At 42.9% G+C, this 64,137-nt stretch overlaps 2 protein-coding genes across 4 annotated transcripts in view; one reads left to right on the top strand and one right to left on the bottom strand.

The window, feature by feature from the left end:
• TMEM254 (transmembrane protein 254) overlaps positions 1-767 on the bottom strand; it is a 13,926-nt gene extending 13,159 nt beyond the window's left edge. Inside the window, 1 exon segment of one of the 3 annotated variants that reach the window (NM_001133977.1) lies at positions 624-732. In NM_001133977.1, coding sequence (NP_001127449.1) covers positions 624-710 — 87 coding nt within the window. In that variant the 5' untranslated portion in view covers positions 711-732. 3 annotated transcript variants of the gene reach the window in all.
• A 37,024-nt stretch (positions 768-37,791) lies between these two features.
• LOC100438517 (nuclear nucleic acid-binding protein C1D-like) lies at positions 37,792-38,352 on the top strand. Its single transcript, XM_054523516.2, has one exon. The coding sequence runs from the start codon at positions 37,912-37,914 to the stop codon at positions 38,338-38,340; it is 429 nt and encodes a 142-aa protein (XP_054379491.2). The 5' UTR covers positions 37,792-37,911; the 3' UTR covers positions 38,341-38,352.
• The last annotated feature ends 25,785 nt before the right edge of the window (positions 38,353-64,137 follow it).

Consider the following 64,137-nt stretch of genomic DNA (forward strand, 5'->3'; position numbering starts at 1 on the left):
GGCTTAGACTCGGATAACCCGTTAGTAACCATGCAGAGGTGAGGACCCAAAGACAGGAACACTAGTAAGCAGAAACTATCGTAAGAGCCCACCGAATTCCCGCTTACATGAGTAACCTAGACAACCGTCAGATGCGCGTGCGCACAGGCCTCGTTCCCACAGCTCCCCTCGCCCTACAAGGGCCCGGCGGGCCAAAACAGAGGCCCGCCCCGCCCCACGCCTCACCGCGAAGTAGCCCAGCCCCAGGACTGTGACCAGAGAGGGCAAGGGTCTTGCTGGACGGAAATAGGCGGTAGCCGCATTGCTAGCCTCCGACTTCACCATCCTCTTGAAAAAGCCAGACACAGAGTTGGCTGGGAGCTCCCCAGCCGTCCCCGCCCCCATATAAGAAAAGCCTGGCTAGCCGGTTTCTCAGGGCCCTGGGCGCCGGCCCAAGACCCTGGCGGACCAGTATGCCTGCTCTCATTCCGGAGTCTGGTCCCCTCCCCTCCGCTCCCAGCGCGCGGGAGTCGGGATTGTGCTTGCACGACTTCCCCCGGCCCCCGGCCTGTGGGCCCAGGTCCTGGGGTGAACCGAGCGCTCGCTCTTTCGTCAGACAGTAGCGCTCCAGCGGCTGCCCTTACTGTGTAGTAGCCAAAGCTGAGGGTGATGACTGTGAACCAGAACAGACTGCCTCGCTGAAAGTAGGCCGCGCCGGCTGCCGTCGCCATGGCTGCAACACCTCCCCGGGAGCGCGCTTCAGGACACCGTCGAGCGCGAGCGCGGAGGCAGGGCGGGGGCGGGCCCGCGCTCCCTCGCCATCCCCGCAGGGAGAAGATGGTGCGGGTTGGGAAGTCCCTGAGAGCGAGTCTCCCTGTCTGGCCCCAGTACAGGGGCCTTGGCCTCACACCTGGGCTCAGGTCTGGAGGGCTGGTCATCATCTTGTAGGGGAGACACTCTTCTGTCACTTTTCTGGGTTTAAAATAAAGATGTTCGGGCTGGCGCGGTGGCGTGTCCCTGTAATCTCAGCACGTTGGGAGGCTGAGGCAGAAGGATCTCTTGAACCCAGGAGTTTGAGACCAGCCCGGGTAACATAGCTAGACTCTGTCGCGAATGAATGAATGAATGAATGAATGAGGTGTTGGAATAAATTCCAGCAATTTGGGAGGCCGAGGCGGGCGGATCACTTGAGGTCAGGAGTTTGAGACCAGCGTGGTCAACATGGTGAAACCCCGTCTGTACTAAAAATACAAAAAATTAGCTGGGCGCGGTGGCGCCTGCCTGTAGTCCCAGCCACTCCAGAGGCTGAGACAAGACTCTTGAACCTGAGAGGTGGAGGTTGCAGAGGGCCCAGATCACGCCACTGCACTCCAGCCTGGGCAACACAGCAAGACCCTGTCTCAAAAAAAAAAAAAGATGGTGTTTTACTAAAAGTCTAATTTTTGAAGTTCTCTGTGCTGTGCACCTTGAGAAATAATGCTGTCCTCATTAGTTAAGATGTTTGGAACTATACAGCACCATGGTTATGAGCAGGGACTGTGAAACAGGCTGCCTGGATTTAAGTCCGGGCTCTGTCTCAGCTATTTGTGTAAGCTTAGATTAATTACTTAGCCCGGCTGTGTCTTAGTTTCTGTGTCTGTAACATGAGGATATGCCAGTTTCGGGAACCTCAGGGTTTTTAGGGTGGGTTAAATGAGTTGATATCTGTAAAGAAAGCACAGCGGTGTCAGGCCCATAGTGCTTTGTAAGTGTGGGTGATTATCAATACTGCTGAGCCTTTAGCATGTGTGCCAGGCCCTGCGCGAACTGTTGTATCATCAATGAGCTGTGGGAGGTATATGCAGCTGAAGTGTCTGATTAAACACTATTTTAATCATAGAAATAGAAAATCATAGAAATAGAAAGACTATTTCACCTGGGCCCTACAAATGGGTTACTGGCCAAGTGCAGTGGCTCAAGCCTATAATCTTGGCACTTTTGGAGGCCGAGGTGGGTGGATCACTCAGGAGTTCGAGACCACCCTGGGGAACATGGTGAAACCCGTCTCTACTAAAATACAAAAAAGTAGCTGGGGGTGGTGGCGCGTGTCTGTAGTCCCAACTACTTGGGAGGCTGAGGCACGAGAATTGCTTGAGCCCGGGAGGCAGAGGTTGCAGTGAGCCGAGATCCAATCACTGCACTTCAACTTGGGCTATAGAGTGAGACTCCGTCAAAAAAAAAAAAAAAAAAGTCACTATACTATAGCTGGTATTTATTGAACACCTACTATGTTCAAGGCATTGTTCTAAGTACTATACAATAATTAACTCATTTAATTCTTAAAACAATCCTAGGCAGTAAACTATTGTCCTTATTTCAAAGAGGAAGAAACAGCACAGGGTCCTGTCATGCCCAAGTGGGTGAGGAATACCGGAAACCAATTGGCAGCTGAGTGTTCCAGTTCCAGAAAGGGCACTCTGGAACCAGCCAAGGTTCTCTTTCCTCATTTTTTACATGAGTATCTTGGGATATAAAGTCTTAAAGAATGAATTTCAGAATATGTGAGGAAATCCATTTCCCAGGTAGACCACAGTGCCCTTGAATATCAAGATTAACGATAACAATTGTAACAATTGGTGTTTTCTTAGTCCTTATCATCCTTGATCACACCACCCTCTTTATTCTTCTCCTCCTTCTGAATAACTCCTTGTTTTCTCAGCTTTCCTTTTATTTCTTCTCTCCTAGAATAAGTTTTGCTTATTATCTTCTTTGTGTTTTCAGTACCTATCAGATTCAATTTTCACCTTCAGATGACTAAAATAATCTCTTCAGCCCTCACCTCTTCCCAGTTGGTCACCTTTACCAAAGATTACTCACACCTCAAAGACATGAAGTCCATTATCATTATCCACAGAGTCCATCCTCACCAAGGCGACCCTGTCTATGGTTTTTTTTGTTTGTTTTTTTTTTTTTTTGAGATGGAGTTTCGCTCTTGTTGCCCAGGCTGGAGTGCAGTGGTGCGATCTCGGCTCACTGCAACCTCTGCCTCCCCAGTTCAAGCGATTCCCCTGTCTCAGCCTCCTGAGTAGCTTGGATTACAGGTGTGCACCACCACGCCTGGCTAATTGTAGAGACGGGGTTTCACCATGTTGGCCAGGCTGGTCTTGAACTCCTGACCTCAGGTGATCTGCCTGCCTCGGCCTCCCAAAGTGTTGGGATTACAGGCATGAGCCACCTCGCCCGGCCTACTCTGTCTGTGTGAACAGCACTTTCCTTCTACCTTGTACCCAGATTCCTTGCTTTGACTTCCCCCATATCATATAAAGATTGCAGACTAATCAGCTGTCAAGAGTTCTACTGATTGGGTAATACAATATCTAATCCTTCTAGATTAAATCATGGCTTCATCTCCACTGTCTCAATGAGTCAGTCACTCCTTCCTACTTCCTGCCACTTCAGCCCACATGCAGTCCCTTTATGGAATCTGTCTGACAAATGATAGGGTCATCTTTTTCAAGTACAGTTCTGATCAAGCCTTTACCATACCAAAACTTTTTTTTTTTTTTTTGAGACGGAGTCTCACGCTATTGCTTAGATTGTAGTGCAATGGCGCAATCTCAGCTCACTGCAACCTTGGCCTTCTGGGTTCAAGTGATTCTCCTGCCACACTCTCTCTAGTAGCTGGGACTACAGTCGCATGCCACCACGCCCAGCTAATTTTTTGTATTTTTAGTAGAGATGGGGTTTCGCCATGTTGACCAGGCTGGTCTCAAACTCCTGACCTCAGGTGATCCACCCGCCTTGGCTTCCCCAAGTGCTGGGATTACAGGTGTGAGCCACCATACCCAGCCTACCCTACCAAAAGTTTTCAAGAACTTCCCCAATTTTAGGCTGCTGTTTTTCAGTATTTCTAGTTAGGTATTAAATCTGCAATGAGGGAGATAGTGGAGAAATAATTCATGCTACAATAAATGTTGGAGAGGCAAAATGGCTTCAGTCAACAGACTATAGGGAGCTAGGTTTTAGTTTCATGTCTTCTGCAACCCTGCTTGGAGCCCAGCCTGTTGCTTAGTGTCCTATGTCTTCCAACTCCACACTATTTTTTTTTTTTTAATAGAGACGGGATTTCACTATGTTGCCCAGGCAGATCTCAAACTCCCAGCCTTAAGTAATCCTTCCACCTCAGCCTCCCAAAGTGCTGGGATTATAGTTAGAGGCTGTACCTGGCCACCAACAGCCCAACACTAAACATCTTACTGTTAGCCCCTCACGCACAGATAAGGAATCCAGAAGACAGTACCAGAAGATCTTTGTTCAGATGTGAGTAGTTTATGTAAATTCATGAAGAACTTATAGTCAACTGGATGTTCAGAAGGCATTCCTTTGTTCATTACAGTCGCTCTTCACACATGGCAGGGGTGACTGAATTCTCTAACGTCCAGGCACCCTACACTGCTGTCCCATCTGAATTGGCAGAGAAATATCTCATCCCTGGACATTTTATCCCTCTCTCTAGGTGGATTAGTGACCTAAATATGAAAAATAATGAAGAAAGTCTGGGAGAATAGTTTTACAACTTTTGAGGGAGGGGAAGAAAACCTTTTAGCAAGTTATTAAAATTAAAAGCCATAGAAAGAAAGATTGAAAATTTAACGGCATCCAGATGAAAAGCTTCATTCATATGAATGACACTGTAAATAAAGTTGGAATACCTGGAAGAAGGAATTCTCCAATATATGTAATTGACAAATGATTAAAGGATATGAATTGGGCATCCTCAAAAGAGAAAACTTGAGACCAAGAAAAATGAAAGGATGGTTCAATCTTAATGGCCCTATGGGATACGCAAAATAAAGCAAAAACAACATTGTTTTTCCTCATAAGATTGGCCTACTAGATATCAAGACACACTGTAAAGAGCTATAATAATGTAAAACATTTGGCACTTGACATGCAGAAATCAACAAATGGATCAATGAAAAAATAATGCAGACTCCAGACATGCATCTGGTATATACATATCCAAGTGTTTATTTTATAATAAAGGTAACATTTCAAATTAAGGAAGGAATAATGGATTATTCAGTAAATTATTTTGGGGCAATTAGGTATCTATTTCAGAAAAAATATTTTAAATAATACTGTCCACTCGCAAACACAAATACACAAATAATGCAGTATCGAGAGATACAGAGGTATTAATAAGTAGTCCTCCTTGGGGAGTTATGATGAGGTGGCTATAGGATGGACAAGTGCTGAGATACAGCAAAAAACTCCCACACCTTCCCAGGATTATAGGATGGGGGAAGGGCGACCTAAACAAATTTACAGAAATTTGAATAGAATATTATGTGTCCCGGGAATTAGGAGAAGTTTTTTGTTGCTAGAAAAAAACAATGTGAAGAAGTTGAGTGAAGGAAGTTGAGGCTGCAAAGACAGGTGGAGTCCTGATCATGAATGGCATTTGGTATCAAACTGAGGGGTTTTTATTTGATCCCTTAGCCAAGGTAAGTCAGTGAAATTCTGTTTGTTTTATTTAATTAATGTATTTATTATTTGTAGAGACATGGTCTCCCTATGTTGCCCAGCTGGTCTTGAACTCCTGGGCTCAAGTGATCCTCCTGCCTCAGCCTCCCAAACTGCTGGGACTACAGGTCAGGCTTGGGCCACCATGCTGAGCTAATTATTATTATTATTATTATTTTTAATGGAGATAGGGTCTCGCTATGTAGCCCAGGCTGGTTTTGAACTCCTGAGCTCAAGCTATCCTCCCACCTTGGCCTCCCAAAATGCTGGGATTACAGGCATGAACAACCATACCTGGTCTGTTTGTTTTAATTAGTGGAGTGAACATATCTTGTGTACATTGGATGGAGGTAAAATTGGAAGCAAGGAAGGAGGAGAAGAAAAATTACTGAAACAGTTTAATGAGAATGGAGAAGGAAAATGCTACGTTTTTTAGGTAGGGAAACCAAGGAATCATTCACTCAAATAGTCAAGAAATATTTCTGAAGACTGGCTGGGTGTGGTGGCTCACGCCTGTAATCCCAGGACTTTGGGAGGCTGAGGCGGGCGGATCATGAGGTCAAGAGATAGAGACCATCCTGGCCAACATGGTGAAACCCTGTCTCTACTAAAAATACAAAAATTAGCTGGGTGTGGTGGCGCATGCCTGTAGTCCCAGCTACTTAGGAGGCTGAGGTGGGAGAATCACTTGAACCCAGGAGGCACAGGTTGCAGTGAGCCAAGATTGCGCCACTGCACTCCAGCCTGGAGACAGAGCAAGACTCCATCTCAAAAATAAAATGAAATGAAATAAATAAAATAAAATTTCTGAAGACCAGTGTAGTGTCAGTTACGGTGCTAGGCTCTGGAAATACGAATGTAAATCAAAAATAATATTCTAAGGCCCCCCCCAACTATCCGAATGGACTTTCTCCTCAGCCAGGGCTCTTTTAAAATGTAACCTGAGAGACTGGTTCAGGCCATGACTGAAAGTGGGAGTCAGACATGCCTCATTATACCTTTCTGGCATTGACATCAACATAGACTGTAAGTCTGATAAGAAATATTTTACAACCTGTTCTCTCTGAAGCCTACTACCTGAAAGCTTCCTCTGCAAATAAGAACTTGAGTCTCCACGATCCTTAACCCAGATATTCCTTTCTCTTGATCCCAGGTCTTTAGATAAACTCAACCAATTGTCAACCAGGGCTGAGTGTGGTGGCTTATGTCTGTAATCCCAGCAGTTTGAGTGGCCGAGGTGGGCAGATCACTTGAAACCAGGAGTTTGAGGCTGGCCTGGCCAACATGGTGAAACCCCATCTCTACCAAAAATGCAAAAATTAGCTAGGCGTGCTGGTGCATGCCTGTAGTCCCAGCTACTTGGAAGGCTGAGGTGTGAGGATCACTTGAATCTGGGAGGGAGAGGTTGCAGTGAGCTGAGGTCATGCCACTGCACTCCAGCCTGGGCGACAGAGTGAGTTCCTGTCTCTAAATAAATAAATAAATAAAAATAAAAAATACAATAACAACTGTCAACCAGGAAATTAAAAATCTACCTAGATTTTTTAAAAAAGAATAATCTTCGGCTGGGCATGCTGGCTCACGCCTGTAATGCCAGCACTTTGGGAGGCCGAGGCGGGCGGATCACGAGGTCAGGAGATCGAGACCATCCTGGCTAATGCGGTGAAACTCCGTCTCTACTAAAAATACCAAAGTTAGCCGGGCATGGTGGTGGGCGCCTGTAGTCCCAGCTACTTGGGAGGCTGAGGCAGGAGAATGGCGTGAACCCAGGAGGTGGAGCTTGCAGTGAGCCGAGATCACACCCCTGCACTCCAGCCTGGGGGACAGAGCAAGACTCCGTCTCAAAAAAAAACAAAAAACAAACAAACAAAAAGAAAACAAATAATCTTCTCTTGTACAATTTTTGATAAATAAGATATGGAATGAGAAACTGAACTGTTGCTTTCGTAGGTAAATGAGAGTCTGAGTTTCCTCAGCTCCAAAGAGAAAGGGCATTTTGCTCCTCCCAGCTGAAAGGCACCCCTGGGTGACCAGGGGCCTTGTGGGAGTGTCTGTGAGTTTCACCCACCCATCATGACATGAAGCGCAGCAGCCCTACAGGGAACCCCCAACAAAATTAGTTTTAAAAAGGCTCATCCAGGAAGCACATATGGGAGCTCCAGGTTTTGAGCCCTCTGAGAGGTGCTAGATCTTCTGAGAGATAAATTGAGACACATAAGAGGGCAACGATGACTCAGTGGTGACACTGTGGAGTCCTGCCTGCAACCAGCACGCTTCCACCCACTCCACAAAAGCCCTAGGCCACAGCTCAGTTCCTCCTTTAAAAAATATTGAGAAACGAATAATCTAAGTATGAGGAGAAAACAAGGAGAATGACCCCCTTTGGGCACTCCATCAGTATTATGATGGCTCTACTTATTAGAGTTTATGTGAAATTGAAGTATTATGGTGTTTGTGCACATTTACATTAAGGAAAAAGAGCCCTAAGGTTGACCTGCAAACTATAGAGTTCCTAAGTTCTCCTTTTCTTTGTTTTCTTTTCTGTCTGACTTACATCTGCTGTTACTTTTCTACTGAGATTAAAAACCACTGATTTTTTTTTTTTTAGATGGAGTCTCACTCCATCATGCAGGCTAGAGTGCAGTGGCACGGTCTCAGCTTACTGCAACCTCCGCCTCCTGGGTTTAAGTGATTCTCTTGCCTCAGCCTCTCGAGTAGCTGGGATTACAGGCATCCGCCACCAAGCCTGTCTATTTTTTCTATTTTTAGTAGAGACGGGGTTTTGCCACGTTGGCCAGGCTTGTCTCAAACTCCTGATCTCAGGTGGTCCACCCACCTTGGCCTCCCAAAATGCTGGGATTACAGGCATGAGTCACAGTGCCTGGCCTAAAACCACTTTTTGATCTAAACTTTTTTTTTTTTTCAACCCAGTGCATTTGTATTTATCTCATGACTAAAGTTCAGAAGTAAAAGCTATGGGATTGTTTGTGTGTATGTGTGTATATGTGTGTGTGTATATATTTTAAAGGCTTTTACAATAGATGTATATAATTTTAATTGGTAGTTAAATTCATTTTAACTTCACTCTAGCACACCTGACTTTTCCTCTTGAGATGTAAATTTTGCTAATTGATTTTTCGCTTAAGAGTTGTTTCCTTCAATATGCAAATTTAGTATTATTTAGCTAAAACTGCCTAGGGTAATAAAATGGGTTATCAAGAATTTAAAAGTCTAAGGAAAAAAAAAATAGGTCTTATGAATCTGTAAGATGTACTTCTATTGGTATGCCTAATATGTCTATGTATTTATGTGTTGTGTATATAATATTTTACTACTAAAAAGATATAAAAGAGCTTGCATTTATTAAGTGGTTTAAAGAAAAATGAAAGTGCTTAAATCAAATACTTTATCAAAAAAAAAAAAAAGACTAGTCAAATATTTTTCAAGTTCATGTGAGATGGGATAATTCCTTTGACCCCTTTCATGGGTGGGAACTGGAGTGGCTGGTTTCATTCAGCCTGCTGCTGTCCACTCCTTGCAAGAGGGATCATGCATGCAAGTGAGTGCAGGAACTGGAGCGAACAAACGCTGGAACTGGCTAGTTGCTCCTCTCTGGCAGGAGCAGGCTCTGTGTGGGCCCTGCAGCAGCATCCAAGTGTATTACAATCAATGCTCTTTCAGCTCTGCTGTCTGGAGATGGCCAAGTGCCAACTAGCTCAGTGGAGGGTCAGGGTGGCAGCAGCTGTCCTTTTGGCACTTGGGTTCTTGTCTGACATCCAGGAAGAATCAGGTCACACAAATGGATTGAAGGGTAGTGTACAAGGAGGATTTTACTGGGTAATGGAAGTGGCTCTCAGCGGGATGGGGAGTTGGAAAGGGGATGGTGTGGGAAGAAGGTTATCTTTCCCTGAAGCCTGGCTGTCTCTGGCTGGGACCCTCTCTGAAGCCGCAGTGTCTGAAGTTTGTTGTGTCTATCCATAGTCTCGAATGTTCAGTTGCTTCTCTGCTTGCCACTCAGCTGCTTGTATTCCCACCACTCAGCTGCTTGTGTTGCTCTGCCAGTTGAAGATTTTTTTTCTTTTCTTTTTTTTTTTCTTTCCTGTTTTGTTTTTTATTTTTTCTTTAGCAACTGAAGTCTTTTTATGGGCACAGGATAGGGGTGTGGCAGGCCAAAAAGGCAATATTTGGGTGGAAAAACAGGGTCAGCTGTTTTCCCTTAGGGCCATGGTCTAGGCTGAATGGTGGGGTTTAGCCCTGAGCCCAGCCCTTGTGTATCACATGTGACTTAAGTAAAATCTTTAATAAATAAGCTTGCTTTAAAATTGTTGGTAAAATAATACTAGAAATGTCTTAAGAATTGTTAGTATTTTTGTTTGCATTTATTGATCAAGTGGTTTCATGCTTTATTCCTGCAGAATGCTATAAGATTTACCATAAGGGTTGTAAAACTATAAAACCCAGCCCAAAACTGAATGATCTTTGCTTGTATAATTTTTGATAAATAAGACACAAAACATTGTTGGTTTAATGAAAACAGCTAAATCCTGAGTTATTGGTAAAAACACCCTTATATTAAACCTTAAGCTTCTTACTTAAACACCTGAAATTCACAGCTATAAAAATAATTAACAGAGAATCAACTTGAAGTGATGGCTATCACTGTTTTCATAAATAACCTAGGTAAACTATTAGATAAATTAATCAAGTAAATGTGTAGACTAAATGCTTATAAACAAACTTGTCATAAAATTTAGAATCTAAAGTCATATTAAATAATAGATATTAATTGAATATCTGGGTAATTTACAATTTAAAAATTATAGGAAACCTTTTTTTAAATATTCTTATTAAAAGGTAAATATGGTAGATGTGGTGGCTCACACCTGTAATCTCAGCACTTTGAGAGGCTGAGGCAGGTGGATCATGAGTTCAGGAGTTCAAGGCCAGCCCAGCCAAGATGGTGAAACCCTGTCTTTACTAAAAGTACAAAAATTATCCAGGCATAGTGGTGGGTGCCTATAATCCCAGCTACTCAAAAGGCTGAGGCAGATAATTGCTTGAACCCAGGAGGTGCAGGTTGCAGTGAGCCGAGATCACGACACTGCACTACAGCCTGGGTGACACAGCGAGATTCTGTCTCAAAAAAAAAATTAAAAAAATTTAAAAAAAGGTAAATACCTTTGTCTAATTCAAAGCTTATTTAAGGTTATGCATAAAACAATGTAAACAGAACTAGGAAATATGAGATGTAAGGAAAGCTACAGATATAAAGAGTTATTTTTGGTAAAGAAAGTAAAAAGGAAAAAAATTTTTATATGAGAATCTTGTATGGTAAATTTTTCCTAAAATAAGATTACTGGTTTTTCAAGAAAGAGGGATCTTTAGGACAAAACAAACAGTCTAAGCATGTTGTAAATGGTCTATGTAGGTCATAATAAGGTTAGTAAAAAGGAATTTAATTTTTTTTAAAGGGGTTATGTAATTCAGTTGGCTGTGATTAAGAAGAAATTATAATAGTCTTTCTAGAGATGGGTCTTCGATATTAATATCAATGAAAAGAGTTGAACTCTGTAAAATATTTGAAGAGTCTTATTCTGAGCAAAATATGAGTGACCATGGACTGTGACATAGCCCTCAGGAGGTCCTGAGAACATGTGCCCAAGGTGGCTGGAGCGCAGCTTGGTTTTATACATTTTAGAAAGGCATGAGACATCAATCCAATACATTTAAGAAATACATTGGTTTGGTCCAGAAAGATGGAACAACTCAAAGTGGGGGCTTCCAGGTTATAGGTGAATTTAAACATTCTCTGGTTGACAGTTGGTTGAGTTTGTCTAAAGACCTGGTATAGATAGAAAGGGAATGTTCAGGTTAAGATAAAGATACTGGAGACCAAAGTTCTTTTGAAGTCTTATAGTAGCTGCCCTTAGAGACAATAGGTGACAAATGTTTCCTATTCAGATCTTAATCTCTTTAGGATTGGGAGGGTCTGGAAGAAGAAGATCTAGCTATGTTAATAGAGATTCTTTACAGATGCAAATTTTCCACCACAAAGAACAGCTTTGCAGGACCGTTTCAAAATATGGCAAAGAAACATGTTTTAGGGTAAAATATTTTGATTTTCTTCTTTGTCTCTTAATGTTATGCCAGAGTCAAGTTGGAAAATAAATCATGATATATAGGGTTAAATAAAACCTATCTGAGGGCATGACTCCACAGACCCCTTAGATAGGAATTTGGGCATAAAATAATAAAAATAAATTTTTTAGTTTATTATTATTTATCAAAAATTATTGTCTTATTTATCAAAAATTATACAAGCAAAGATCATTCTTTCTTGGGCTGGGTTTTATATAAATAAATAAATGTTTAAATAAATAAAGTTTAAATAAATAAAAAAGTCAGAGCTTAGTACTCATTAACAAAACTACACTAATACAAAACTAAATAATTGGTTAAAACAAGATTTTATTTAAAATATTGACTTACTGTTAATGCAATAAGTTTTTAATTCTTAAATTCTATAATCTATCTCTTTGAGACTCTTCAGATTGATATCTCAGAAGTTCAGCTCTTTCTCTTTTGAAAAGGTCTTGGATGATTAATCTCTCCTTTGCCTTTTATTTGGCTCCTGTAACTTTTTATTAATTATCTAAAGTAAGGGAGATAATCTTTTTTTTTTTGAAAATAGGCAAATAAATATCTTTGGACCTGCCTTTTTTTATTCTGCATGTGGGAACTAGTAAGATTGCCCGAGCCCACAAAGCAGAGTAGAAGCTAGAGTGCTTGCTAGTCATGACAAATTCTCTACTTCATAGCCCTTTGTGGAGCATTTATTGGGATTGATGGCAAAAGACGGTAAGTACTTCCCAATGACAATGACTGAACTAGAGAATTTCCACCTGGGAGGCATTTATTGCCTTACTAGGGAATGTTAATTGAAGCCACCCCTATGCTAATGGGTTTCGTTTGTTTGTTTGTTTGTTTTTGAGAAAGAGTCTCCCTCTGTCGCCCAGGCTGGAGTGCAGTGGCACCATCCTGGCTCATTGCAACCTCCACCTCCCAGGTTCAGGTGATTCTTGTGCCTTAGCCTCCTGAGTAGCTTGAATTATAGGCATGTGCCACCATGCCTAGCTAATATTTGTATTTTTTTTTTTTTTGAGACTGAGTTTCGCTCTTGTCACCCAAGCTAGAGTGCAATGGCATGATCTCCAGTCACTGCAACCTCTGCCTCCTGGGTTTGGGATTACAAGTGCCTGCCATCACGCCTGGCTAATTTTTGATTTTTAGTAGAGATGGGGTTTCACCATGTTGGCCAGGCTGATCTCAAACTCCTGACCTCAGGTAATCCACCCACTTCTGCCTCCCAAAGTGCTGGGATTACAGATGTTAGCCACCACGCCCGACTAATTTTTGTATTTTTAGTAGATACGGGGTTTTGAATTCCTGGCCTCATGTGATCCACACCCTATGCTAATAGAAATAATGGTCCCCAAAATAGTTCCATGCTAAAATAAAAATGGTTTATATAGAATCTTGCTACCTTGGGATATAAGGAGGAGATACTGATAAGCGGGGAGCCCCTTTCTTAGGACTAATTCTGACTCTGTGAGGAGCTGCTAGATTCTACAGTGCCTGATAGACAGTTCTCATGAGCTGCTTGATTTGTGAATGGCATTTCCAAGGTAAACAAACATCCTGTTTGAAAGCTGCTTCTCTGCCTAAAGAAGGGTCAAGAAAATCCTTTTCTTTTTGACTTATTTGGGTGAATATGTTTTTTGTTTGTTTGTTTTTGAGACAGAGTCCTGCTCTGTCACCCAGGCTCTAGTGCAGTGACGCCATCTCGGCTCATTGCAGCCTCCATCCCAGGGGGTCAAGCAATCCTCACACCTCAGCCTCCCGGTAGCTAGGACTATAGGTGCATGCCACCATGCCCAGCTAACTGTTTGTTTTTTTTGAGATGGAGTTTCACTTTTGTTGCCCAGGCTGGAGTGCAATGGCATGATCTCGGCCCCCTGTAACCTCTGCCTCCAGGGTTCAAGCGATTCTCCTGCCTCAGCCTCCTGAGTAGCTGAGATTATAGGCATGCACCACCTCACCCAGCTAATTTTGTATTTTTAATAGAGACAGGGTTTCACCATGTTGGTCAGGCTGGTCTCGACTTCCTGACCTCAGATGATCCACCTGCCTGGGACTCCCACAAGTTCTGGGTTTTCAGGCATGAGCCACTGCACCGGCATAATTTTTATATTTTTTGTAGAGATGGGGTTTTGCCTTGTTGCCCAGGCTGGACTCAAGCAATCCTCCTGCCTTGGCCTCCCAAACTGCTGGGATTACAGGCGTGAGCCACTGCGCCCAGCCGGGAGAAGTATGTTTTTGTAAGCAAATTTACCTTTCCATCTAGGTTCTTCAAACTTTGGATTGTAGTTTTATTACAATACAGTTATTTGGATAAGTTCAGTAAGTCTTTTGAAACAGAACAATTGAAGACACTCGTTATATTACCAAGACTTTAACTAAAGTAGCTTTTTTTTTTTTTTGAGATGGAGTCTTGCTCTGTCGCCTGGGCTGGAGTGCAGTGGCACAATCTCAGCTCAGCAGCCACAACCTCTGCCTCCCGGGTTCAAGTGATTCTCCTGCCTCAGCCTCCTGAGTAGCTGAGATTACAGGAGCGTGCCACCACGCCCGAATAATTTTTGTATTTTTAGTAGAGATGGGGTTTTACCATATTGGCCAGGCTGGTCTTGAACTACTGACCTTGTGATCCACCCTCCTTGGCCTCCCAAAGTGCTGGGATTACAGGCATGAACCACCACGCCCAACCAAAGTAGCATATTTTTAAGTAAAGTTCCAGCAAAGTCAACTTAAAAGGAGCCTATATGGCCAATCAATTCTTGCTGCATGTTATGCAAATAATCAGGCTAGTATAATAAGCCTAAAACTTACTTTGCACACAAATTTTGTTGTAGTATAATTTCTCCTTAATAGAAAAAAAGAGGCTAGAGAAATTATTTCAAAGGAAAAGTGTAACAGTTAATACTAGATTTCAGACCTAGCTTTTGCTTTTTTGAGTTCAGTTTGAATTATTATTTCTTGACTACAATAATCCTCTAGAGATACCAGATGATAATTTTTCTTCATATTTTTAGCTGGTGCCCTAATGGAATAAGTTTCTTCTTCTGTTCTGACACACAAATACTCTTTTGATTGTGAAACTATAAACGTTATTTCTTTCTCCTTGTTTTATTGCCAAGGAAACCAAAATCATGGTATTCTGAAGACCAGAGATGTGAATCTCCCTCATTTGGCATCCCACTGGGCCCCAGTGTGTTTTTCACTGCAAATGCCCTGCTGCTAAAACTATATAAGGACCCTTCCTCTAGGCCCAGGGTTGTGCAAGAGTTGGGCACATGAGATTGTAAGAGCCGGTTTTGAGGGCTAAAGTTAGGTCAAGGTCAAACCCTCCAAATCAAGGAGAGGTACAAAGATGCCTAAACAGCTGGTAAAACAAGGAACTTTGCCTTCTAAACGATTATGTGTCACTGTTGCATCCACCCCAAACATAAATAACTTTTTTTTTTTTGAGATGGAGTCTAGCACTGTCGTCTGGGCTAGAATGCAATGGCGTGATCTCGGCTCAGCCTCCTGAGTAGCTGGGATTACAGGCATGCACCACCTCACCCAGCTAATTTTGTATTTTTAATAGAGGTGGGGTTTCACCATGTTGGTCAGGCTGGTCTCAAACTCCTGACCTCAGATGATCCACCCGCCTTGGCCTCCCAAAGTGCTGGGATTACAGGCATGAGCCACCACACCCGACCAATAAATTTTTGCTTCCTGTAAAATTAAAGGAAAATATTTACTAACAGGATAAATATACCTTACAACAAAGCCTCCTGGGTATAATTATCCCAGTTATGAGTTGAGAGCATAAATCCCTCTGTCTCTCATATATATACATATACATATTTAAAATATTTTCTCAGAACATTGCCAATGTTTTATATAGCTTATTGCTGTAAGTCTATAAAACCAAGCTTACAGTAGCTCAACACATAGAAGTTGAAATAAGTCAGTGTTGCAACTTTGCCTTTAGGTTTTTGTTTGTTGGCGTTTTACTTAAAATAATAATTTAAGAGGTAATGAATGCCTGTCCACATCCATTCCTATCTGGCCTAGAACAATTAATTGGCTACAAATCTTCTGACTTTTTTTTTTTTTTTTTTGAAACGGTGTTTCCCTCTCGTTGCCCAGGCTGGAGTGCAATGGCACAATCTCGGCTCACTGCAACCTCCGCCTCCCGGGTTCAAGTGATTCTCCTGCCTCAGCCTCCTGAATAGTTGGGATTATAGGCATGCACCACCACGCACGGCTAGTTTTGTATTTTTAGTAGAGACGGGGTTTCTCCATGTTGGTCAGGCTGGTCTCGAACTCTCGACCTCAGGTGATCCACCTGCCTCATCCTCTGAAAGTGCTGGGATTACAGGTGTGAGCCACCACGCCTGGCCAGTCTTTTGACTCTTAAGGCCCTCAGCCATAGGAAGTCCCACCAAGGGACAGGATGGATGGGGGGCAGGCAGCCATGCCACCCTGGCAATGCTATGGGACAAAATAAAGATTTGATGGCCTTTGATGTTGCCTCTGGTAAATATTGGCCAGAAGGGGGAGAATGTAAACCAAAAATAAAATTCTGAAGCCCTCCAACCATCTGAATGTACTTTCTCCTCAGCCATGGCTCTTTTAAAATTTAACCTGAGAGACTGTTTCAGACCATGATGGGAAGTGGCAGTGAGACATGCCTCATTATATGTCTCTGACATTAACATCAGCACAGACTTTAAGTCTGATAAAAAACATTTTACAACCTATTAACATCAGCACAGACTTTAAGTCTGATAAAAAACATTTTACAACCTATTAACATCAGCACAGACTTTAAGTCTGATAAAAAACATTTTACGACCTATTCTCTCTGAAACCTACTACCTAAGACTTCCTCTGTAAATAAGAATGTGGGTCTCCACAATCCTTTGTCTTAACCTAGACATTCCTTTCTGTTGATCCCAGGTTTTTAGATAAACTCAACCAATTGTCAACTAGGAAAATTTTAAATCTACCTATAAGCTGGAAGCACCCCCCCCCCGCCACACACACACCCACAGCTTTGAGTTGTCTCACCTTCCTGGACCAAACCAATGTATTTCTTTTTCTGGTTTTTTTTTTTTTTTTTTTTTTTGGAGCAGAATCTTGCTCTGTCGCCCAGGCTGGAGTGCAGTGGCACGATCTCGGCTCATTGCAACCTCTGCCTCCCAGGTTCCATTGATTCTTGTGCCTCAGCCTACCTGGTAGCTGGGATCACAGGCACATGCCACCATTCCTGGTGAATTTTTATATTTTTAGTAGAGACAGGGTTTTGCCATGTTGGCCAGGCTGGTCTTAAACTCCTGGCCTCAAGCAACCTGCCCACCTCAGCCTCCCAAAGTGCTGAGATTGCAAGCGTGAGGCACATCGCCTGGCCATATTTCTTAAATATACTTGATGGAATTATCATGTCTCCCTAAAATGTATAAAACTAAGCTGCACCCCGACCATCTTGGGCACAGGTTCTCAGGACATCCTGAGGGCTGTGTCACAGGCCATGTTCACTCATATTTGGCTCAGAATAAATCTGTTCAAATATTTTACAGAGTTTGACTCTTTTCATAGAGTCAACTGCAAACAAGACAAATTATCTCAGGTTGAGCATACTGTAGTTCATATGACAGACAACGGAATAATCAATAAGCATTTACTAGAGGCAGCATAATAATGTTTTAATGCAGGTTTCTATTTAGCACTTATCAGATTCTGTATTCAAAGATTGCAAACAGAAATCTTCTCAGGGCATTGAATTAATGAACGAGGGGGCAGGGATAATCCACGAGGGTGTTGTGGTAGAAGGGAGGAAACCAGGGTGTGTTTGCCCTTCCTAAAAATCTTCAAATAATGATAATGATGATAATTAGATTTTGTGCAGAAATTTGACCTATATGACATTAAAATATATATATATATATATAATATGTATATATATCACTTTTCAAACATATATATCTATGTTTGGAAAGTGCTTATTTTTTTTTAAGAGGGAGTCTCCCTCTGTCACTCAGGCTGGAGTACATTGGCATGATTTTAGCTCGCTGCAACCTCCATCCCCTGGCTCAAAGGATTGTCATGCCTCAGCCTCTGAATAGCTGGGATTATAGGCGTGTGCCACTACACCCGGCTAATTTTTATATTTTTAGTAGAGATGGGGGTTTCACCATGTTGGCCAGGCTGGTCTTGAACTCTGGGCCTCAAGTAATCTGCCTGCCTCAACCTTCCAAAGTGCTGGGATTACAGGCATGAGCCACCAGGCCCGGCCAGTGGTTAGCTTAAAAATGGCACAAAGTAAAAACATAATAAATATTCTATATTGTTACAATTTAGTGAAATAAGTTTTGTGATGTGAAAGAAGCAGACAAGTAGCTGAAATTCAGTTTGAGAAAATATAAATTTATTGAATAGTCAGTTGACATAAAATCATCAACAAAATGTGTTGAAAGCCAATTTGCTGAATCACTGATTTGCTAAATTCACTGGTTGTGTCATGCTTTAATAGTAATGATAAATAGCTTTATCAAACATGTTTACTTTTGGTCATGAAGAAGGCAAATGCTACATTTTGAAGTAGGGAAACCAAAGGACTAAACTTGCTTTTGGACATTAAGTTAAAGGAACTTTTAACATTCATTGTATCCAATGAATTCACTGTATCTAAAAAGTGGAGAAAAATGTCCCCAAAAGCTGGGAATTTCCTGCCCCCAACCCTGAAAAAAAAAAAAAGAACACTTAAGGAAAACAAGATCATTTTACAGAACACTAGAATCTTACACACCTGTTGCTAATGATGTCTTTTTCGTTTTAACCAGATAACCATTAAAATCAAATTGCCATGTTGATAACTTTGTTTTGGTCAAAGTGTTTTTTTTTTTTCCAGAGTCACTTGGAACTCTTCTGTGGCATCTGAAGCAGATGGATGAAGCCAAGAGGGCTGAGAGTATCTTAGCACCTAGAAATGGACAAGGCTGGTTATTAGAACAAAGATTTCGCAGGTGGTGAGTCTCAAAGGCGAAGCTGAATGGTAGTATAATTTTTTTTTAACTTTAATTATTAAAAAATATTTTTTGGAGGGGATAGAGTCTTGCTCTGTCACCCAGGCTGGAGTGCAGTGGCACTATCTCAACTCACTGCAACCTCCGACTCCCAGGTTCAAGCGATTCTCATGCCTCAGCCTCCTGAGTAGCTGGGATTACAGGCATGTGCCACCATACCTGGCTAATTTTTGTATTTTTAGTAGAGACGGGGTTTTGCCATGTTGGTCAGACTGGTCTCGAACTCCTGACCTGAAGTGATCCATCTGTCTTGGCCTCCCAAAATTCTGGGATTACAGATGTGAGCCACCACTCCCGGCCTGAATGGGAGTTTAATAGTAGTTAGGTCATGAAACTCCCTGCCAGGCATTCTAATACTTTCTGACTTTTCTTTGCAGGTGATAATTAGGAGTTATGTATATATTTTTGTTTTGTTTTGTTTTGATACAGAGTCTCGCTCTGTCCGCAGGCTGGAGTGCAGTGGCAGGATCTCAGCTCACTGCAAGCTCCGCCTCCCGGGTTCACGTCATTCTCCTGCCTTAGCCTCCCAAATAGCTGGGACTACAGGCACCCGCCACCATGCCCAGCTAATTTTTTGTATTTTTAGCAGAGATGGGGTTTCACCGTGTTAGCCAGGATGGTCTCGATCTCCTGACCTCGTGATCCGCCTGCCTTGGCCTCCCAAAGTGCTGGGATTACAGGCGTGAGCCACCTCACCCAGCCGGGAGTTATGTATTTTTAAAAGTTCACCAGAACGTTGATTTTCAGAGACTGCATTTGTGCTATTCACAGCTGCATTGCAGGTCTCAATACATAGCACTCAGTATAAGCTGGGCCCTTACTGTTTCAAGATATTTTGAAAAAGCATTAAGGACTCAGTGGACATCCACCAAAGCCGAGCTTGATAAAGAATCTGGCCCAGGGCCGGGTGTGGTGGCTCACTCCTGTAATCCCACCATTTTGGGAGGCCGATGCGGTTGGATCACGTGGTCAGGAGTTCGAGACCATCCTGGCTAACAGTGAAACCCTGTCTCTACTAAAAATGCAAAAACAATTAGCCGGGCGTGGTGGTGGGCACCTGTAGTCCCAGCTACTCAGGAAGCTGAGGCAGGAGAATTGCTTGAACCCGGGAGGTGGAGGTTGCAGTGAGCCGAGATCATGCTACTGCACTCCAGCCTGGGCAACAGAACAAGACTCTGTCTCAAAAAAAAAAAAAAAAAAAAGGAAAGAATCTCACACCTGTAAGTAACCCTGCACTTTGGGAGGCTGAGGTGGGCGGATCACCTGAGGTCAAGAGTTGGAGACCAGCCTGGCCAACATGGTGAAGCCCTGTCTACTAAAAATACAATTAGCTGGGTGTGGTGGCTTGCGCCTGTAATCCCAGCGCTTGGGAGGCCAATGTGGGTGGATCACTTGAGCTCAGGAGTTCGAGACCAGCCTCAGCAAAGTTGCGTAAACCTAGTCTCTACAAAAAATACAAAAATTAGCTGGGTTTGGTGGCACGTGCCTGTAATCCCAGCTACTCGCGAGACTGAGGCAGGAGAATTGCTTGAACCTGGGAGACGGAGCTTACAGTGTGCCGAGATCCTGCCACTGTACTCCAGCCTGGGTGACAGAGCAAGACTCGGTCTCAAAAAATAAACAATAAATCAACAACCACAAAGTGGGCCCGAATTACTGGGAAGACAAAAAAGCCAAAGAACTCAGCATAGGCCCAATCTAATTTTGGTTTGCTCTACTCTGTCAGTCGTTGATATTCTCCAAGACTTCCAGCTCCCTAAATATTTCTTCAACTACCCCAAAGCATCTGGCACTGCTTGAAAGGACCTGCTGGAGTCCCAGGATGAAAGGAGGTTATGTTAACCATCCTTGCGCGGAAATGAAGAAAACCACGAGTTGTTCCTCCTGCTTTTTCCTGTTTTTTTTTTTTTGTTACAGAGGCGCGGTCCACCCTGGAATGAAGTGAGAAACCGAAATCATTTGGGGCTGTTTCCTTCGGGCAAGTCAGCCATTACCTTGCCCAATTCAAACTTTATTTTCACCTGCTTTAATTCCTGCTAGTTATTTTCCTCTTCTTAGAGTGTGACCTCAGGTAAATTAGCTAATCTCTCTGTGCTTCAGTAGTCACCTGTATAATAATATATATCTCCGTAAGGCACTGTAAGATTTAGGTAAGATAATGTGAAAACTCTGTTCTTTGGGCCGGCCATATAATGAGTCCTCATAAATTGTAGCAATTAGTTTAAGTAGAACGAAGAATATATGTATCACTCTGAATTAAGATGGATTAATATAAAACAGTTGTCGAGGATGAGCTGCATTTTCCAAACCTGGAGGACAAAAAACCCTCCAAGTGTTATTACCTTATTCCACGCATTTGGGAAAGTGCAATGTCCTAGAGTTGTGAAAAAAGCAGAAAAGCCCACAGTTTCCTTGTCTGTAATATGGAGGTTTTGGTATCTCATAGGGTGGTTTTTAGAATAAGATGGATTAGCAAATGGTTTAATGTTTATAAAACATTAGTTTTATATCTTAGAATGTCCTTATTCAGTGTTAATCTCTGGCCACTCCTGCCTCCAATCTCAGTATTCTGTAAGCAATTATATATCAGGTGATGTGGATCTTCTGTGAGCCTGACAAGGCTTCCGTCCTCACAGAGCGTGCAGTCTATAAATGTGAAAGTGATGGCCACAGGCAGGAGGTTCAAGGTCAGACTGCCTGGGTCAGAGGCTCACTCTGTGGTCTAAACCTTTCTGCCCCCGCCCCGTCTTCAAGTCTAAGTAGGATTAAAATAAGATGCACATTATAAGGGTGTTGTAGGGATTAAATAAGCAAATTGTTTTCACTGGGTGCTCATTGAGTGAATGGGATTTGAAAAGTTAGGTAAAGCCATCAAGAGGTGTGTCTAGGGCAAGGCTGTGCCTAGGGTGGGGCTGTGTCTGGGGCGGAGCTGTGTCTAGGGTGTGTGAGGGAGGGCATCTCAGGGTTATGTTTGATGATTGCTGCTTCAGAGTTAATCACTTTATCATTCAGAACCTGGACTAGAGATTCATCTTAACTTCCAATGGTGAGTTTCTGTGTTGGAGACCAAAGCATGTTTCTTTTGCAGGAGGCTCCTTACCTAATGCATTAGTGTTTTGTATTAATAGGTGTTTGGGCTTTCACTTTTTTTTTTTTTCTTTTGAGACAGGGTGTTACTTAGTTGCCCCAGCTGGAGTTGGGGAATCTTGGCTCACTGCAACCTCTGCCTCCTGGACTCAAAGCTATATTCTCCAGCCTCAGCCTCCCAAGTAGCTGGGACCACAGGCATGCACCACCACACCTATCTAATTTTGGGTTTTTTGTAGAGACAGGGTTTTGCTATGTTGCCCAGGCTGGTCTCAAACTCCTGAACTCAAAGCAATCTGCTCACCTCAGCCTCACAAAGTGCTGGGATTACAGGCATGAGCCACCATGCTAGGCCTGACTTTCACCTTTTAAAAGTTCAAGCTTATAGGCTGGGAACAGCTGATTTCATCAGAGTAATTGTGTGTGGTTGCTGTATGGTAGAATTTGGTATAGGACTTAACTAGAGGCTCAGGTATTTAAATCTTAACCCATCATAGCATTAAGAGAGACTTTATATTTTAGAGATACATATGGATGTATTTTTGGGTGAATGACATGTCTGAGATTCACTTCAAAATAATGAGGGTGGGGTGTCAAGGAGATAAAATTGGCCAGGTATTGCTATGTATTAAATTTCAGTGATAGGATCATCAGGCTAATTATATGCTTCCGTCTACTTTCCTGTATGGTTAAATGTAAACAGGATGAATACTGAAAACAAAAACGTCCTCAAAGCAAAAGAGCTATACTGGAAGAATTGTAGAAATGGCCCTAGGCATTTTTTTCCCTTTTGTTCACAGATTTGATATTTCATGAAATTCAGAAATAATTTGGAGCTTTTCAAACCTGGGATATGGAAGAAACTGACGCTCCTGTTCTCTGGGAAGGTGGGCTTGCAAAATATGGGGATTCTGGATTTCTTTTTCTAGATGAGCCCTGGTTGAGAGAAGTCTCTGGTTAGTTCCAGCGGTGCCTTGTACCTTAATACGTTGTGTTTAATGAGTAATAACCTAAGTCAAAGGTGCCCCAATAATATACGGTGGGCCCAGAAGTACACTGGGCCCATCACTATGTTTCAGAGGCAAGAATCTGCATCAAAGAGCCCTGGAAGCAATCATGGCTCAGCTGTGACGCCTTTAGAACATGAAGTCCTCCAAGAAGATGCCATAGGAATGGCCTCCATCCCAGGGCCTGGAAAGCAGCCAGAGACAAGGAGAGTGGCCCAGGAGGGCAGTGGCAGTCAGTGCTACACTGTGGCCTGTCAGTCTCAGAGCCAGGATTTAAACACTGGTAGGCAGGCTCCAGAGGCCCTGCTCCTCGCTGTGGGTCAATGGCCATACAAAGCAAGTTGGTTTGGTTGCTGTTTTTACTATAGGAACTGAGTGTTTATTGTAAAAAACTTATGTTTTTTACAAGTGTTACATGTGCACATTTGCTTTTTAGAAATGTTGGGAAGTTTTTATATTGGATCATGGCATTGGGAACAATATGCTACTATGAACATAAGTGTACAAATTGCTGTTCAAGTCCATGCTTTCAATGATTGTGGGTATTTACCCAAAAGTGGAATTGCTGAATCATATAATAATATTTATTTTTTTGAGAAACCACCGTAATGTTTTTTCTTTTTTTTTCTTTTTTTCTTTTTTTTTTTAAGACAGAGTCTCACTCTGTCACCCAAGCTGGAGTGCAGTGGCGTGATCTTGGCTCACTGCAACCTCTGCCTCCCAGGTTCAAGTGATTCTCCTGCCTTGGCCTCCTGAGTAGCTGGGATTACTGGTGCACACCACCATGCCCGGCTAATTTTGTGTTTTTAGTAGAGATGGGGTTTTGCCATGTTGGCCAGGCTGGTCTCGAACTCCTGACCTTAGGTGATCCATCCACCTCGGCCTCCCAAAGTGCTGGGATTACAAGCATGAGCCACCACACCTGGCCCACCATACTGTTTTTCATGTGGCCACACCATTTTACATTTTCAGTGTTCAGGTGCTTCAATTTCTTCACATCCTTGATAACACTTACTGGGTTTTTTTTTTTTTTTTTTTGACAGTAGCCATCGTATCCTAATGGGGTGAGATGGAGGGGGTGGGGGCGGTGGTGAGATGATGTGTCACTGTGGATTTGATTTTTTTTTTCATTTCCCTAATGATTATTGATGGTGAACATTTTTAATGTGCTTAATGGCCATTCATATACCTTTTTGTGAGGAATATCTGTTCAAGTCCTTTGCCCATTTTAAAATCAGGTTTTTTTTTCTTTGTTGTTGGGTTGTATTTTTTTTTTTTTTTTTTTTTTGAGACGGAGTCTCACTCTGTTGACCAGGCTGGAGTGCAGTGATGAGATCTCGTCTCACTGCAACCTCCACCTCCTGGGTTGACGCCATTCTCCTGCCTCAACCTCCTGAGTAGCTGGGACTACAGGTGCCTGCCACCACGCCCGGCTAATTTTTTGTATTTTTTAGTAGAGACGGGGTTTCACCGTGTTAGCCAGGATGGTCTCGATCTCCTGACTTTGTGATCCGCCCACCTTGGCCTCCCAAAGTGCTGGGATTACAGGCATCAGCCACTGCACCTGGCCCCAACTTGATTATTTTGCACGTGGATACCCAGTTTCCCCAGCCCTGTTTGTTGAAAAGAATGTCCTTTCCCCAGTGAATGGTCTTGACACCCTTGTGAATCATTTGACCATGTTTGTGAGGATTTATTTCTGAGCTCTTTAGTCTATCCTACCAGTCTATATGCCTGCCTTTGTGCTAGTACCAAACTATAATTGCAATGGTAACCTCAAGAAAATATCTACAGAATATATTTACACTTGTACATCCACTAGTACCACATTGTTTCATCATAGGTTTGTAGTAAGTTTTGGAATCAGGAGGTGTGAGACCTTAATTCTGTTCTCCTTTTTAAAGATTGTTTTGTCTATTTTGGATACCTTGAGATTCCATAAACATTTTAGGATGAAATTTCCTATTCTGCAAAACATGTCTTTGGGATTTTAAAAATAGGAATTGCATTAAAGATGTAGATCACTTTGGGTAGTAGAGCCATCTTAACAATATTAGTTCTTCTAATCCAGGAACATAGGATAGCTTTGTATCTTAATTAAAAAAAAATTTTTTTTTGAGACAGGGTCTCACTCTGTCAGCCAGGCTGGAGTGCAGTGGTGTGATCATGGCTCACTGTAGCCTTGACCTGCTGGGCTTGCTCAGATGATCCTCCCACCTCAGCCTCCCAAGCAGCTAGGTTAACAGGCATGTGCCGCCAAGCCCAGCTAATTTTAAAAAATTTTTATTTTACCTCATTTTTTTTTTTTTTTTTGACAGGGCCTTGCTCTTATGCGCAGGCTAGAGTGCAGTGGCACAATCATGACTCACTGCAGCCTTGAACTTCTATTTTTTTAGAGATGGAGTCTTGCTATGTTGCCTAAGCTGATCCTTGAACTCCTGGCCTCAAGCAGTCCTCCCATCTTAGCCTCCTGAGTCAATGGGATTACAGGCCTGAGTCACTACACTTGGCTAATCTCATTAGTAACTTTATTATTATGTACAGGTATAAGATTGGGCTCCACTTTTTAAAAATTTTATGAAATAGCCAATGATTGACCTTTTTTCTCCCGCTACTCTGGATATTACTAGTATTCTCCAGTGCTTTTCTCTGTTTGTACGTTTTTCAGGATCTCCCATTGACCAGTCATAATGAAGTAAGAACAAGAAGACGGGGAAGAGGAAGTGTAAAACTGTGGCATAAATTTACCAAGGATAAGCTGAGTGTACTTCAGCAGTCATTTGCACAGAATCCTTATCCTAATTTTACAACCAGGGAAAAACTGGCTGGACAGTCTCTTGTCCTGTGTTTGTAATTGATGTAAGTAAAATATTAAAAGCTTTGCATGGGTATGTCTTTTTATAGATAATATGGAAAATGTAAAGAAGCATGAAAAAGTTTAATAACATTTTATCACACAGCACAAAGTGATTTTTTTAGGCTGGGCGCAGTGGCTCACGCCTGTAATCCCAGCACTTTGGGAGGCTGAGGCGGGCAGATCACTTGAGGCCAGGAGTTCGAGACAAGCCTGGCCAACATGGCAACACCCCGTCTCTACCAAAAATACAAAAATTAGCAAGGCAAGTTGGCACGTGCCTGTAGTCCCAGCTACTTGGGAGGCTGAGGCAGGAGAATCGCTTGAACCTCAGGGCAGAGATTGCACTGGGCCAAGATGGCACCACTGCACTCCAGCCTGGGCAACAGTGAGATTCTTAAAAAAAAAAAAAAAAAAAAATTGATTTTTTTTTTGGTTGTTGTTCATCTCAATGTGGGTGTGAATATATTATGCATGCATTTTATGGAAAATAGACTACCGTGAGGCAAATTTGGGAGCAGTGTTAAGAAGCTACTGTAGGCTGGCTGCGGTGGCTCATGCCTATAATCCCAGCACCTTGGGAGGCTGCAGTGAGCGGATCACCTGAGGTCAGGAGTTCAAGACCAGCCCGGCCAACATGGTGAAACCCTGTCTCTAACAAAAATATAAAAATTAGCCAGGCATGGTGGCACGTGCCTGTAATCACAGTTACTCAGGAGGCTGAGGTAGGAGAATTTCTTAAACTCAGGAGGTGGAGGTTGCAGTGAGCCAACATCGCACCACTGCACTCCAGCCTGGACGACAGAGCAATACTCTGTTTCAAAAAAAAGAAAAAGCTATTATTGTAATTCTCCAGGATAGAGACAGTGATGGTTTTGACAAGGGTGCTGGCTGTGGAATTAGAGAACTGGGAAGACCTTTAATTTTTAAAGGTAGAGCGGCTTACAGTTTGCTGAGTTATTGGGGATGCAGTGAGCAGCCCAGAGGTAAGGACAGCTCCAAAGTTTTGGCTTGACATGGAAGATTGGAGATGCCTTTAACTAACAGGGGAGCTTGGGAGAAGAGCAGTTTTGTGTTAGACATTTGGAATTTTACTTTGCACACATTAAGTTTGGTGTGCCAATTAAACCTGTAAGAGTTTACTTACTCCCAGGAGTAAGTAAAAAGTTAGGCATGCAAGTCTGAAGTGCAGGAGGAAGAACTTGGCTTGATAGTGTCACGGGACTTGGCACAGAACCCCACAGCATCAGTAGTTGCTTCATAACCATTTATTGCACAAACCAATATTTTTTTTGGTGATTTTCTGATATGATTGTTGTAAATTGTTAAAGCACAACATCTTATTGTATTTGGATTTATATTATTTACACATACAATCTATTCTCTAATCCCCTGACAGATTATATATACACATTTAAGGAGACTTTCATATTTCTCTTCTGTGATTATCCTTTGACTATTGAATATATTGGTTGCTTGACAGAAGGACAAAATTGTGTTAGTGAAAACAAAGAATATAAGCAGCTTTGGAGAATAAAGGAAAAGTATAGGCAAATATTGTGTAATGAAATTTTTATAAAAGTTTCGTGAAGTAGGCCAGGCATGGTGGCTCATCATGTAATCCCAGCACTTTGGGAGGCTGAGGTGAGTGGATCACCTGAGGTTAGGAGTTCGAGACCAGCCTGGCCAACATGGCAAAACCCCATCTCTACAAAAGTATAAAAATTAGCTGGGAGTGGTGGCAGACACCTGTAATCCCAGCTATTCAGGAGGCTGAGGCAGGAGAATCACTTGAACCTTGGAGACAGAGGTTGCAGTGAGCTGAGATGATGCCACCACACTCCAGCCTGGGTGACAGAGGGAGACTCCATCACAAAAAAAAAAAAAAAAAAAAGCTTCATGAAGTGAAAACGTTTCAGGGGAAATACAAACCAATGCTTTCCTGCAAATAAGTAGAAAATCCAAATAAAGTAAATAGCCAGGATAGAAACGGAAGGACTGGTCGATTTCTTTTTTTTTTTTTTTCAACTGACAGGGTCTCACTCCGTTGCCCAGGCTGGATTGCAGTGGCACAGTCATGGTTGACTGCAGCATCGACTCCCTGGGCTTAAGTGATCCCACCTCAGCCTCCTGAGTGGTTGGGACCACAGGCCATGATGCCTGGTTAATTTTTTTTTTTTTAATGTAGAGATGGGGTTTTGCCATATGGCCTAGCCTGGGCTCAAACTCCTGGGTTCAAGCAGTCCTCCTGCCTCAGCCTCCCAAAATGCTGGGATTACAGCATGAGCCATTGCTCCTGGGCTTGGTCAAACATTTAAATGAACGTTCTTATACTGTTCATTTATTTACATTTCTAACTTTGTGACAGTTGGGTTGCTCATGGTCAAAAGTGCTTTTTAATTATTTTTTATCCTTTCTACTTGTCAGAGGGATAGATTCCTAAAAGGAAGTTCATGCATAACGGCTAATCAAATTACACTGAATTGAACTGACCTGCATGTGCTCAAAGAAAGTGCCCATGATGTGATCAGGAAGCAAGCATGGTTGAGGGGAGGGCCACAGGAGGCTCTGTCATGAGAGAGTGAGCTCTTGTCTTTTGGTTGGGTCCTCATGAGATCTACCTCCTAATGGCTCTATAACATCTGACTTATAGAGGTGCAAGTTGACTTATAAGGTGCAAGTTGACTCTTGCACCTTATCTTTTTGTAAAATATGTATAATTATGTTGTGATGGTGTTGTGAGAATAAAGTGAGTATATCTGGAGGTGCCAGGTTCATTGTGCATGGTCACAATTTTATTTATTTGTTTATTATTTATTTATTTTGAGATGGAGTTTCACTCTGTTGCCCAGGCTGGAGTGCAGTGGCACAATCTCAGATCACTGCAGCTTCTGCCTCCTGTGTTCAAGGGATTCTCCTCCCTCAGCCTCCTGAGTAGCTGAGATTACAGGCATGCGCCATGATGCCCAGCTAGTTTTTGTATTTTTAGTAGAGATGAGGTTTCCCCATGCTGGCTAGGCTGGTCTTGAACTCCTGATGTCAGGTGATCCACCCACCTCAGCCTCCCAAAGTGCTGGGATTACAGGCGTGAGCCACCACACCTGGCCCACAACTTTGTTTTAAGCAGTCATTATAGGTGTGGATCAGACATCTTTCTAGCTTTAAGCGCTATTAACCTAAAGCAATTCTGAACTTGCAGACAGAGGGGTTCCTGGAGGGATCAAATATTAAAAGGCCCCCAGACATCCTTACCTGCATGGTAGGGCTTTAGGTGTGGTACCACAGCAGGGCTTATTAGGATGGAGAGTCTAAAACAGTGTTGATCATTTCTCCCTCCCCTAAACCCCTAGGGATTAGGGTTGGCATGTGTAATTATCCTCTCTTTGTGGAGGCAGGAAAAAAATGAAGACTAGAGGTGTCAAATGGAATGCTTAGAGTCACGTATAAGATGCCTTGCCAAGTTATTACAAACTCTTACTTGTTCTTTTTTTTTTTAGATGGAGTCTTGCTCTGTCACCCATGCCAGAGTGCAGTGGCACAATCTCGGCTCACTGCAACCTCCCCCTCCTGGGTTCAAGCAATTCTCCTGCCTCAGCCACCCAAGTAGCTAGGATTGCAGGCACACACCACTATGCCCAGCTAATTTTTGTATTTTTTTAGTAGAGACAGGGTTTCAGCAGTTGGCCAGGCTGGTCTTAAACTCCCAATCTTGTGATCCACCTGCCTCGGCCTCCCAAAGAGCTGGGATTACAGGCATGAGCCACTATGCCCGGCCAACTCTTGCTTGTTCTATGCATAGCCTTTGAATACAGTGAATTTAAGAGTATAATTTAGAGTATATTGAATCATAAATTTATCCTGGTAGGTCAGCATGGGTAAAATAAATACGTTAGGGAAAGGCTGGAAGTCTGTTCTTTCCAAATGCGGAGGATTGCAAACAGGTTGGTAGGAGATTTTGAAAGGTCCAGGTTTGCATGTACAAAAGGGCCACTGCAACTATGAGGCAGTTGAAATTTTGGGATTGTGCACAATTTATAACCTCCATAATGTGCAGCCCCATGAAGGATTGCCTTCATTCTTTGTGTCTTATTCAAGTCAGGAAACAAATCAGTGATCATCCTGAGACTAAACTTAACTGTAAAATTCTACATTGTGGAAATGCATTGTACAATATGTCTTAACCAACAGAATGAGTTAACAAACTGTTCTTTCTCTTTAGAACTGGTTTCAAAATAAAAGCCAGACCACCACTTAGAGAGAGACACAGAATGTTCGCTGCCAGGGAACTGCATGATTCCTCTGCCAAAGGCCACCCATTTACAAGAATCCAGGAAAACCAGGTGGAATCTCCCAATGATGACCCTGAGCAGAACTTCTTGTACCCAGGAAGTTCTACTGGGTGGAGCTGGCCACTCTTCCGCGTAGACACAGGGGACTCCCAATTAACACGATGGCTCAAATAACTGTAGCCTTATGGATTGAAAGGAAACTAAGCTGTGATTTGGAGTATCCAGGTGACACAGAAAATGGCCCTTGTCGATGTAGATCAGCATTATTTCCTCATCCTTCTGCATCTCCTCCTCAGTATTCTGAAAGGGACAAGCCTGAGATGGGGGAAAGCAAGCACGCAAGGCCCTCCCCTTTGTGCTGTGTTCATGGTGTGCGGGGAGAGAGGCAGCAGCAGGAGGAACAGAAAGGTTATTTTCTTTACTGACTCTTTCAAGGACATCAGCAGAATGGTTTGGAATGTCATCATGAGCAGCCTCAGCCTCAGAATTACCAGGAGAAGCTGGTCTTCCAGGATCAGGTTCTAATGTATATGAGTCACAGGATTTAGGGAAGCAGGCACTTTCCCTTCAGTCCCAGCAGCATGGGTGATGTTCCCAAGTAATGGACAGTCCCTATGCTCTCAGTTGTGGCACACACCTTGGCAAATAGTGATCAGATCTCCACAAATGCCTCTTGGGTAAGATATGCAGCAACATAGCTGGCTGCAGAGCAACCCAGGTCCCAAATCCAGCAGCTCTGGGATGAGAAGTCTGCAAGTGTTTACTGCTGGGACCAGGAATGTTTCTAGGAAATGGTGCTAGGCTTCAGAGAGCATCATCCACAGGTCATCCCACAACCATCCACACAGAAGCCTGAGGAAAAGGGCTCTGCAGAGCTTGCACATAAAGATGCTGAACTCAGGAAGGCTCTGTGAGCTGCTGGTCTCTTCTGGTAGGGCAGCAGTGTCCTGAGAAGGTGGAGCTAGAGTATGGAGAACAAAACTTAACAAGCACCAAGGCAGGAAGCAAGGCAACCCCCAAATGACAGCAGTTGCCAAATCCAAAGCAATCTACTTCAGAAGACAGAGGCTCTGCATAGTCCCTGTCTCAGACATTGTCTCCTCCTTAGAAGATACCTAACAACAGCACTGTGGGAGGCTGAGGCGGGTGGATCACCAGGTCAGGAGATTGAGACCATCCTGGCTAACACGGTGAAACCACGTCTCTACTAAAAAATACAGAAAAAAATTAGCTGGCCGTGGCGGCGGGCACCTGTAGTCCCAACTATTTGGGAGGCTGAGGCAGGAGAATGGCCTGAACCTGGGAGGCAGAGCTTGCAGTGAGCCGAGATCACGCCACTGCACTCCAGCCTGGGCAACAGAGTGAGACTCTGTCTCAAAAAAAGAGAAAAAAGAAGATACCTAACAAGCAGTACAAGAATATGAAGGACCCCACTGCCCAGACTTTGTATGGGGGGGTGTCTAAGGTGGCTACAGCAAAGCTGTCATCTCCATCCACCAGGACAGCATCTCCAGCCATGGTGTGTGGCCTGCTGGGACAGCAGCCATGTGTCCTTTCACAGACAGCCCACCAAAGCTCTGACTGTGAAGGACATCCCAACATCAGCCTAGCCTGCATACACTTAAGGCATAGAATCACCTGAGGCTTCTCCGTTGAAGATAGGGACACCCGATGGAGTTGCAGCCCCAGCTTTGCACTGTAAAGAGCCCCAGGGGGCTTCTGTGCTGGAGCAGGTGTGCAGACCCCTCCCCACCCCCTTCACTGAGAGCTGCTCCCTGGAACCAGTGTTTTGACTGAGTCACCTCTGGACGTGGGCCCACAAGATCTGAGGGTGCCCAGACGAGCAGTTGAATGCCTTGTGTTGACCTGAGTTTTTGGAAAAAAGCCCCAAACTTTGAAACAATTTTCATAATTTTGAGCTTCAGGATGTGGAATCACTTCTCAAGTATTCTGGAGTTCTGTCCGTCAGAGCGGGTCCTGCCAATGCTGCCCTGTGCAGTGCTTCAGGCTGCATCCCTCCCACTAGGGGGCGCCTTTCACATAGTGGTGCCCGCCTTCTAGAGGAGCAACGTTTCCTGAACTGCAGGGTTCCCTCAGGTGCTTTGTGTAAAACACATCCACTGCATAGAATTTGTGTTATTTCCATTTCGTTTTCTTGACAATATTTAGTTAATTACAAAATGATGTATGTTATGATAGTTTAAGCAATACAGAGAGTAACCAAGCAAAAGCTTGGTCTTTTATTCTTCCACTCTGAATTTACAATCCTGAAAACTCTAAACTCATATCATATAATCTATATTGTAAAGACTTTGATAATCCTTTCCCTTGCCTTTCCTTTCCCCATTCCCCCTTCCCCTTCCTTCTTCTACATTGTATGATGTTTTTCATGTTTACATTCTAACCAATTGTTTCATGTGATACTAATTTGCAGAATAAAGCATGTTTTGCACATATTTCCAAGTCATATGACATGCAGACATACTTCATTTTGTAAATATCTTCCTTCTCTTACTATAAGATTGAGAATAGGTAAAGAGCAACTCTTCAATGCAGGTGATGAGTGTGATTTGCACTATCACTTTGGACAGCCAATTGGAATATTTATTGAAGTCATAAATGCCCAGCAATTCTGTTACTGGATGTGTCTCATAGACAAACTCTTGGACATTCTTATAGAACACTGAGCCCAAAGAAGACACATCATATAATGTAAGAAGCTAGGACAGCTTAAAAAAAAAAAAAAAAAGCCTAGATCTGTGTAATTGTGTGAGTATTCTCAGACATACTGTTTGTAAAAAATCGAGTTATTGAGTAGTTTGATAATATGATAATCATGAAAATAAAGGATAAAGCAGCAAGTAATTATTATTCTTCGATATATACCTGCATTCACACATGGAAAAGATACAAAAAAATGAATGGGGTTTACATTCACTAAATTACTAAGAGTTACATTTGGATAAGGAAGAAAAATGTTTTTTTCTTTAACGTTATGAAACATACCTTGTAAAATCAAAGGCACAGCACTTTGATTCAATGAATAAGAGAGACATCACAGATTTGTCCCTCACCAGTGAGGGGTGAGATATTCCAACCCTGCAAGCAGATGTACATGTTGGAACTATCTTCAAGAAAACAGAACCAGGGCTGGGCGCGGTGGCTCATGCCTGTAATCCTAGCACTTTGGGAGGCCGAGGTGGGTGGATCATGAAGCCAGGAGTTCGAGAACAGCCTAGCCAATATGCTGAAACCCCGTCTCTACTAAAAATACAAAAATTAGCCGGGTGTGGTGGCACGTGCCTATAGTCCCAGCTACTCAGGAGGCCTAGGCAGGAGAATTGCTTGAACCCGGGAGGCGGAGGTTGCAGTGTGCCGAGTGCACTGCACTCCAGCCTGGGCAACAGAGCAAAACTCCATCTCAAAAAAAAAAAAAAAAAAAACCCAATAAAATAAAAATAAAATAAATAAACCACATTTCTCTCAAAGTCAGCAGCTTGGTCTATGTCCAGGAATGACCGAGCATAGCTTGGAGGTTAGAAACAAGATGGAGTCAATTTTGTCAGACTCAAATTACTGTCATAATTTTGCAAAGGTGGTTTCAGAAGGTGGCCCTGTCTTTGGAGCCAAAAATGGGGAGTTAGTGCCTAGAGGCAGAATTGAGATTGGCTTGTCATTACTTGAGATTGTATTTTAGGCTCTAGAGAGAAAGGTCTGAGCCTGGTTCTGGTGGGAATGTTGGGCCTCATTCCCCGGCAGGGGCAATTGGAACTTTGTGCAAGCTGGGAGTGTGAAATGAAGCTCTAAAGACGTCCAGAGGAGATGGACGTCTTCTGGCTGAAAGAGACACTCAGATGAAGATGATGGGAGCCAAGGGGCCATGGTGGGGTGAGAGAAGAGCAGTCATGCATTCCTCTTTCCAGGAGAGGGCAGCTCTAGACAAACATCCTGTTTGCACCTCTGAGCTAAGATGGCTTCTGAAACCAGAGCCGAGACAGGTGGCTGAAAATCTCCTGCCAGCTGCCTGAAAGGGGCACCCTACAGAGACCACTGGCTTTGGGCTTAGAAACTACCCAACTGAGACACAGTTATTTTCAACCAGTGATCTCTGAACCAGTTTCAATCCCTCATTTGCATGTACGGACCATATTGAGGTCTAGGGCAGGACCTTTCCCTATTTAAGCCAGGACCTCTTTTTGTTCTTTGGAGCTCAATTTTTGTCTTACACTGGAGCCTGTGTCTCCCCGATCCGTAGATTTTGCATTTATTTATTGTTATAGACAATAAAGCCTTTAGGCCGGGCACAGTAGGTCATGCCTGTAATCCCAGCACTTTGGAAGGTTGAGGTGGGCAGATCACTTCAGCTCAGGAATTCGAGACCAGTCTGGACAACACAGTGAAACCCCATCTGTACAAAAAATACAAAAATTAGCCAGGTGTGGTCTGAGCCTATAATCTCAGCTGCTCAGGAGGCAAGGCTGGAGAATTGCTTGTGCTCAGGAAGCAGAGGTTGCGGTGAACCAAGAACGTGCTGCTGCACTCCAGCCTGGGTGACAGTGTGAGACCTGGTCTCAAAAAAAAAAAAAAAAAAAGACTTTTTCTTTTTCTTTCACACACCTCATGGTCTCTTGCTAACAGGAGTTGATAATTTGTGTTTGGTTGCAAACAAAGGACTTTGTACCCCACACAGAGTCTCCAGGGCTCACAGTGTAGTCCCTCCACTCTCCAACCAGCTCCAGCTGGAAACCAAGGTTGGAGAGAAATAGGAGGGTGGCAGGCGGCAGTCCAGGTGCAGTGGGGAGCCTGCTGTGGTGATTTGGATAGTTTGGATAGTCCCTGGTCATCTCATGGTGTCTCCTTAAAGGAACTAGCCTGCCCCTCTGCAGCCTCCCCTGCCCAGGTGGAGTCCAGGTATGGAGAGCTTTAGGTAAATAAAGTATTCACTCTCTTGAAAAGTGGGTTATAGTTCTTAGCTCAGATATGATGTGGCCAAAAGAAATTCCTGTAGGAAATTTCACTGGTGTTTCTATCAACTTACAGTGCTCCATCTGGATCTTAGATCTTCTGTCCCTGTATGCCCTTGGTAGCCCATCATGACAGTTGAAATGTCAGCTGTAGATGTGTTGATATCCTCAAGAATAGGAGAAGCCACTTTCGGAGGCCTAGGTGTAGTTGGGTGGATCATTTGAGGTCAGGAGTCTGAGACCAGCCTGACCAACATGGTGAAACCCTGTCTCTAATAAAAATATCAAAAAATTAACCGGGCATGGTGGCCTGTGCCTGTAATCCCAGCAACTTGGGAGGCTGAGGCAGGAGAATCTCTTGAACCTGGGAAGCGGAGGTTGCAGTGAGCCGAGGTCATGCCACTGCACTCCAGCCTGGGCAACAGAGCAAGACTCTGTCTCAAAAAAAAAAAAAAAGAATAGGAGAAGCTGATTCTGATGGAGGAATATCTGCCTATTTGCATGTCCATTCTATAATTTTTTAAAAAGTCGAGTTTTATAAATACCTAGACTGATAGGTGGAAGAAAAAGAAACAATTATGGTTTCCACAAAAGTTTATTTCTTTGTGCTTTCTATCCCATAATCAAAATCTAATTGCAAAATCAAATTCTTTATTCACTGAAAAGATTAAGTAAAATTGAGAAATTCTTATGGAGGTGTAATTGAAAAAAATGGTGCTATGATTTGTTTGTCGTCTCTGAAATTCATGCTGAAACGTAATCTGTGAAGTAACAGGATTAAAACTTGGGTCCTTTAAGAGATAATTGGATCATGAAGTCTCTGCTTTCTTGAATGGATTAATGCATTCCTGAATGAGTGGGTTAATGGTTGAGTAGGAATAATGGTGAGTGAATTATCATGAGAGAGGGTCTGTTATAAAAGCCTGTTTGCCTCTCTCCTGCGACTTCTCGCCATGTGATGCTGTCCACCATGTTATGATGCAGGATGATGCCCTTACCAGAAGCCAACCAGCTGCGGCCCAGGGACTGTGGACTTCCCAGACTCCAGCACTGTAAGAAATAAATTTAATTACATGGATGTATTACATGACGAAAAAAAAAAAAAGGCCAGGCCTTGTGGCTCATGCCTGCAATCACTGCAGCCCTGACTCTCAGCCTCAAGTGATCTTCTCACTCCAGCCTCCTGAGTAGCTGGGACTACTGGTGTGCACCACCACACCAGCTAGTTGTTTTATTTTTTGTAGAGACAGGGTCTTGCTGTATTGCCAGGGCTGGTCTGCTGTATTGCCAGGGCTGGTCTCAAACTCCTGGGCTCAAGTGATCCTCCTGCCTTGACCTCCCAAAGTGCTGGGATTATAGGTATGAGGCATCATGCCCCACCAGATAAACTTTAAGTAGTGATTTGGCATATAATAGGGACATTCCCTTGATTCTAAAAGGACATCTGAACCCATTGGGAAACATCTTTCTTTCATCTGGATCATCGTGTTTCTTCTCTGAAGAACAGCTGGTGCTTTGGTCTCTACCCTCGGGTGTAGGCCTACTGATGTAAAGTAACCTTGAGATATCTCTTTTTCTTAGTTTTATGTTTTGTTCTTGTTGTTGTTTTATTTTTATTTTTTCTTTTCTTTATTTCTTTTAATAATAGAAATGTGTTCAGATAGAAATTCAGTTACTGCTTTAAGAATACCAGCCCTGTCAGTGCCAGTGGGAAATCTGGTTCTGTGTTCTCTTTTCTTTTTTTTCTGAGATGGAGTCTTGCTCTGTCTCCCAGGCTGGAGTGCAGTGGCAGGATTTCGGATCACTGCAACCTCCAGCTCCCGGGTTCAAGCGATTCTCCTGCCTCAGCCTCAGGAGTAGCTGGGATTATAGGCACCCGCCACCACGCCCAGCTAATTTTTGTATTTTTATTAGAGATGGGGTTTCACCATGTTGGCCAGGCTGGTATGGAACTCCTGACCTCAGATGATTCACCTGCCTCAGGCTCCCAAAGTGCTGGGATTACAGGCATGAGCCACCGCGCCCAGCCCTGGTTCTGTTTTCTTGAAGATAGTTTCAACATCTCCATCTGCTTGCAGGGTTGGAATATTTCACGCCTCACTGGCGAGGGACAAATCTGTGATGTCCCTCTTACTCATTGAAACCAAGTGCTGTGCCTTACAATGGCCCTGAGACGATTGATTGATCTTCACTTTTAATTGAAAAGTACTTTAGGACATGGAAAAGTATATCCAAAGAGGCTTTTCTTTTACCTTTTGTGCTTTTCTCTAAAAGTACAAATAATCTACCACTACTCAAGGATGAAGAAATATTTGGGTCACTCTACCTTTTCTTCCACATGTAGAAAACACTGGGACTTTATTTCTTTATATATATATACATATTTTATATATATATATATTTTTTCCTGAGATGGGGTCTCGCTCTGTCTCCCAGGCTGGAGTGCAGTGGCAAGATTTCGGCTGACTGCAAACTCCACCTCCGGGGTTCAAGCGATTCTCTTGCCTCAGCCTCTCGAGTAGATGGAATTACATATATAACATATTTATATTATATATTATATATATATATATATATGTAGAAAGCCTAGGTTAAAGCAATCTGCTGCCTTGGCCTCCTAAAATCTTGCGATCACAGGCTGAGCTACTGCGCCCAGCCTGCGTCTTTATTTAGTTCAATTGTGTCTCCCTCTGTCTCTGCACATCACGTGAGCACCTGAGCAAACACCTCCCCATGGTCTTCGATGTGATAATGAATCTTGTCTTATTGGTGTACCTCTTTAGGCTTTGAGCCTGAGAGAATGACAAGCGTCTTACAATATTTCATTTAAAAAATAAATTTTGTGCTCTTCTAATGTTCCAGAAATTTTACTTTTGTTGAAAAAAAGGCCATAAGATGCAATTATAATAACTGGATTTCTGGGAATGTAGAGAAGTACTTTTAAAAGACTCAGTTCTAGATCCGGCACGTCATTGAAGTCTTCGTTGCCCGACCGCTTTCTAGGAGACTGGAGTTGAATGCCGTGAGTCAGCCATGATGGCAGCTGAAGAAATTAATGAGGACTATCCAGGAGAAATTCACGATTATTTGTCAGTATTTGCGAATTCCATTGATGCTGTGGATGAGATGCTGAAGAACATGATGTCTGTTTCTAAAAATGAGTTGTTGCAGAAGTTGGACCCACTTGAACAAGCAAAAGTGGATTTGGTTTCTGCATACACATTAAATTCAATGTTTTGGGTTTATTTGGCAACCCAAGGAGTGAACCCTAAGGAACATCCAGTAAAGCAGGAATTGGAAAGAATCAGAGTATATATGAACAGAGTCAAGGAATTAACAGACAAGAAAAACGCTGGCAAGCTGGACAGAGGTGCAGCTTCAAGATTTGTAAAAAATGCCCTCTGGGAACCAAAACCGAAAAATGCATCCAAAGTTGCCCATAAAGGAAAAAGTAAAAGTTAACTTTTTGATTTTGATGTACATATATTCAAAAAGTACATCTTTTTTTCCCACAAAATAATACTGTGGCAGTGCAAGGTTTAAAAGTATTCCTTATTGAATTAATATGTAAATTTACAGTAAATTTGTAAAGCTCAATACTTTCCTCTCCAAAGGTTGTTATCTTTATTGATTTGCACTATGAGGATTTTAACATTGTGATATATTTTATATTTACAATTTACCATCTCTATTGAAGAGACTCTTATTTCTTTATATAGGTCAGTCTTGCAAGTACCATTTTCTAAGCAACTGTGAAATTTAAGTGAAATATTCTTTGTAAATATTTGTACTATTTTCAATGAAATAACACACTTATACCATCCACAGACACATAAAATACTCAATAAAGGCCATTTAATGTAGCTGATTGGATGTAGCTCCAGATAGAATTAGTCGCTTCCCCAATTCACTATTTCTTCTTTTTCTTAATTATTTTGAGCTTATCAGTTGTAGCAAAAGCACACACTATTTTTCCTCTGTAGTAGTGTAGACAACTGAAATGATCTCTTGGTAGAAGTTTTAATCCAGTGATTGCTTTATTTTATTTTATTTTATTTTTTATTTTAGATTTCGAGTTTCATGTGCAGGTTAGTTACATGGATATATTTGCACATACTGCAAATCAGTTGTCCTGAGGTTTGGGCTTTTATTGATCCTGTCACTCAAAAAGTGAACCTAGTATCCTATAGATAGTTTTTCAACACTTCCCCCCTCCCTTCCTCCTTCTCTTTTGGAGTACCCAGTGTCTTTTGTTCTCATCTTTATGCCTGTGTGTACCCAGGGTTTAACTCTGAGTTACAAGGGAAAACATGCAATACTAGGTTTTCTGTTTCTGCATTAATTTTCTTAGAATAATGTTTCTTGCTGCAAAGTCTGTGATTTCATTCTTTTTATGGCTATGTAGTATTCCGTGGTGTATATGTACCACATTTTCTTTATCCAGTACACCACTGATGGACACCTAGGTTGGTTTCATGTCTTTACTCTTGTGAATAGTGCTGTGATAAGCATACAAATGCAGGTGTCTTTTTGGTGGAATGATTTATTTTCCTTTAGGCGTATATCTAGCAGTGGGATTTCTGGGTTGAATGGTGATTCTATTTTTAGTTTCCTTGTTTGTTTGTTTGCTTGCAACCGAGTTTCACTCTTGTCATCCGTGCTGGAGTGCAATGACATGATCTTGGCTCACTGCAACCTCCGCCTCCTGGGTTCAAGCAGTTCTCCTGCCTCAGCCTTTGGAGTAGCTGGGATTACAGGCGTGCACCACCATGCTCAGCTAATTTTGTATTTTTAGTAGAGATGGGATTTCTCTATGTTGGTCAGGCTGGTCTCAAACTCCTGACCTCAGGTGATCTGCCTGCCTCTCCCTACCAAAGTGCTTGGATTGCAGGGGTGAGCCACCACGCCCAGCCGGAGCAGCCTCTTTCATCACATGTATACTGGGTCCCAAGTGGAAGTGCCCCTGCCTCATCTGCAACAGTGCACTGGGGAGGGGAGATAAGAGGCAAGAGATGACACCCTCTCCATGTCCAATCCCAGGCTCTTCTGGTGACCTCTTCAATGACTAGTGCTGCGACCATGTTTCTTTTGTTCCAAAGGGGGCTTTGGTGGGCTGCACTCCCCCAACCTTGAGTGGACTGTACTGAGGGTTATGACACCGAAGGATACGCAACTCCCCAGTGACCTCTCTCTGGTCCCCTGTGCTTGCTGGAGTCAAGTGGGTTGTGGGGTATGTCTGTGGGCAGTTAGGCAATGCAGTGGCACCAGTGGTGTACAACTGTTATGGTACCTGTGACCTGGGGTTTTCAGCCCTGCAAGTGACTGTGAGGCCTGCCCAGCTCATGCTCTCCTGACCTGGTGAGTCTCCCTCTGCCATCCACACTGACAGCAGGCCCAACTGGCTAGGCTTGTTCTCAGCTGTCTGCATCCAGTTTGCTGAACTGTTTCAGGCATTCTCAGCCATGAGACCCCATGGGGGGGGGAAGCCTTGGCTATCAGACCATGCCCTTCCCGGTCCAGTTTTGCAAAGGGAGGGGCACCCAGCTCCCATGCTGGCACATGGACCCGCACAGCACTCTTCTCTGTGCAGTGCAGTGGAGGTGTGCTGTGGGTATCCTTCTGTGAGACTGGCCAGGTGGGCAGTCTTGGGAGGGGCTGGGAGGTAGTGGGAGTGAGGTGGTAGGGGGAGTGTGGTCCAGTTGCTCCTCGGTCCCATGCTCAGTGCAACATGAAGCGTCTTCGGAAATCAGTGTTTATGGTTATATTTTGCTACCACAGCACAGCTCAGTGAAGCCTTCTGGGCTTTGCTCAGGTTCAAGTTGTGCCTCTGCTTGTTCTCCAGGCGGCTCTCCCTGGAAGTCAAAATGTCTATGGGGATCGTGGGAACTCCCGTAGCTAGGATCACAGGGTTCCATGGAGGAAATGTGATGCCTGAAGTTCCTTCATCACCACCTCCTTAGATCTGGTCCAGGTCCGGGGACTAGTCCTGGTACCCAGCAACTCCGAGTAGGCTGTGAGCTTCCTCCCTCTAAAACCATGGTGTATGTGTGGCCTCTCCATTGACCCTCAGTGTTTTCTGAAGAGATGTTTGAATTGTGAAGGCTTACTCAATACTTTAGTTCCTCGTCATGGAGGAAGTACCCTCCAGTGGCTTGTAGTTGTCCATGTTGCCTCTTTTTGCTTTAAACCAATGGTGTGATGGTCATAACCCAGGTTTGACTATATATATAGTTGTTGTTGTTAGGATGTGGGCCTCTATGTTTTTATTTCCTTATTTAAAATGAGAAAAGATATCTGTATATCTATAGGTCTTACCTTACAGTGATGTATTCTTTCTTTTTTTTTTTTTTTTTTTTTTTGAGATGGAGTCTTGCTCTGTCGCCCAGGCTGGAGTGCAGTGGCGTGATCTCGGCTTACTGTAAGCTCTTCCTCCCGGGTTCATGCCATTCTCCTACCTCAGCCTCCCTAGTAGCTGGTACTACAGGCGCCTGCCACCAGACCTGGCTAATTTTTTTGTATTTTTAGTTGAGATGGGATTGCACCGCATTTGCCAGGATGGTCTCTATCTCCTGACCTCGTGATCCGCCTGCCTTGGCCTCTGAAAGTGCTGGGATTAGAGGCGTGAGCCACCACGCCAGGCCATTGATATATTCTTTCTGTTCCATTTCCTTCGCCCTCTTAAGCAAAATATTTCTTTCTGAACTCATTTCTTTCTTCATATACCCTATGTATAATATATACCCTATGTATAATATGTACCCTATGTACAATATATACCTTATGTACAGTACCAGCTAAGAGCAGGTGAGTCACGATAGTGATATTCTGCTTTCATTATTTTCCTCACTTCTGCCTTCCAGGTATTCACAACTGACATAGATTTACCAAAAATTTACAGTGGCATAAGATGGGCCGCCAGCTTTTTTTTCTTTCTTTCTTTCTTTTTTTTTTTTTTTGAGTCGGGGTCTCTTTTGTCCAGCCTGGAGTACAGTGGTGCTACCTCGGCTCACTGCAACCTCTGCCTCCCAGGTTCAAGCGATTCTCTGCCTCAGCCTCCTGAGTAGTTGGAACTACAGGCAAGTGCCACCACACTAGGCTAATTTTTGTATTTTTAGTCGAGATGGGGTTTCATCATGTTGGCTAGGCTGGTCTCAAACTCCTGACCTCAAGTGATCTGCCCACCTCGGCCTCCCAAACTGTTGGAATTACAGGCATGAGCCACCGTGCCCAGTCCATCTGCCATCTTTCTAGGATTTGAAAAAGTTTTGTATCACCCATGGCCTGTCTCCAGAGACAAATCTACCCATGTAAATTTTCCTATTATGTCATTTTACCAAAATAAACAATGGGATGATTGTATCCATCAGAGTATCAACCAGGAAAGAGAACTAGTATATATTTAGAGATTTGTTGCAAGGAACTGGCTTATGTGATTGTGGAGGATCACTTGAGAAAGTCTAAAGTCCATAGGAAAGGTTGGGCAAGAGCTGATCCTGTTGATCATAGGCAGAATTTGTTTTATGGAAGACTCAGTTCTGCTTTGAAGGCCTTTTTTCCAACTGATTAATTCAATAATCAGGACCACTTATTTAAAGTCAACTAGGCCAGGCGTGGTGGCTCATACCTGTAATGCCAGCATTTTGGGAGGCTGAGGCAGGCAGATCTCCTGAGGTCAGGAGTTCGAGAGCAGCCTGGCCAACATGGCAAAACCCTGTCTCTACTAAAAATACAAAAATTAGCCAGGCATGTTGGCACGTCCCTGTAATTCCAGCTACAAAGGAGGTGGAGGTTGCAGGGAGCCAAGATCATGCCACTGTGCTCCAGCATGGGCAACAGAGTGAGACTGTCCAAAGAAAAAAAAAGTCATCTGCTTTAGGTAGGTTGCTGAGGAACATGACAAAACCAGTGAATCCATGAGCATGGGCTCATTGCTATAACTCATTTGCTAGGAGGTGAGCTCCTTGGTTGGAAGCAATGTTGTATGGAGTACCATGACAGCAGATAAGGTATTCTGTCAGTTTACAGATAATTCTTTTGGCTGAAGAACTGGGTGCAGGGAAGGCAAAAGCATATGCAGCATGTCTATTCCAGTAAGAACAAACTTCATTCCTTCTACAATGGTAGTGGTCTAAGGTAATTATTTTTCCTCTAGATATAGCTTATCACCCTGGGTGATGGTGCCATACTGGGGACTCAGTGTTAGCCTCTGATGCTTTCTGTAGGTTTGATTAGGAATGTCCAACGGTGATAAATTGCCACATTTAGTGATGAACCCAGTGCCCTCTCTATTACTGGAACTGGTCATTACTGCTTTTAAAGTTTTTTTTTTTGAGGTGGAGTCTTGCTGTCACCCAGGCTGGAGTGCAGTGGAGTGATCTCGGCTCACTGCAACCTCTACCTCCAGGCTCAAGCAATTCTTCTGCCTCAGCCTCCTGAGTAGGTGGGATTACAGTTGCCCGCCCCCATGCCTGGCTAATTTTTGTGTTTTTAGTAGAGATGGGGGTTTCACCATGTTGGTCAGGCTGCTCTTGAACTCCTGACCTTGTGATTCACTTGCCTTGGCCTCCCGAAGTGTTGGGATTACAGTCATGAGCCACCGTGCCTGGCCAGTGCCCTTAAAGTTTATTTGATTAGAGAACCAATTTCAGAAACCCAGAATCAATTCAGAAAACTCATCTGTAACATTCTTTGTTATACAGCTACTGACTGTACCAATATCTGTGTCAGTCAAAATTCAACCAGAGTAACAGAATCAGTTTTCAAGGAAATTGACTTACACAATTGTGGGGACTGACTAGGCAGGAAGGAAATTTGTAGGGCAAGGTAAGCTGACACTCTCAGGCAGGAGCTAAAGTTGCTCTCCAGTCCCACCCACATTATCATGAATAATCTGTTTTGGGTAAAGCCAATTGATTTTATATATTAATGAGACATGCAAAATGCATTTATAGCAACACCTTCATTCATGTTTGATGGATAAACTGCAGAGCTTAAACTAGCTAACTTGACATATAGGCAGACCACCACATTGATGATGGGATAAAATACGTTTCAGGAAAAGCTGAGGAGAATGTGAAAAGTACAAAGTAAGGCGAGACTCTCCATTCGTTAAATAACATGGCAAAGCCAAAATAATTAAGAAATAAAAGAACCTGAACACAGAGAAGAAAATGCTTAAATATGTGGAAACTAGAGAGCAGAGAACCAAAGTCATATTTGGAAAAGTATCATGATAGATGCAAAATTACGTAGTAGAATCTGTACTTCTACTTAAAATTCAACTTACCCTCAATCTAATTACTTCAAAATCCTTTTAAGTGGTGTTAAATATTTAATGAAGGGATTCAGTAGAAAGGTATTTAAGAAATGGGTGTGGCCTGGCTCAGTGGCTCACGCCTGTAATCCCAGCACTTTGGGTGGCGAGGGGGGCGGATCACCTGAGGTCAGGATTTGGAGAGATGGGTGGGCCACCCTGAGTTTTGTTGTATCTTGTGTCTCTGGCAGTTGTTCTGTGAAGCCACTAGACTCTGGAATCCAGGCCACCCTTCCCAGTATGGATTTGGCCAAAAGTTCAAATGGTAAGTTCCTATCAGCCTGCTGGCTTTTCTCTGTGTTGATGCCAAAGGGCTTGTTTGTTTTCTAGAGTTTATGGAAGTTTAAATCGTGGCTGGGCGCAGTGACTCATGCCTGTAATCCCATCACTTTTGGAGGCTGAGGTGGGAGGATCACCTGAGGTCAGCAGTTCGAGACCAGCTTGGCCAACATAGTGAAACCTCATCTCTACTAAAAATACAAAAATCAGCTGGGTGTGGTGATGGGCACCTGTAATCCCAGTTACTTTGGAGGCTGAGGCAGGAGAATTGCTTGAACCCAGGAGGTGGCGGTTTCAGTGAGCTGAGATTGCACCATTTCACTCCAGCCTGGGTGACAGAGAAAGACTCTATCTCAAAAAAAAAAAAAAAAAGTTGAAATCATGAAACCATGATTAGAAGGATATGTTTTAACCTTTTAGTTTTTTACAATATATTTACCTGTTTTATTAATTTTACGCGTTTTTCTAATTCTGTTGCTTCCTATTTTCTTGCATGTACTATGGTGGAATTTCTGTAAGCTTTAGCTCTGTATACTTAGATCATTGCCTATCATATTTCCTAAAAGATGAATTTACACTTATATGTATCCTTACTAGCATGACTTAAGATATGTTGCTAAAGTAAAAACAGAGTCATCAATGGATATATTGGCTTTCCATCTGAAATAATGCCAGCAATTTTAATCTATAAGCACATTCTTCATACTTTTTAATTCCTTTTTGTCTTTGCTAGGCTCACTAGAAAGAGAGGCCCGGCGAAAGAGAATTGGTTCGAACCAGCGTCAAAAAGATATCCTCCAGGCATGGTTTGAAAAGAATCCCTATCCTGGTATAGCTGCCAGGGATCAACTGGCCAAAGAAATTGGCATTCCAGAGCCTAGAATTCAGGTAGGCATTTGGTTTCTATTTATTTTCTTTCAAAGTTAAGTAAAGAGAAAAGCTAGGCTAAACACTTTCGAGCAATTCTCTTAGGTCTCCTATTTTGCCATGAAGTTTGTTCCTGTTATGTAGTGAAAAAAATAAAACAAGAGCAATAACTCTGTGTATATCTCTTCTCTTTTTTTCTTTCTGAGACACTCTGATGTCACTCTCACTCAGACTGGAGTGTAATGGCTCAATCACAGCTCACTGCAGCCTCGATTTCCTGGGCTCAATCAATCCTCCCATTTCAGCCTTCTGTGCAGCTGGGACTACAGGCACATGCCACCATGACCTACTAATTTTTTTTTTTTTTTTGAGACTGAGTCTCACTCTGTTGTCCAGGCTGGAATGCAGTGGCCCACTCTCGGCTCACTGCAGCCTCCACCTCCGGGGTTCAAACGATTCTGCTGCCTCAGCCTCCTGAGTAGTTGGGACTACAGGCATGTACCACCACACCTGGCTAATTTTCATATTTTTAGTAGAGACAGGGCTTCGCCATGTTGGCCAGGCTGGTCTGGAACTCTTGACCTCAGGTGATCCAACTGCCTTGGCCTCCCAAAGTGTTGGGATTACAGGTGTGAGCCACTGCACCTGGTTCCAGCTAATTTTAAAAAGTTTTTGTGTAGATATGGTCTTGCCATCTTGCCCAGGCTTGTCTGAAACTCCTGGGCTCAAGCAATCTTCCCACCTCAGTTTCCCAAAGTGCTGAGATTATAGGTGTGAGCCACCACATCTGGCCCTAATTTTTTTTAAGCTAATGTCCCTAATTTGATTCATACACAAGAAATTCTATATTGAATTATTTTGAATAAAATTATTGATACAATAATTAAACTAAGATAATTTTTTAACTTATTAAAGAGATAAGGCATATAATTGTCCCAAGTGAGATGGTATTTAAACCAATGAAGATAAGTGGATATGTCTTTTTAGGGGTAAAAATTGAGTTCAGGTGTTAGCATCTCATATACAGTCTCTGATTAATTGGTTATAATGACCTCAATTTTTGAAAATGCTCAAAAGGATAAAATTTTCTTATGTTTTTAATTGCCTGATGGGTTCATCCTCCCTACTGTGCAGATGAAACCAATTCACTGAGACCAAGGCAGTGCAATAAAGAATTTAATTGACATGAGGTTGGCCTCACCACGTGGAGATGTAGTTATTACTTAAATCAACCTCCCTGAAAATTCAGAGGCTAGGATTTTTCAAAGATAGTTTGGCAGGTAAGGGAACGGATGTACCTGATTAGGTGGGGATGTAATCGTAGGGGTGTGGAATATGGTCCTCCTGTGCTGAGTCTGCATCTGGGTGGGCCCACAGGGTGGCTGGCAGTCTGGGTGGAGCTATCAGTTGTCAGAAGCACAAAAACCTGTAAGACATCTCAAAAGGCCAATCTTAGGTTCTACAATAGTGATGTTATCTGGAGGAGTAATTGGGGAAGTTGTGACCTGTGGAATGATGGCTGGTAATCCTTCAGACCTCCACATCAGCAGAATTCAGGCTCTTCTTATCCTCCTATCCTGGTGGTCTTTCATTAGCTTTACAAAGGCAGTTTTGGGGAAGGGCTATTATCATTTAAACTATAAACTAAATGTCTCCCAAAGTTAGCTTTGCCCAAGCCCAGGAATGCCTAGGGATAGTTTGGAGGTTAAAGGTAAACTGGGCTGGGTGTGGTGGCATGCACCTGTAGTCTCAGATACTTGGGAGGTTGAGGCAGGAGAGTAGCCTGAGCCCGGGAGGCGGAGATTGCAGTGAGCCAATATTGCACTACTGCACTCTAGCCTGGGCCACAAAGCAAGACCCTGTCTCAAAAGTAGATAAATTAATTAATAAAGGCAAGGTGGGGCTGTTTAGTTCAGATCTCTTTCACTGTCATAATTTTCTCACTGTTATAATTTTTGCAAAGGCAGTTTCATGTTTAGATGATCTGTTCTGGGTATGGGAGATAGGGTTTACTCAAATTCTGGTAATAATAGGGTTTACTCAAATTCCGGTAATAAAATTGCTGCATGTGAGAACACCTGGTGATTGGCTGCCTGAGAGGTACTGAGCTCGTTGGAACCTATGGTGAGAAGGAAAGGCCAGGAAACAATGTAAGGTGCTGTTAGCTCTCATACGGTATTCATAAAGGTATTCATTAGTTTAGATTCCAGCTGTGTGTAAGACTTTTTATCTAAAAATATTTTGATTAATTAATTTAGATAATAGATATAGGCTTTGAACACAATGCTTGGGAATTAGAAGCAGATCAATAGTGCTGATGAAAAGAGTTAAACTCTGTAAAATATTTTGTATTTTTTTGTTTTGTTTTTGAACTTTTTTGGGTTTTTTTCTTATTTTCCTTTTTCTTCTTTTTTCTTTTTCTCTTTATCTTTTCTTTTTGATTTTTCTTTTTTTGAAACGGAGTTTTTGCTCTGTTGCTCAGGCTGGAGTGCAGTGGCACGATCTTGGCTCACTGCAACCTCCACCTCCTAGATTCAAGCAATTCTCCTGCCTCAACCTCCCGAGTAGCTGGGATTATAGGCGCCTGACACCAGGCCCGTCTCTACTAAAAATACAAAAAATTAGCCAGGTGTTGTGGTGCCCACCTGTAATCCCAGCTACTCAGGAGGCTGAGGCACGAGAATTGCTTGAACCCAGGAGGCGGAGGTTGCAGTGAGCCTAGATGGCACCATTGCACTCCAGCCTGGGCGAGAGAGCAAGACTTCATCCAAAAAAAACACGATAATAAATAAATATATAAATACATAAATAAAAGATAAAAAATAAAATAATGCATTTTAATTAGCATGTAATGAGCAGCGAGGATGACCGGAGATCACTTTCCTGACCATCTTGGTTTTGGTTGGCTTCTTTACTGCAGGCTGTTCTATCAGCAAGGTCTTTGTGACCTGTATCTTGTGCTGACTTCCATCTCTCATCCTGTGACTGAGAATGCCTGACTACCTGGGAATGCAGCCCAGTAGGTCTCAGCCTCATTTTAACCAGCCCCTATTCCAGATAGAGCCACTCTAGTTCAAACATCTCAGACAACAGGAGATACGACATACAGATTTATTTAACGTGTACACAGGAGCCTTCAGAATGAAGACCCAACTTCCCAAAGAGTTACAGAAACTTATACCATCCTGAGGCCACTAAAGAATATAGACTTGGAGCATGGTCCGAAACAAGTAAATCACGTTTAGTGGCAAGACAGGTTAAGAGAGAGAAAGGAAGAAGGTGGACTAGCAAAGTTGGCCTGGTTATATGGATGATACCTCCCTCAAAGAGAATAGATGGTAAACCGTTGTTTTTTGTTTTGTTTTGAGACAAGACCACCATCTGTCGCCCAGGCTGGAGTGCAGTGGTATGATCCTTGCTTACTGCAGCCTTGACCTCCCAGGTTCAATCAATCTGCCCACCTCAGCCTCCTGAGTAGCTGGGACTATAGGTGCATGCCAGCACACCTGGCTAATTTTTTTTTTTCTTTGTAGAGATGAGGTTTTGCCATATTGCCCAGGCTGGTCTCAAACTCCCGAGCTCAAGTGATCAGCTTGCCTTGGCTTCCCAAAGTGCTAGCATTATAGGCATGAGCCATGGCACCCAGCAGTAAATGTTTCTTTTCAGACTTTTAAAGGTCTCAGACTTGGCCGGGCACAGTGGCTCATGCCTGTAATCCCAGCACTTTGGGAGGCAGAGGTGGGCAGATCACCTGAGGTCAGGTTTTTGAGGGCAGCCTGACCAACATGGAGAAACCCCGTCTCTACTAAAAATACAAAATTAGCCGGGCATGGTGGCCCATGCCTGTAATCCCAGCTACTCAGGAGGCTGAGGCAGGAGAATTGCTTGAATCTGGGAGGTGGAGGTTGTGGTGAGCCGAGGTCAAGCCATTGCACTCCAGCTTGGGCAACAAGAGCGAAACTCCATCTCACAAAATAAAATAAAATAAAAAATAAAGGTGTCAGACTCATTCTTCTAGATCTGGGAAAGGCATAGAAAGGGGAGGGGGAATAATTGCATTACTGTACACTCTTTACAGATGAAAATTTTCACCACAGCTTTTCAAGGCCTCTTCTGCCTGCTGGCCAAATGGCAGCCATTTAAAAATATATCAAATAAATATATTTGGGGGTAAAATACTTTAACTTTCTTCATATACAAATACAATACTCAGAAATAATTTTTAAAAATGTAGGAATTTCTACTCCTATGATGAGGAAACAAGCAAAAATCCAATTGGTTATCTTAGTGAAAATAATTTCAAAGCTAGGTATCTGGGTTTCCAGGAGTCTCCTTATTTATTGCTGGCCCTGGAATGAAATAAGTAAGATATAAGTATAAAGCTATGTTAGTCCAGCTGTTTTCTGTGGCCATTTAAATAATTTCTTTCAAAGATTAATTCCACACAGATGTATGTGGAATATATATCTGTGTGGAATTAATCTTTGAAATATACACACATATATGTACATATATTATGAAATATTATTTCTTATGAAGAAATGAAGGGGCCAACAAAAGACATTGAATACCTATTTGACAAAGGAGAGGGAGAGAAAACAGTGTCTTCTTTTTTTTTTTGAGACAGGGTCTGCCTCCAGGGTTCAAGCTATTCTTGTGCCTCAGCCTCCCTAGTAGCTGGGATTATAGGCACCCACCACCACGCCTGGTTAATTTTAGTATTTTTAGTAGAGACAGAGTTTTCACCATGTTGGCTAGGCTGGTCTCAAACTCCTGACCTCAGGTGATCCACCTGCCTTGATCTCCCAAAGTGCTGAGATTATAGGTGTGAGCCACTGTGCCCGGCTGAAAACAGTGTCTTAAATCAAGAAAATTTACTTTAGATACCATTGGAGAGACCATTAGAAGACATGCTAATTTGAGCTCAGACTGATGCTGTCCTGAATTTCATGCTAATAATTTAAGGCAATAGCATCATTCTTAGAATAATACATTGCTTTTTTCTCATGAATATTACCCCAAAGGCAGATGCCAAATCAGTTTTGTTTGATTGGATTGTTGTTTGGAGTGATCTGAGTTACATCTTCTCTCCCCACATCTTCTTGGGCCACTTAGGTTTGCTTTCAGAACCACAGATCGAGACAGAGACGACTGGGGTTAAAATGCTCCTTTGAGGAATATCAAACCCAGGGACAGACTAATCCTCAGTTTGGGACTCAAGGTAAGAACTCGCCAGTCCAAATAAAATTCCTCAGTGGATCTCCTTGAGTGTATAAACAGCTATGCATGTTGTGCCCACATTTTCTGCAAAGAATGCTTAGACTAGGGGCCAAATAATAGTTCTGGGCATCCTAGTGTCAGAGATATAGACATCATCTCACTATTTGGAGTGGGGGTATTACTGGTTGCCTGGGAGAGGCCCTGAAATGCAGGTGGGACCTTGACCCCAGCTGGTATCCAGGCTGTTGACACCATTGCATGAAGGAATTCAAGGATGAGTCAGAAAATAGTAAATGTAGGGAGATTCATTGCAAAGTGAAAGGTATTGTAACTGCCCAATGGATTCACCTTGCCCACTGCCTAGACAGCCAATTTATCAAGACAGAGGAATTGCAATAGAGAAAGAGTTATTCTCACAGAGCCAGCTGTGTGGGAGACCAGAGTTTTATTATTACTCAAATCAGTCTCCTTCAACATTTGGGGATCAGAGTTTTTAAGAATAATTTGATGGGTGGGAGGGGACAGTGAATCAGGAGTGCTGATTGATCAGGTCAGCAATGAAATCACAGGGAATTGAAGCTGTCCTCTTCCACTGAGTCAGTTCCTGGGTGGGGGCCACAGGATCAGATAAGCCAGTTTATTGACCTGGGTGGTGCCAGATGATCCATCAAGTGCAGGGTCTGCAAAGTATCTCAAGCACTGATCCTAGGTTTTACAATAGTGATGTTATCCCCAGGAGGAATTTGGGGAGGGTCAGAACCTTGTAGCCTCTAGCTGCGTGCCTCCTAAACCATAATTTCTAATCTTGTGGCTAATTTGGCAAGAAGGAAGTTTGTTTTGGGAAAAGGCTGTTATCATCTTTGCTTTAAACAATAAACTAAGCTCCTCCCAAAGTTAGTTTGGCCTACACCCAGGAATGAACAAGGACAGCTTGGATGTTAGAAGCAAGATGGAGGTGGTTAGGTCAGGTCTCTTTCACTGTGTCAGTTATAATTCTACAATGGCAGTTTTGTGACTGGAAGGAAGGTCTTCAGTGTCAGTTATCCAGGTTCTTGGCATCTTGAACAAAGGATTAAACAAAACGCACAAACAAAGCAACAAAAGAATAAAACAGCAAAAGCAGAGATTTATTGTAATGACAGTACACTCTACAGGGTGGGATTGGGCCCCAATGGTTGCAAGAGCCCCGGTTGCAAAGTTTTCTGGGGTTTAAGTACCCTTTAGAGGTTTCCTATTGGTTATCCACTATGTGAATGAAGGATTTGGCCCACGGCCAATTAGAGGCAGAAGTGAATTGACCAGAGGCTGTCAGAGTTGACACACCATGCAAACTAAGGAGCAGCCCTCGACCAATCAGAGGATTGAGTGAATTGGCGCCTTATGCAAATAAGAATGACCCACAGCTAATCAGAGGCACTTTCTGTTTGTGAGGAAGTGGAGTGGGGAGGTGGGGTATGTTGGGAAAGTGGCTTCTGGTCCCCTGTTACTTGAGCATGGAGGTGGGGTTTTCCCTCTGATCTAGTTCCAGGGAGTTGACACAAACTGGTCTTTGGTTTCCTGTATCCAGACCCTACTCTCCTGCCTCAGTTTCAGTATACACTCAAGAAAGGGGAGTGTGGGTGTACTCAAGAGTTGTGTGCAAGGGGTTTGGGCTGCTACCTTTATGGGTTTCTTTAACAAGGGGTGGAATATTCATGAAGATTCCTGGAAAAAGGTGGAGATTTCTTAGAACTATGGTGTCACCCCTTTTTACACTAAATATGGGTGTTCCCAGAACTATCATGACACTGGTGGGTGTGTAATTTAGTATATTAATGAGCATATAAGGAGGTCCTAGGAGAAACCCAGCTCAAATCCAGCACCATGTTGGGTCCGGTCAGTCTCAGCCAGTTTTGTCCATGTCTGTTTTTATTTTTATTTTTTAATTTATTTTTTGTATTTTTTTGTAGAGATGGTGTTTACCTATGTTGTCCAGGCTGGTCTTGAACTCCCTGTGCTTACATGATCCACCCACCTTGGCCTCCCAAAGTACTGGGATTACAGGCATGAGCCACTGTGCCCAGCCACAGATCCGGTTTATTTATTTATTTATTATTATTATTTTTTTTGTCTGAGACGGAGTCTCACTCTGTCTCCCAGGCTGGAGTGCGCTGGCACAATCTTGGCTCACTGTAACCTCTGCCTCCCAGGTTCAAGCAATTCTGCCTCAGCCTCCTGAGTAGCTGGGATTAAAGCCACATGCCACCACACCCAGCTAATTTTTGTAGTTTTAGTAGAGACGGGGTTTCACCATGTTGGCCAGGCTGGTCTTGAACGCCTGACCTCATGATCTGCCCACCTTGGCCTCCTAAATTGCTGGGATTACAGGTGTGAGCCACTGCACCCGGACCCTGGTTTTTATTTTATTTTTAATTTTTGAGCTAGGGTCACACTTTGTCATCCAGGCTGGAGTGCAGTGGCGTGATTATGGCTCACTGCATCCTTGAACTCCTGGGTTCAAGCAATTCTCCCACCTCAGCCTCCCCCCTAGTAGCTGGGACTACACGCACATGCCACCACATCTGGTTAATTTTTTTTTTGTAGAGACAGGGTTTTTTCATGTTGCCCAGGCCGGTCTTGAACTTATGTACATGTTTTGCAGTGTTTCACAAGAGAAAATGGCCTTAATTGTCCCTTATTCTCTCTCCACACTGTAAATAAACATGTGTTTAATACAAGTTAAAGCTATATATGAAAACTTAGAACTTGAATCCTGTCAGCTTAAACCTTGTGTAGGGAATTCTGATTTTTTAAAATCTGAAAGTATCTGGATCTGTGTTGAAAGTCACATATTTTTATCTGTGCAGTGCTGAGTGCAGGCCACCAGCTCCTAAATAGAGGTTCCCTATTTTACATGGTTGTGTAAACACAACATGGTATAGACATAGTTGAATAAACACAACTCTCTCCACTCAAAAAAAAATAGGGATCCTCGGTCGGGCGTGGTGGCTCACACCTATAATCCCAGCACTTTGGGAAGCTGAGGCGGGTGGATCACCTGAGGTCGGGAGTTTGAGACCAGCCTGACCGACATGGAGAAAACCCACCTCTACTAAAAATACAAAATTAGCCAGACATGGTGGCACATGCCTGTAATCCCAGCTACTTGGGAGGCTAAGGCAGGAGAATCTCTTGAATCTGGGAGGTGGAGGTTGTGGTGAGCTGAGATGGTGCCATTGCACTCCAGCCTGGGCAACAAGAGTGAAACTCTGTCTCAAAAAAATAAAATAAAATAAAATAAATTTAAAAAAAAAGGAAAAATAGGGATCCTCCCGCCTTGGTCTCCCAAAATTCTGGGATTACAGACAGATGAGAGCCACCGCGCCTGGCCAACACCCAGTTTTTCAGGGTCTTATCAGCCTATAGCCTCTACTCATGTGTAACTGCTGCTTGGAATTTTTTATTGTCCTGTGATCACCCTGTATTATTCTTGTCTCACGGGAAAGATAGTTTCTTAGGCCAGGTGCTGTGGCTCATGCCCATAATACAGCACTTTGGGAGGCCAAGGCAGGCAGATCACCTGAGGTCAGGAGTTCGAGACAGCTTGGCCAACATGGTGAAAACCCTGTCTCTACTAAAAATACAAAAATTAGCTGGGTGTGGTGGCACATGCCTATAATCCGAGCTACTTGGGAGGCTGAGGCAGGAGAATTGCTTGAACCCGGGAGGCGGAGATTGCAGTGAGCCAAGATCTGAGCCATTTCACTTCAGCCTGAGCAAGACTCCATTTCAAAACAAAAGCAAAAAAAAAAAAAAGAGAGAGAGAGAAGGGTTTTGAACCTTCCATTTCTGCTGCTGCTGCTGAGCAGTGCAGTGTCCTGCTCTCCTGTCACCCCTGGGGTTCTATCTCAGGGACAGGACTGGCTGCTGAGTTACAGAGAAAGTAAAGGTTGTCAGAATGGTATTCAAAAATTTGATTTTCAGGTTTGAATGTGAAACTGGCCTAAAAACCCTATTTTGTGCCCATGTTCTCTTTAGCTAAAGAAGCTGGACGAAATCGAACATCTGTCACAAGATCTCAAGCTAGTATCCTAGTTCAAGCCTTTGAGAAGAATCAGTTCCCTGGAACTGCTACCAGGGAAGAACTGGCTAAACAAACTGGCCTTCCAGAATCCAGAATTCAAGTAAGTTTTACGTTTTTGGCACCAAATTTGACCCACCTAGAATTGGTATTGCTTCCTGAGATGTTGCTGGATATATTTGAGCTATTTGGGGTTATCCCAGTAATCTAGGGCAAAGGCATGGGATAGTAAACATGTGGCATTGCAAGTTAGAGTCTGGTGAAGGGATGTATTTTCTAATCACATTGCATACATTGAGAAATAATAGCAGGACAAAAGTGGGAAAATGTGGAAGTTGACATATTTTGAGAACACAGTCTATGTCAGGGTTGCTAAGCCTTGGCAGTGTTGATTCAGCCTGAGTTATCAGGGCTTTGTGCTGTGTGTGGTGGGATGTTCATCAGCATCCAGGGTCTACAGGATGCCAGTAGAGATCCTGACCTCATCCCACCCGCTATTGTAATAACCTAAAAAGTCTAGGAATATTTCCAGTGACCTGCCATCAGGGTGAGCATAAGATCGCCCCAGTTAAGAATCCCTGTGCTTTGCAAATTATGGTGATTGTGGTTAAGTGTACATTAAATGTTCATAATTTCTGAAGCACATTTATAGGGTAATCTAGACAGAAACTTTCAAAACCTTCAATTGTGTTTTTTTTTAAGACGGAGTCTTGCTCTGTTGCCCAGGCTGGAGTGCAATGGCGTGACCTCAGCTCACTGCAACCTCAGCTCCCAGGTTCAAGCGATTCTCATGCCTTAGCCTCCCAAGTAGCTGGGACTACAGGCTCACATGACCATGCCTGGCTAATTTTTGTATTTTTAGTAGAGATGGGGTTTCACCATGTTGGCCAGGCTGGTCTTGAAATCCTGACCTCAGGTGATCCGCCCGCCTCGGTCTCCCAAAGTACTAAGATTATGGGCGTGAGCCACCATGCCCGGCCTGTATTGTTGAATATCTATTATCATACTTATACCTGTTCAGAAGCCTCATATTCTTATGTGCGCACTGGTGGAGAAGAGAGATCTTATGCCTTTTCAGCCAGAGTATTATTTCATCTACAGCTCATGGCTGCATGTGTCCTTGATCAATGTGTTGGTGTATGTATCAACTGCACATACGGCCCAGAGTTATTATTTTGACTTTAAAATTAGAAAGGGGCCAGACATGGTGGCCCACGCCTGTAATCCCAGCACTTTGGGAGCCGAGGCAGGTGGATCACCTGAAGTCAGGAGTTTGAGACCAGTGTGGCCAACATGGTAAAACCCTGTCTCTACTAAAAATGCAAAATTAGCCATGGTGGTACACGCCTGTAATCCCAGCTACTTGGGAGGCTGAGGTAGGAGAGTTGCTTGAACCTGGGAGGTGGAGGTTGCAGTGAGCTGAGATCGCACCATTGCACTCCAGCCTGGGCGACAAGAGCAACACTCTGTCTCAAAAATAAATAAATAAATAAATAAGTAAAAAAAAAAAAATCAGTAAGGAACATCTTGACTAGAAGAGATGGATTTGGATTACAGGAATTATCAAGAGGGAAAAAATTTTGAGGAATGAATGCTTGTGTAAATTCATGCAGATTTCTGTGGTAAGGGTGAAGAATTTATGAGTATATGTTCTACTAGAGTGGTCAGGGACCATTTTTGTGGAAGGCAACTTTTCTTTTTATTTATTTATTTATTTATTTAAGCTTTAGGGTACATGTGCACAACGTGCAGGTTTGTTACATATGTATACATGTGCCATGTTGGTGTGCTGCACCCAGTAACTTGTCATTTAACATTAGGTATATCTCTTAATGCTATCCCTCCCCCTTCCCCCCACCCCACAACAGGCCCCGGTGTGTGATGTTCCCCTTCCTGTGTCCGTGTGTTCTCGTTGTTCAATTTCCACCTATGAGTGAGAACATGTGGTATTTGGTTTTCTGTCCTTGCGATAGTTTGCTGAGAATGATGGTTTCCAGCTTCATTCCTTTTTTTTTTTTTTTTTTTTTTTTTTGAGATGGAATTTTGCTCTGTTGCCCAGGCTGGAGTGGAGTGCAGTGCAGTGGCACCATCTCAGCTCGCTGCAACCTCTGCCTCCTGGATTCAAGCGATTCTTGTGGCTCAGCCTCTCCAGTAGCTGGGATTACAGGCATGCACCACCATGCCCACCTAACTTTTGTATTTTTAGTAGAGATGGGGTTTCACCATGTTGTCTAGGCTGGTCTTGATCTCTTGACCTGAGGCGATTCGCCCACCTTAGCCTCCCAAATTGCTGGGATTACAGGTGTGAGCCACCATGCCCGGCATGGAAGACAATTTTTCAATGGATGGGGTTGGGGGGAAATAGTTTCAGGATGAAACTGTTCCACCTCAGATCATCAGGCATTATTTAGATTATCATAAGGGGCATACAATCTAGATCCCTCACATGCGCAGTTCACAATAGGGTTCACACTCCTATGAGAATCTAATGCTGCCACTGATCTGACAGGAGGTGGAGCTCAGGTGGTAATACTTGCTCACCTACTGCTCACTTCTTACTCTGCAACCATGGACTGGTACGCGTTCATGGCCTAGGGGTCGGGAACCCCGTTCCACAACACAAAATGAGGGTAATATAAAATTATATCATTCCAGAAATATAAAGGGAAAATAATTCATGATAAAGTTTCACAATTTTGGGATTGCAGAAAATCAATGTAGAATACATCCCAAAGCAGAAGTAAACTGGCTGTGCTCAGTGCCTCATGCCTGTAATCCCAGCACTTTGGGAGGCCAAGACGGGTGGATCACTTGAGGTCAGGAGTTCGAGACCAGCCTGGCCATCATGGTGAACCCATCTCTACTAAAAATACAAAAGTTAGCTGGCGTGGTGCTGGCACCTGTAATCCCAGTTACTTGGGTGGCTGAGGCAGGAGAATCACTTGAACCAGGGAGGCTGAGGTTGCAGTGAGTTGAGATCATGCCACTGCACTCCAGCCTGGGTGACACAGCGAGACTCAGTCTCAAAAAAAAAAAAAAAAAAAAAAGAATAAAAAAAAAGAAGTAAACAGTGGCCCTTAATTTGGGCATATTTTAGAGAACAATTTACATATCTCAGATAATCCTGAGATTAGGCCTTGCATTGATAGTCTCCTTGCTTAACAGATTTTGAGAAGCAGGTGGAATCTTACATCTGCTGCTGTGTAGGTACCCCTTTTTCTGTCTTAGATATGGTTTCAGAACTGAAGAGCTGGGCACCCTGACCGGAGCAGAGGTGGACCCGTGAATTCCCTGGCAGCAGGCCCAAGCCAGAGACCTCACGTGACTGTGAAGCTGGAGCAAAGCCACCTGTGTGCTGCCCCATGCAGCTCTGCTCCCGTTCCTCCTTCCAAGTTTTTCAGCAGCAAATAGTCCTTTGTACTGGCTTTTCTCCCATTCTACATGTCCTTTGTTCCTTGGGATCCCCCTGGGAGCTGCATGAGCCAGGCACCAGGGGTCATGATGCTTCAGCCTACCCAGGCTGTGCAGGGAGAGAGCTCTCACTCTCCTTTGACACTTAGAAGTCCTGTGTTGATAGTACCAATTCTATGAGTGGGGCTGTCACATATGCAAACTCCTTTCTGACCCCCATACCAAGGAAGATGCCAGGGTGACAAGGGGAATAAGCACACTGGCCTGGTACTGCTGCCCTTTAAGAATCTGGCTCAGCCTCAGCCTGGTGACCCCAAACAGCAATGGCAGGGTCTGGGTCAGCAAGACACAGCTCTCTCTATGCAAATGCTGGAATGAGTGTCTCCAGTCTCTTATTGCTGATGGGAGCCTTGTAAAAGGACCTGCATATCCTGGACAAACTGAGACACAGGGGGCCCCACCCCTTGAAAAGCTATCACACTACTTGACTGACCACGCCAGCACTATGGATAAACTTCAAGCTTTTTAGGTTAACTTCTGTCTGCCACAGATTCTCAGGAAAAGATATTATCTTTCTAAGCAGATGACAGTCCATGACCTGAATAACCTCTTAGTGAAGATTTTCAGATTCTGCTCCACATGCTGGGAAGCTCACCAAGGCTTTAGATTTAGGAGGAGGATTTTTTTTTTTTTTTTTTTATGACCTCGATCCAGGCCTCCTTTCCTTGGATGCAAAATTAGTGTGATAGAAAGGAAAATGAACAACAAGCACATTGTGGTACTAGTGAAAGAAGCGCCTACCATTTTGAACCCCAAAGGGGAGTGTTTATTTTTTAATTTTTAATTGTAAAAATAAAATATTTAATTTACGATCTTGATAATTACTAAGTGTACAGTTTGGTAATGTTAATTATATTCACATTGTTGTGCAATAGATAGCTGTAAGTTTTTTTTTTTTTTTTTTTTTAGACAGAGTCTCGCTCTGTTGCCCTGGCTGGAGTGCAGTGGTGTGATCTCAGCTTGCTGCAATCTCTGCCTCCTGGGTTCAAGCGATTCTCCTGCTTCAGCCTCCCAAGTAGCTGGGACAACAGGTGTGTGCCACCACGCCTGGCTAATTTTTTGTATTTTTAGTAGAGACAGGGTTTTGCCATGTCAGCCAGGCTGGTCTCGAACTCCTGACCTCAGGTGATCTGCCCGCCTCGGCCTCCCAAAGTGCTGGGATTACAGGTGTGAGCCACCACACCCAGCCAGTTATAGCCTCATTTAATCATAGTTACTTCTTTAAAGGTCTTATCTGCAAATACAATCCTGTTGAGGTTGGGACTTCAACACGTGAATTTGGGAGGGACACAATTTGGTCTGTAACACTCTTATTTACAACTCCTGATTTCCCCTTTTCTATCCCCTGCCAACCACCATTCTACTTTCTGTTTTGATGAGTTTGATTGCTTTACATACCTCACATAAGTAGAATCATACAGCATTTGCTTTATGTAACTGGATTATTTCACTTGGTATAATATCCTCAAGGTTCTACGTGGCCTGTGATGGGATTTCCTTTGTTAAAGGCTGAATAATATTCCATTTAATGTATATGCCACATTTTGTTTATCCATTCATGTATCAATGGACATTTGGGTTGCTTCTCTTGGCTATCATGAATAGTGCTGCAATGAACATGGGTGTACAAATATGTCTTTGAGATCCTACTTTTAATTCTATTGGCATATACCCAGAAGTGGGATTGCTGGACCTGGTAATTCTATTTTTCATTGTTTGAGGAAGCTTTCTAATGTTTCTCATAGCAGCTGTACCATTTTACATTCCCACCAACAGTGTACAAGAATTCTCACTTATCTACATCCTCATCAACACGTGTCATTTTTTGTTGCTTTGATAGTGGCCGTCCTCATGGGTGTCAGGTGATATCTCACTGTGCTTTTGATTTGCAGTTCTCTAATGATTAGTGATATTGAGCATCGTTTCACATGTATGCCTTTTTTGGATAAATGTCTATTTAAGTTATTTGTTCATTGTTCAATCAAGTTTTTTGTTGTTGAGTTATAGGAATTCTTATATATTATGTGACTTATATTATTTTTTGAGACAGGGTCTCACTCCGTGCCCAGGCTGGAGTGATGTGGTGCAATCTTGGCTCACTGCAGCCTCAACCTCTTTGAGCTCAGGTGACCCTCCCACCTCAGCTTCCCAAGTAGCTGGGACTACAGGTGTGTGTCACCATGCCCGACTAATTTTTGTATTTTTCACAGAGACAGGGTTTTGTCATGTTGGCCAGGCTGATCTAGAACTCCTGGGCTCAAGTGATCTCCCCACTTCGGCCTCTCAAAGTGCTGGGACTATAGGTGTGAGCCACGGTGCCCAGTTGGAATTCTTTATATATTCCTGATATTAACCCCTTATCAGATAGAATTTGCAAACATTTTCTCCCATCCCATAGCTTGCCTTTCACTTTGTATTCTTTGATCCACATAGGTTTTAACATTGGATGTAGTCCTATTTGTCTATTTTTGCTTTTGTTGCCTGAGCTTTTAGTGTCAATCCAAGAAATATGGACTATTTAACCTCATGAAACTTTTCCCTTATGATTTCTTTTTATTTTATTTTATTTATTTATTTTTATTTATAGAGGCAAGGTCTCCCTATGTTGCCCAGGCTGGTCTTGAACTCCTGGGCTCAAGCCATCCTCCTGCCTTGGCCTTCTGAAATGTTGGGATTATTGGTGTGAACCACTATGCCTGGCCTTCCTTATGATTTCTTTTTTCCCCTTTTCAAATCGTAAGCCACCCTCCCTTATGATTTCTTATAGGAGTTTTATACTTTTAGGTCTAACTCAAAATGAATGGAAGATTTAAATGTAAGGCTTCAAAGCATAATATGAGGCCGGGCGTGGTGGCTCAAGCCTGTAATCCCAGCACTTTGGGAGGCTGAAGCGGGAGGATCACTTGAGGTTGGGGGTTTGAGACTAGCCAGTTCGAGACCAAAATTAGCTGGGTGTGGTGTCACATGTCTTTAATCCCAGCTACTTTTGAGGCTGAGGCAGGAGATTCACTTGAACCTGGGAAGTGGAGGTTGTGGTGAGATGAGATTGCGCCATTGCACTCTAGCCTGGGTGACAAGAGGAACACTCTATCAAAAAAAAATATAATATGAAATTTATAATATGAAAATTAGCTCAAAATGAATGGAATATTTAAATGTAAATTTTCATATATGGTGTAAGGTAAGGATCCAATTTCATTATTTTGCATGTAAGTATTCAATTTTCCCAACTCTATATCTTGAAGACACTGTCCTTTCTGCATTGTATGATCTTGGTTCTCTTGCTGAAGACCATTCGACTACATACTCCTGAGTTTATTTCTGATCTCTGTATTCTGTTTTATTGGTCTATATGTTTGCCTTTATGCCAGTACCATACTGTGTTGGTTACTATCAATTTATAATTAGTTTTGAAATCAGAAATTGTGAGATCTCCAACTTTGTTCTTCTGTTTCAAGATTGTTTTGGCTATTTTGTTTTTCTCTGAGATTCCATAGGAATTTCGTTTTTGTTTTTTTTTTTGAGATAGTCTTACTCAACTCATAGTTGCCCAGGCTGGAGTGCACTGGCACCATCTTGGTTCACTGCAACCTCAGCCTCCCAGGTTCAAGTGATTCTCCTGCCTCAGCCTCCCAAGTAGCTGGGATTACAGGCATGCGCCACCACACCCAGCTAATTTTTGTATTTTTAGTAGAGGTGGGGTTTCACCATGTTGGCCAGGCTGGTCTTGAACTCCTGACCTCAAGTGATCCACCTGCCTTAGCCTCCCAAAGTGGTGGGATTACAGGTGTGAGCCACTGCACCAGGCCCAGATTCCATAGGAATTTTAAGGTAGTTTTTCCTATTTCTATAAAAAATGCTATTGAAATTTTGATAGGGATTGCATTTAAATCTATAGGTTTTAAATAGTATGAGAATCTTAGCAATATTAAATCTGGAAATTCATGAACACAAGATTGCTCTCATTTATTTGTGTTTTGTTAAATTTGGCTCAACGTTATGAAATTTTGAGTATACAAGCCTTTTGCCTCCTTGGTTAAGTTTATTCTTAAATATTTTATTTCTTTTAATGCTTTTTTTTTTTTTAACATATAGGTAAGCCCAGCTGTGTGATCTTTTTGATGCTTTCATAATGGGATTGTTTTCTTCTTTTTCATATATTTTTTTTTTTTTGAGATAGAGTCTCACTCTGTCTCGCCCAGGCTGAAGTACAATGGCACCATCTTGGCTCACCACAACCTCTGCCTCCCAGGTTTAAGCAATTCTCCTGCCTCAGCCTCCTGAGTAGCTGGCATTACAGGCATGCACCACCATGCGTGGCTAATTTTTGTATTTTTAGTAGAGATGGTGTTTCACCATGTTGGTCAGGCTGGTCTCGAACTCCTGACCTCATGATCCGCCGCCTCAGCCTCCCAAAGTGCTGGAATTACAGGCATGAGCCACTGCGCCTGGCTACTCAGATTGTTAATTGTTAATGTATAGAAACACATTTGATCTTTGTATGCTGATTTTGTTAAAAATCCTGTAACTTTGATGAATTTGTTCATTATTTCTAATAGCTTTGTTTAGGTTTTCCTATTTATGAGACCACATCATCCATAAACAGATAATTTTACTTCTTCCTTTTCAATTTGGATGCCTTTTTTCTTTTTCTTGTCTAATTGCTCTGGCTGGGGCTTCCAGTCTATCTTGAATAGAAGTGGCAAGAGTGGACATCCTCGCCTTTTCCTTACCTGAGAGGAAAATCTTTTAGTTTTTCACTGTTGAGTATGATGTTAGCTGTGGATTTTTTTTTTTTTTTGAGTCAGAGTCTTGTTCTGTTGCCCAGGATGGAGTGCAGTGGTGCGATCTGGGCTCACCCAACCTCTGCCTCCCAAGTTCAAGTGATTCTCCTGCCTCAGCCTCCTTATTAGTTGGGACTACAGGCATGCACCACCTTGCCTGGCTAATTTTTTTGTATTTTCCGTTGAGACAGGGTTTCACTATGTTGGCCGGGCTGGTCTCAAACTCCTGACCTTGTGATCCACCCACCTCAGTCTCCCAAAGTTTTGGGATTAGAGATGTGAGCCATCGCGCCTGGCCTAGCTGTGGATTTTTCATATACAATCTTATGCTGAGATAGTTATTTCCATACATACCCATAAAATAGCCTATTTTATTACAAATGAATTATATATAACCTTAAAATCACTTCAATAATCATCCCTCTTCTCAGTCTTCTACCTTCTTTTGATGTAATAACGTGAAAATACATCATAGCATAACAAAGTGTATGTGGCTTTAGTTTTGTACAATAAAAACATATTTGAAAAAATTATTATCCCTTCCTTGTGTTACTTTATCAAATTGCATTATGTCCCCATTATACAAGTTTTCAGTAATTTTCCATCTTCTTCATTTGCGCTTGAAGGTGTTGGAATGACGTTAGGTGCACGACATAGATCTAGTTCATAGCTTATGTCTACAAACATACCAGTTTTGTCTTCTTATAGGTATGTAGTAGACATTTTTTTTTTTTTTTTGGAGACGGAGTTTCACTCTTGTCGCTCAGGCTGGAGTTCAGTGGTGCCATCTCGGCTCACTGCAACCTCCACCTCCTGGGTTCAAGCGATTCTCATGCCTCAGCCTCCCAAGTAGCTGGGATTACAGGTGTCCGCCACCACGCCTGGCTAATTTTTGTATTTTTAGTAGAGATGGGGTTTCACCATGTTAGCCAGGCTGGTCTTAAACTCCTGATCTCAGGTGATCCACTCACCTTGGCCTCCCAAAGTGCTGGGATTACAGGTGTGAGCCACTGCACCCGGCCATGTAGTAGACATTTTTAATGTTGTATCTGGGTACATATGTGTAAGAGTTTATACATGGAAGCACAAGTGCCAGCATATTCCAAACTCTCTTCATTACCAAAGTACACTCATCAGAAGCTATTGCTCCTAACATGAGCTGTACATTCATTAACCACCTAGGGGATTAACATACCTGTGTGTGTGCACGCATGCCCACATAGATATTTATGACACAGAACTATCTGAAGAGAGTCTGATGTAAT

This window comes from Pongo abelii, chromosome 8, assembly GCF_028885655.2.
Source record: "Pongo abelii isolate AG06213 chromosome 8, NHGRI_mPonAbe1-v2.0_pri, whole genome shotgun sequence".
Taxonomy (NCBI): domain Eukaryota; kingdom Metazoa; phylum Chordata; class Mammalia; order Primates; family Hominidae; genus Pongo; species Pongo abelii.

Bases quoted from the DNA above. Each gene is read 5' to 3' on its own strand.
- LOC100438517 (XM_054523516.2), top strand. From the start codon at position 37,912: ATGATGGCAGCTGAAGAAATTAATGAGGACTATCCAGGAGAAATTCAC.